A 72,089-nucleotide genomic window follows, 5' to 3' on the forward strand; every position below is an offset into this window, starting at 1 on the left:
AGCTCGGTCAAACGCCAAGCTACTCACATCGGGCATGGCATACGGTATTGGTATATCTTAAGAGTCCATACCGACCTGACAGCCTTTTCTCAATATGCAATACATAATTCTATTTGTTAAAAAGTTACTAAAGTTTAATTATCTGTTCATCCTACAACCTCTCTTACAAAGTGATTCAAATATATTCATGACTCTTGCAGATACAAATCTTATTCCTCTATGATGAAAAGTGCTATATTCTTAATCCACTTCCTCTTTTTAAGAGCTTGTAGCAAAAGCAGGGGTACTATGAGCACTTGATAAAGAGTCGACATGCAGTCACTATAAATCCCATTCTTTAAGCTTATCATATTGATTGAAACTGTAATACCAATTCCCACTAATCTTCCCATGTAATCCCTTTCTCAGAGCAAGTCTGCCAACCCCATTCAGGAACTCTTAATCAAGGCTGTCAGGTATCTATTCTGAAAATAAAAATGCCAGTCTTCCATAGACAGAATGCTAACTTCACATGACTTGCCATCAATGCAATTCTACTAATTTCCTTGAGGATTAAGATCTAAACGTACCGAACCTTGTCCAGGGAGAGAAGCCATCAAAGGTGATCCGAGATTTCCAACACAATGGAGGATGACCGAACATAAATCTTTTGTGGATGACTTGCAAATATGGTAACCAATGTGTCATTCTCATCTGTAATTAGAGGTTTTTCATTACTTCCCTTTTCTGAATATACATTTTTATTCCAGTTCATTACACTCACAGATGCTGCTTCTCTTCAAGTTTACTGTACTTCAAACATGAGTCGTCAAATCCTTTTAGTAATTAGAAAGAGAAAACCATACCTGCAGATACTGTTGAACTCTTAATATTCCATTGAACAATATATGCATCAGAACTGTAGTTGTAACAATAGCATTCTTGTTCTCACAATCCATAGTCATATCTGTAGCACCTGTGACAACCTCTAGGTGTGGCCTAAAAGAAATATTCGAGTTTATTATATATATGTCATCACGGCGATCCTCATAACACAACAAAAATGGCTCTACAGTACATGAAATACTGTACAGTCGACCCCTGCCTATCCGCAGTTCCGGATTGGTTCTGGATTCACGGACTCACTGATTCGCATATTTCTCTATGAAACATATATAAAAATTATTTGCGGAAAATTCACCCATTCGTGGTATTTTTCACCGAGAAATATTCACTAATTATACTGTATTTTCATATCATTTTCATGATTAAATGCACTTGGGTAGAAGCATTTTTATTTTTTTGTTTCAACTATCAAAATAGGTAGTTCTATGCATTTTTAGAGGGGTTTTAAGTATTTGCGGATTTTACCTATTCATAGGAGGGTTGTGAGAAACAGCCCCATGAATACTGGGAGTCAACTGTACTGCAAAAAAAAAAATAAATTTATCTACACTGTTCTTGGTAAAAACTAATTAAACCAGGCAACAGGTTTAAAATGCTGAACACAGTTAGGCTCACCTCAATCATTTGAAAACTCGTAACAAAAGAAAAGTTACTGTTTACAAGATGTAAAGCAAGCATAAATTTATACCGTATAGTTTCCGATTATGATGCCTAACCTGACCCAACATTCCAAATAGTTTAACTCCCTCCCAAAATGGTTCAAAACTATCAAGGGCACTTACGAGTTTGCCCATCTACTTTCTGTGCAATAGTGCCAGAAATCTGCCATTGCTTGCCAAACCTCTCAATAAACATTGTTTCACACAACTTGCTAATTCACGTCGTTGAAGGACTTTTACGATGCTACCGAGACATTTAGAAAAAATTAAACCCAGGACACCTACACCTATGAGTCCTTGCCAATTCACTGACCAGAATGATAATGTGAATGTCTCTTAAAAGAATAATTTTTCGTTATATCCTTTTGATAATTTTTGCACCCTCTATTTTCAAGTTCTGCAATGCATACGATTTGTGCAAACTACAGTGCGTCACCGAAAGCGAATTTGATCTTACGGCGCTTTTTCAGTGCTGTTAACCACGCCTTACAGTGCCGTAACTTCATGTTGCATCTAGTTATGGTGCATAAGTGCTGTTGACAGTGTTAACTTGCAAGGCAGCGCTGGAATGGATCCCCCGCCGAACTGAGTTGTTAATTTTCCTTCCGACCTTTTCTTTATTGAAAACAAACAAAAACTATCACCTGTATTTACAGTATGGCAATTGTAAGTAATGTATGTTTGAGGTCATTACCTCTACAGTATTTTGTTTTATTACAGTATACGGCTACGTTGTGCTACTGTATAAAAATTCAAAAATATACTAAAAATTTTAAAAAAGATAAAGACGAAATCCAGAAATGATCGACACAAACCTGCCATTAGTACAGTATGCATGAAATATGAGTAGGCATTACTAGAGGGTGTGCAGCAATGGTTTCTCAGTTTCATCTTTGCATCCTTGTAATTCATTCCTTCTCTTTTCTTGCTCTTTCATATTTTGCTGTCCAGCTGCTTCCAGTTGCCCCTTTTCAACGTCTTGAGAGAGGAACGTCTGCACGGGAGTCCTTACTGACCTCTCGATACACGTTTAAGTCCAGTGTATCTCACAACAATAATGTCCTACCTCTGAAGGATTATCCTTCACAATCATTGACCCCTTTACAAGCTTTCATATAAATTTTCAAGATACTTGTGCTTTGCAATCCTGACCATCTTGCAACATCAACTTCCCTCAACTGGCCAATTGCTATTCGATTTGCTGCCCTTCCTGGACGTGGCCTTTTCGTGTTTACATGCATTTATCACTTAGGTCTTGTTACTTGTTACTTGTTATGCTTTTAAATATTCATTACAGACTTTGCAGTAGCCACATACTTAGCATTCTTTAAAAGTATCTTCCATCCAAGAAATCTAAATTACACGGGTTGATTACACAGCCTAGCATAATAAATTTACCACTGCAAGCTTAACCTCAACTAAGTTGCAAAATATTTATTCAACACTTTTGTTGCAGCGACATGACATTTTTTGTACTGGTTTCAACTGCATACAAAGACTTTTCGTTTGCCTGACAATTGTAAAATCATAATTTCAACAGCAAAGTGATCCTTAACACCTTATAACTGTTGGGTCATTTATTTTATAATTTCACACTTCAGCATATGAGGTTTTATTAAAACACACAAGTCATTGATTTATTTTTATTAAAATCTTATCTCCAGAAGTCTGAAGACTCGTTCGCCTGAAAATACAACAAATTTGTCTTTTTACTACAAGAAAAAATTATTAGTATTAAACACCATAAATCTCAACCTGATTACTTTTTGTCCAGCTATATAACACTAACTATGTCAGAGCACTTTTGTTAACTATTAGGGTACAAGTTACAAAGTTTAAAACTTTCTAAAACAGTTTTACCTATTTAGCTTAAACTTCATCAACAAGAACACTTTATTACATGTTGCTACATCAGGTGGGAGACCAGCTCATGCACAAACTTTCTCACATGACATCCAGTCAACATGTAGATATATATAAAAAATTACCAAGCTTCTTCCACACAATGATATGTACTGTACATAAAATCACAAAACTTCTAAAAGATGACCACATGCGCACACATTAGTTAACTAGCACAATGAACTCATTCTTCCACCAGACAATACCTTCCATATGATACTAACCACAGTCTCAAGACTTGTCCATCGTCTTAGGGTATTTCGCAGGACCAGTAGACATCATAACAATCCTGCGACAGTGGAAGGTCTTCACAAGAACCAACTGTATGGCTCTCCTAAACAGGCACTGCATCCCGAGGATTACGGATGAAAACAGCATCTTCCATAGGACTGCCACAAGACCTCCGCAGTAGAAACAAAATTTATAGCTCTTCAAGGGTCCAACCACCAGATTCCATGCAGAACGCAACCTCTCCCAAGGGATCACAGACTGCCAGCCTCTCCCACGGGACCCGTAACCACTAGCCTCTCCCACGTTGTTGCCAGCCAACCTCTCCCACAGGAACGGCAACAGCCAGCTTCTCCCATAGGACCGATCACCAGCCTCTCCCACAAGACCGCCGACTGCCAGCCTCCCCCCTGGGAATCTCGGACTGCCAGTTTGTTCCACAATAACCGCAGACTGCCAGCCTCTCCTACAAGAACCGTCAACCACAGTTTCTTCCACGGTATCCGCTGACCGCCAGCCTCTCCCTTGGGAACCTACGACCGCCAGCCCCTCTCACAGGAATCACCGACTGCCAGCCTCTCCAAAGGGAACACTGACAGCCAGCCTCTCCAAAGGGAACACTGACAGCCAGCCTCTCCAAAGGGAACACTGACAGCCAGCCCCTCAGACAGGAACTGCTACCGCCAGCCTCTCCCAAGGGTATACCAATCCCCAGCCTCTCCCAGGGTATGCAGATGCCCATCCCCAGCCTCTCCCAGCCTCTCCAGGACCGCATGTAGATCCCCAGCCTCTCCCATGTGACTGCCGACCGCCAGCCTCTCCCACAGGACCGCCGACCGCTTCTCTCTCCCACAGGACCGCCGACCGCTTCTCTCTCCCACAGGACCGCCGACCGCTTCTCTCTCCCACAGGACCGCCGACCACTTCTCTCTCCCACAGGACCGCCGACCACTTCTCTCCCCCAACAGGACCGCTGACCACCAAATTCTCCCACTGGACCGCCGACTGCTTCTCTCTCCCACAGGACCACTGACCGCTTCTCTCTCCCACAGGACCATTGACCGCCGAACTCTCCCACGGGACTGCCGACCGCTTCTCTCTCCCACAGGACTGCCGATCCCTCCCACAGGACCGTTGACCGCCAGCCTCTCCCAAGGGACTGCCGACCGCCAGCCTCTAAACAGGACTGCCGACCACCAGCCTCTCCAAAGGGACCGCTGACCGCCAGCCTCTCCAAAGGGACCGCCGACTGCCAGCCTCTTCTGTTGGACTGCCGATCGCCAGCCACTCCAAAGGGACCACTGACTGCCAGCCTCTCCAAAGGGACTGCTGACCGCCAGCCTCTCCAAAGGGACCGGTGACCGCCAGCCTCTCCAAAGGAACCGCTGACTGCCAGCCTCTCCAAAGGGACCGCTGACCGCCAGCCTCTTCCATTGGACTGCTGACCGCCAGCCTCTTCCACTGGACTGCCGAACGCCAGCCTCTACCATTGGACTGCCGACCGCCAGCCTCTACCATTGGACTGCCGACCGCCAGCCACTTCAAAGGGACCGCTCGCCAGCCTCTTCCATTGGACTGCTGACCACCAGCCACTCCAAAGGGACCGCTGACCGCCAGCCTCTTCCATGGACTGCTGACCACCAGCCCCTCCAAAGGGACCGCTGACCGCCAGCCTCTTCCATTGGACTGCTGACCACCAGCCTCTCCAAAGGGACCGCTGACCGCCAGCCTCTTCCATTGGACTGCTGACCACCAACCTCTTCCATTGGACTGCTGACCACCAGCCCCTCCAACAGGAACAGCCAACTGCCAGCCTCTCTGACGGGAACAGCCAACTCCCAGCCTTTCCGATGGGAACAGCAACTGCCAGCCTCTCCCACGGGAACTGCCGACCGCAAGCTTCTTTCATGGGGCCCACTGACTGTCTTGCTTTTTTCACGGGGGCCAACGACTGCAGCCTCTCTCACAGGACTGCTGACTGCAAGCCTCTACCACGGGACCGCTGACTGCCACCCTCTCCCACAGGACCGCTGACTGCCACAACCCTCTTGCACGGAACTGTCGACTGCCGACCGCTAGCCTCTCCCACAGGACCGCCGACAGCCAACATCTCCCACAGGACCACTGACTGCCAGCCTCCCCTTGCCTCTTTTAAGGGACCAGCCTCTCAAGCAGGATTACAAATCAGCAGCCACTCCCACAGGAACAATCTTGTACTGGACTACCGACCGCCAGACTCTCATATAGGACTGCAATGCAACAGTCACCTCTGTGGAACTTTCATGGGACCGTCGAACACCTGCTTCTTCCACAGGACCATCAAGCGCCAGTGACTTCCACAGGAACTTCTACAGCCACCCACTCCCAAAGGACCACTGACCGCCAACCTCATACGGGACTGCTGACCACCTGCCTCTTTCACTGGACTAGAAAACCAGTCTGCAACATGACTGAAGACTGCCTGCTGTCTCCGAAGGACAACCGATTACATGTGGTTAAGCCTGCTGCCAGACTCAACCAAAGACTCTCCACCAAGGGACTGTTGCCTGAACTATTACCAACAGGGGATTCACCAGACATTCGCATTGGGCCACTACAAAGGACGTGTCTCTTCTGCAGACCACCACCATCCATGATCCTGGGCCTTTTAACAAAACAAAAAATTATGAAAAGCTGATAGTTTAAAAGGACAATTATGTGAAAACTTTCAAGAGCTCACATTTCAAATTTAACAAATTCATGGGTAATTTTCATACGAAAAACTTTGAACGAAAATACCACTCAAACCTGTAAGAAAACCATTGCTGAACAATGAATATTAACTGCAGTAAACAAATTGGAAACACGAAAAGGTCAAATGGTTATATAAAATAGCCCAATTAGGCCTGACTACTGTAGAATCATCGCAGAAGACAATTAGCATTTGTTTTCACTTCCTTCTGGGGAATAAAGAACCATCAACATCTACAACAATTCAATTTTCTTTCTATTAAAACAAAAAACTACCTTGGCACAGCAGATAACCAAACCTATGTAGGAAAAGAAAAGAAAAAGAAGATACTTACAGAAGTACACTTTCAAAAGAACTAGCTGCCTTTCTTCGAACAACAGAGAGAGAGAGAGAGCATTTTACTTGTCTCACAAACTAGTCGATGAGATCCCCAAGTAGCCGTGCACCTTTACCTAGTAAGTAATATATACGACCTTCGAGAATGACCAACCAAGGCGGCTTCGGAGGTAATCACACACTAGCACTCCCCTCCACACCTTTACGCGTATGACTGCTGATGCAACATCCTCTTCTCTTTGCTGTGTCACCCACGACATCCTTACAGCTGCTTGCAACAATAATAATACAATACATCACTCCCAAATAAATCCAACAAAATTACTGTATTATAATCCGGTACTAGATTCCTATTAGAAAACAAAAAAGTCAAAACTAATAATGAACTTTTATATCAAGTAACAAATCATGTATGATCGAGTAAAAGCAAATAAGATAAAGAGGGAACTTGAAACAAGTTGAGCTTCACTGTCAATGATACACTGTCACCGCCACAAGTCATCCTAAGTATGAGCACCGACGACACTCGGCAACTTGTAGGATCTGCCAACACGTGGACAACTCGTGTCCTCTAACGGTCGTCGCCAGCCTCCTCTACCTCTCTCTACACAGCATTACGTCACCAAGGTCTGATGTTCGCTTCAAGTACTAGCCAAATCAGAATCTTCAGTACTTCATGTCCTCCCAACTCCTTCCAAAGCCCCAATCTCCTGGCCACGTAACCCTCTTGTAGTAATGCTCGACCTCTGCGAAGTCACCTCAGCAGCACAGGCCATTTTAGAAGCGCACCCTCTAGCCTTGACACTCCTCTTCCGAAGCATAACTAATCCTAACTGCCTCTTCGGAAGATTTGTTTCGTTTCCAAAAAAATAAAAGGATAATGACTAGCTTTCACATCCGATATACCTACAATTTTGTAAAACTACACTATGCTAGTGAATGCTTTTTAAAGTGAGTATACAGTACTATATATCATTCATAATCAAATTAAGCTGATTAACTTTGCAACAAACTCATGTTTTTTATATATCATTTGCAAATCTATTACATAACCAAACTCTGATAACAACAGCCATTCAAAGACTTCTAATCACTGTACTTTTTGATGTCAACAAAAATCACTTCAATGAACTTCAACTCCCTTATTTATCCATGAGATGAACTTAAGCATAGGAGCCTTTGTTGTACTGATAACTGAACTTCCTCTTGGTGTCGAGGTTCAAACTTGAAAACGTTCCCTTACGCATACCTATACCTTGAAGATGTCAAATGACCCCATGCCTCCTCAACTGTACGTCCATACACACATGACATTTAATACCCATAGACTGTCCCAAGAGAGTCTTCTTATTTTGCAAGTGTTTCCCAAACGACCACATTTGCCATCCAGCAGGGACTACGAATTCGTGAATCCTGTCCAAGCACTATCATACTTTTACCACTGGACAACCATCTGGTCATTCCATTCGGGCATGCTGCAATTTTCAAAGGGGACAATCATTCATGTGTTCTTTTTAGACATACTGTACAATAGAATATCCCAGCAAAGTGTCATTTCTAAGAAATATATATTTCAAAGTCTTGAGAAATTTCTGCAGAGCAATAAACTACCCTATTAAAGCATAATATTATGATCTGATAATCTGGTCCAATTTCAAAAATTTTAGTGTAAACACACACACGCTAATATTCCAAAAATAATATTCCAAAAACCAATAATATTAAAATACTCCCTCAAGGTTACTAGGCCGGAAAGCATTCGCGAAACCCCTGAAGCGCTGTAACTATAAGAAAAACTTGTCTCGGTAGGCACATCCACAGGAATGGTACTCGCATCTTCCTTGAACATGAACATTCGGTATACCCATGATCCACAGTGTGACGGACCCCAAGGGACGCCCATGATCCACGGTGCCGTAAGTGCCCTGAGACAGACATGTTCCGTGCTGCGACGACAGCCAAAGAATTAACTTGAATGTCATGGGTTACCAGCTAACCAGCGCAACCAAATCCCAGGACATCCTCAATCCAGTGCGACGCGACAACTGTCCAGGGATGATGATGATGGAGCACAGACACCACGATCCACAGCATGAAGACCTTCCAGGAAAACCATGATCCACAGCATAAGGAGCGGACCTTTTGGGGATACCACAACCCACAACACGATGATCTTCCAGGGACACCACAGCCCACTGCACGACGACCTTCCGTAGACACCACGACCCAATGCGCGAGGACCTTCCAGGGACACCACGACCCACTGCGTGAGGACCTTCTAGGAACACCATGACCCACTGCGTGATGTCTGGAACACGAACTTCCGGGAGACACCTTGATCCACTGCACAAGGACCTTCTGGGGACACCACAGCCCATTATGCGATGACCTTCAGGAAACACCATGAACCACAGCGCGAGGACCTTCTGGGGACACCACGACCCACTGTGTGAGGAACTTCCGGGGACACCAAAACCCACTGCGCGAGGACTTTCCGGGGACACCACAACCCACTGCTCGAGGACCTTCCAGGGACGCCACGACCCGCTGCTCCAGGACCTTCCAGGAACACCACAACCCACTGCGCGAGGACCTTCAGAAACACCACGACCCACTGCGTGATGTCTGGAACACGAACTTCTGGGAAACATCTTGACCCACTGCACGAAGACCTTCCGGGGACACTATAACCCATTACGTAATACCCAGAACGCGATGACCTTCAGGAAATACGATGAACCACAGTGTGAGGACCTTCTGGTGACACCAAGACCCACTGCGTAATGCCTGGAACATGATGACCTTCCGGGAACATCTCGACCCAGAACGCAAAGACCTTTCGGGGACAAGACGATCCACTATGCGATACTTGGAACACGATGACCTTCAGGGGACACCACGATACACTGCGCGGGGACCTTCTGGGGACACAAAGACCCACTGTGTGATGCCCAGAAATCGATGACCTTCCGTGGACATCATGACCCACTACACGATACCTGGAACATGATGACCTTCAGGGACACCACAAACATTCATGTGTTCATTTTAGACATACTGTAGAATGGAATATCCCAGCAAACTGACATTTCTAAGAAATTTATATTTCAGTCTTGAGAATTTTCTGCAGAGCATTAAACTAACCTATTAAAGCATAATATTATGAACTGATAATCTGATCCAATTTAAAAAAATTTGAATGTAAACACACACAAGCTAATATTCCACAAACCAATAATGCTAAAATACTCCCTCAAGGTTACTAAGCCGGAAAGCATTCGCGAAACCCCTGAAGCGCTGTAACTATAAGAAAAACATGTCTTGGTAGGCACATCCACAGGAATGGTATTCGCATCTTCCTTGAATGTGAACATTCGGGATACCCTCGACCCACAGTGTGACGGACCCCAAGGGATGCTCATGGTCCACGGTGCCTTAAGTAACCTGAGACAGACGTTCCATGCTGCGACGACAGTCAAAGAATTAACTTGAGTGCAATGACTGTCATGGGCTACCAGCTATCCAGCGCAACCAAATCCTAGGGACACCCTCGATCCAGTGCGACAACTGCCCAGGGATGATAAGAGCGCGAGGACCTTCTGGGGACACCACGACCCACTGCGTGAGGAACTTCCAGGGACATCAAAACCCACTGCGCAAGGACTTTCCAGGGACGCCACGACCCGCTGCTCCAGGACCTTCCAGGGAAGCCATGACCCGCTACTCGAGGACCTTCCAGGAATGGCACGACCCACTGCGTGATGTCGGGAACATGAACTTCTGGGAAACACCTTGACCCACTGCACGAGGACCTTCCAGGGACACTATAACCCATTACGTAATACCCAGAATGTGATGACCTTCAGGAAACACGATGAACCACAGCACGAGGACCTTCTGGAGACACCAAGACCCATTGCATAATGCCTGGAACATGATGACCTTCCGGGAACAACTCGACCCAGAACGCAAGGACCTTTCAGGGACAAGACGATCCACTATGCGATACTTGGAACACGATGACCTTCAGGGGACACCATGACCCACAGCACGAGGACCTTCTGGGGATACCACGATACACTGCACGGGGACCTTCTGGGGACACCAAGACCCACTGTGTGATGCCTAGAAAGCGATGACCTTCCGTGGACATCATGACCCACTACACGATACCGGGGTACGCGATGACCTTCAGGGAACACCATGATCCACAGCATGAGGACCTTCCAGGGACACCACAAACATTCATGTGTTCATTTTAGACATACTGTATAATGGAATATCCCAGCAAACCGTCATTTCTAAGAAATATATATTTCAAAGTCTTGAGAAATTTCTGAAGAGCAATAAACTACCCTATTAAAGCATATTATTATCATCTGATAATCAGATCCAATTTCAAAAATTTGAATGTAAACACACAAGCTAATATTCCAAAAACCAAGATTATTAAAATACTCCCTCAAGGTTACTAAGCCGGAAAGCATTCGCGAAACCCCTGAAGCGCTGTAACTATAAGAAAAACTTGTCTCGGCAGGCACATCCACAGGAATGGTATTCGCATCTTCCCTGAACGTGAACATTCGGTATACCCACGATCCACAGTATGACGGACCCCAAGGGACGCCCATGATCCACGGTGCCATAAGTGCCCTGAGACAGACATGTTCCATGCTGCGACGACAGCCAAAGAATAACTTGAGTGCAATGACTGTCATGGGATACCGGCTATCCAGCGCAACCAAATCCCAGGGACACCCTCAATCCAGTGCAACAACTGTCCAGGGATGATGACGATGGAGCACGACGACCTTCTGGAGACACCACGACCCACTGCGCGAGGACCTTCCGGGGACACGTGACCCATTGCATGAGGACCTTCCAGGGATGCCACGACCCACTGTGCGAGGACCTTCCAGGAACACCATGAGCCACTGCGTGATGTATGAACATGAACTTCTGGGAAACACCTTGACCCACTGCACGAGGACCTTCTGGGGACACCACAACCCATTACACGATGACCTTCAGGAAACACGATGAACCACAGCGCGAGGACCTTCTGGGGACACCAACACCCACTGCATAATGCCTGGAACATGATGCCCTTCCGGGAACACCTCGACCCAGAGTGCGAGGACCTTCCAGGGACAAGACGATCCACTATGTGATTCTTGGAACACGATGACTTTAGGGGACACCATGACCCACAGCGCGAGGACCTTCTGGGGACACTAAGACCCACTGCATAATGCCTGGAACATGATGCCCTTCCGGGAACATCTCGACCCAGAGAGCGAGGACCTTCCAGGGACAAGACGATCCACTGTGCGATACTTGGAACACGATGACCTTCAGGGGACACCAAGACCCACAGCACGAGGACCTTCTGGGGATACCACGATACACTGCGTGAGGACCTTCTGGGGACACCACGATACACTGCGCGGGGACCTTCTGGGGACACCAAGACCCACTCTGTGAGATGCCCAGAAAGCGATGACCTTCCAGGAACACCTTGACCCACAAGGAGAGGACCTTCCCGTGGACATCATGACCCACTACACGATACCTGGAACACGATGACCTTCAGGGAACACCACGACCCACAGCATGAGGACCTTCCAGGGACACCACAAACATTCATGTGTTCTTTTAAGACATACTGTACATTGGAATACCCCCAGCAAACTGTCATTTTTAAGAAATACATATTTCAAAATCTTGAGAACTTCCTGAAGAGCAATAAACTACCCCATTAAAGCATAATATTATGAGCTGATAATCAGATCCAATTTCAAAAATTAGAATGTAAACACACAAGCTAATATTCCACAAACCAATAATATTAAAATACTCCCTCAAGGTTACTAGGCCAGAAAGCATTCGTGAAACCCCGAAGCGCTGTAACTTTAAGAAAAACTTGTCTCAGAAGGTGCATCCACAGGAATGGTATTGCATCTTCCTTGAATGTGAACATTCGGGATACCCATGACCCACAGTGTGACGGACCCCAAGGGACGCCCATGATCCACGGTGCCACAAGTGCCCTGAGACAGACATGTTCCATGCTGCGACGACAGCCAAAGAATTAACTTGAGTGCAATGGCTGTCATGGGCTACCAGCTATCCAGTGCAACCAAATCCCAGGGACACCCTTGATCCAGTGCGAGTACGATGACCTTCTGGAGACACCACGACCCACTGCATGAGGACCTTCCAGGAACACTATGACCCACTGTGCAAGGACCTTCCAGGGATGCCACAACCCACTGCGCGTGGACCTTCCAGGAACACCATAAGCCACTGCGTGATGTCTGGAACACGAACTTCTGGGAAACACCTTGACCCACTGCACAAGGACCTTCTGGGGACACCACAACCCATTATGCGATGACCTTCTGGAAACACGAACCACAGCGCGAGGACCTTCTGGGGACACCAAGACCCACTGCATTTTGCCTGGAACATGATGACCTTCCAGGAACACCTCGACCCAGGCGTGAGGAACCTTTCAGGGACAAGATGATCCACCATGCGATACTTGGAACATGATGACCTTCAGGGGACACCATGACCCACAGCACGAGGACCTTCTGGGGACACCATGATCCACTGTGCGGGGACCTTCTGGGGACACCAAGACCCACTGTGTGATGCCCAGAAAGTGATGACCTTCCAGAAACACCTTGACCCACAGGGAGAGGACCTTCCAGGGACACCACGACCCACTGCACAAGGACCTTCTGGGAACACCATGACACCTGTAAGCATACCACACTCCTATGTTCCAGTTCAAAAGACATTCATCACAACTCTTGCTACTCGTTGGCCGCCCACGCACACCATGCTTGGTATAAATCATGTTTATTACCATACCCAACCGATTCCTGAAAACAGAAAAAATTAAAATCAAAAAAACTAATCATGGTTTTAAGTACACTTTCAGAAGCTTCTCTCATTTCAAAAGAAAACAAAAGTACTTCATTCTTACTTGCAAACAACTTCTTGATGGTTGCTAAAATGGCAGAAGACTTCTTGCTTCCATGGGAGTCTGATTAAAACCCTCAACAACTGCCTAAAAATACAAAATGTATATAGAGTATATTTGTAAGTTCTCTACTATGTAATCAAGAGAATACTCAATTTTTAATACATGCCAATTGAAAAACACTTTCAAATTATTATACAGTGACTCCTCTATTCAGTTGCTTGTTCAACAATACCTACATAAAATTGTTAAAACAATTTCAAGGGGGAACATCAAAGATACTAACCAATGGTGAAATTCCAAACTACTCATCAAGACTTCTCGTTGATCGACACCGTCCATGCACTTCCTGCAATTAGAACAAATTTTAATATTATCATCTTGCTTTTCAACAAATGATTTTAATCTTATGAACCAGCAGTTTAACAAGTTTTACAACATTTAGAGCAGAAGTATACATATCTTCCCTTCAACACTGGCTCAACATGTCACACGGCATATTAGTTCTTAATGTGCATATAAAAATAATTCACCCACCTTCCTAAGTTTGCCAAGTACTTCCAGGATAGCCCAGGGGGCCTGAAATGCTGAATCTTGCTGCGATGCTTCATGGGACCATCAGTGCTGAATCTTGCTGGGATGCTTCATGGGACCATCAGTGCTGAATCTTGCTGCGATGCTTCATGGGACCATCAGTGCTGAATCTTGCTGCAATGCTTCATGGGACCATCAGTGCTGAATCTTGCTGGGATCCTCCACAGGACCATCAGTACTGAATCTTGCTGCGATGCTCCATGGGACCATCAGTGCTGAATCTTGCTGGGATGCTCCGGGGAACCTGAAATGCCAAATCTCGCCACGATGCTGCATGAGACCATCAACACCGAATCTCACCAGGATGCTCCATTGAACCATCAATGCCAAGCCAAATCTTGCCAGCATGCTCCAGCTGACCTGGAATGCTGAATCTTGACAGGATGCTGCAGGGACCCATCAATGCAAACTTTCCAGAATGCTCCAGGGAACCACCATGGCCAAATCTTGCAGGGATGCCGCAGGAAACCTGAAATACCAAATCTCGCCAGAGTGCTCCAGGGGACCCTAACCGCTGAATCTTGCCAGGATGCTTGATGGGACCATCAATGCCGAATCTTGCCAAGATGCTCCAAGTAACCTGAAATAATGAATCTTGCCAGAGTGCTCCAGGTGCCCCTCAGTGCTGATTCTTGCCAGGACGCTCCGTTGGATCACCAGTGCCGGATCTCGCCCAGATGCTCCAGAAACCACATTTGTTGAATCTCTCCAGGGTAGAGGGCACCTTAACTGCCGAATCTCGCTAGGATGCTCTCAAGGAAACCTGAAAAGCCAAATCTCGCCAGTGTGCTCCAGGGGACCAACTCCAAAGCTCGGCAGAATGCTAAAAGGGACCTGAAATGCCAAATCTTGCCAGAATGCTCCAGGGGACCATCTGTGCCAAAGCTCGCCAGAATGCTTGATGGGACCACCAATGCTGAATCTTGCTTAAGATGTTCCAAGTAACCTGAAGTGCCGAATCTTGCCAGAATGCTCCAGGGAACCACCAGGATGCTCAACGCACCATCAGTGCCCAATCTTGCCAGGATGTTCTGGGGAACCATCTCGAGGGCCAAAAAAACGCAACTTTCGCCTCCACACATCCGCAAAACACTTGAATGGGTAACTTTTTCAACTGGAACTGATGCACAGGAGTTCCTGCAAGTATCAAAAATGCCAGAGATCAGATCATTCCCATGAACACAACTTATATTTACTAAATAAAATATATCACTATATTAATTTCTAACAGAGTACTGCTGGATATAGCATTAAATTACTAAGTCAAGCAAACCATCACAAATAACATAATGAACTGCAAGTACCTGCAAATGTTTACAAGGGTAACTTCAAGGGTGCACGTAACATCTTGCCACGCTACTCTGTGAAGTAGGACATCCAGCCTTGGGCCACTTTCTGCAATTATCTAAAACCTCCAGCATTAATTCCCCAACCCCTCCCCCTTCCAAATAAGTAGTGTTGAAATGTCAACTCAAAGTACATATACTAAATTCAGGAAACTTACTGTTGCAATTATTACAACTAACCATCTTCAACTATCACACTACATAATTATATTTGCTCTTATAATTATCAATAAAATCACAATTCAATCTACCAATATACTCTTTCCTTCAACATACTAAAGTTCACAGGCTAGGTAAATCACACAATTTAATCTAATAGTAAACCATACTTCCAATGTATTAGCCAAGTTTATAATGCACTATGCAAATTACACAATACAGTGAAATGACACTAATTCGTTAAATGTATTAGCCGTGTTCATGATTTCTAGTACATGCTATGGATATACAAGATAATCAAAACATTAAAAGGGCCAATATCTTACGGAAAAAGCCAGTGCCCAGCACCAACACCTGAATGAAATGCAAACCGAAGAATATTGCAGCCTTGTTGGAGGGCACCTCAGAAAGAGACTTTCTGCAATATCCAAAAATCTTCTATGTTAGAACCCTGCCCCCCCCCCAACCCCATTAAAATATCTAATAACATATCTCACTAAGCAAGGTGCAAAGTTCAGTACTGTACATACACATATCAACAGAGAAACTTCATTATACCACTTACTTCCACGTTTAGTTGCTTGTGCACATGAACAACTTAGGAAGGCAAACAGCAGAGAAAATGCAAATCCTCAAATGGCGGAAGAATGGAAAGCCTGGAATAATAGGATCCTCTGGTGTTAGGCTAATGCCCTCCCCGCCAAAAAGCATATAAATTACCATGAGAGCTGACCAATGACGCATGCACTATATACGCACACTAACATTCAACGAAAAACCCCCTTACACAATCTCCTTTATTACTGTTAAAAGTTAGAAATGTAACTAGTGTAAGACAAACCTCCCTCCCAGGCCAAAAACATGCCAATAAAACAAAAATATTTATAACTAAAGATTTTAGCTATGTCATTTACTACATTCCACTTACTTCATGTCAAGTTCTGGATATCGGAGCACAAGCATAAAACCTACACCAAAGAAAATGCAGTTCTTCAAAGGATGGAAGCTTGCAAACTCCTGCAATAAAGGTCCTTTGGCATAGGTTAACAGTCCCCCCCCCCCCGACCCTTTATTTCAAGTATCAAGAAAAATGAAGAGATGTATACACCATACATGCATCATACAGCTATCAACTTACAGTATTTCACTACTTGTAATTACTGAAGACAAGTTTTGACCTTACATGTTACATGTCTACCTACTGAACAAATAACTTTTGAAAAATCTCACTCCAAAAGGAAGCTTATAGGACTTCTTTCATACATGGCTAGTGATAATTTTTATCAAAATAACAGAAAAGTCAACAATATTCGTCATTACCAACTGTTAATAAAACCATCAGCACTGCAAATGGCATCAACCCAAGTGTTTCTGCAAAATCAAAAGAACAGAAAGTGTTATAGCCCCCCCCCAACCCCTTAACTGACAAAAACACATATAACAGAAAATTATAAATGCCACTTATTGAACTACAGTATTCCAATTACGTGACGTGAGTTTTGAATTTGGGAACTCTTATATGCTATACCCAAGAAATAGTTCTTCAAATAATGAAGTGTGGAAAATTGATGAAGTGTGGAAACTTTTGCAAACAAGATCTCTGGTATAAAGCTGTCAATTATCTAGAAATGAACAAAGATGTATGCACTTTATATGCATTGTACAGCTATCAACTTACAAGGCCAAATGTAGACAAGTATCCAAAATCTGATGCGAGACCATGGCAGACTTAAATCTGACGAAAGACCACAGCAGCACTTACAAGGTGGTAGCGAGAGGACTGCAAATACAAGAACTTGCTTTGTGAGCGGTAAACCCCGGCCCCCCCTCTTCCCTAATATTCCATTACTTCCAGTTATCAAAGTGAAGTTTTGACCTCTGTCTATTTAAGACATTTTAATATCAAAACAACCTTCACTGAAAAATGAAAACTACAGCTTTTCTCTCAAACACACGGCTATTCCACTTACTTGGTGTGACGATCTGTATGGGAACACCACTGTAAACACTACCAAAGAAATAGTTCTCCAAGTGAATTGCGGACACTTCTGCAATTATAAGATCCTTTCGTGTAAGGTTAAAAGCCCCCCCCTAACCCATTTAATTCTGCTATCAAGACAAATGAACAACAATGTTACACCATATATGCATCATACAGTGATCAAGTTAAATGGGAAAACTCAGATAAGAATTCAAAATATTGCTTCAAAAAATCCTCACTGCAAAAGTTAAACTACAGCTCTTTTCTCATGCACATCGCTACCAAGTTTTTTATACCAAAAGAGCAAAATGAAAGGAACAAAGTCGCTATTACCAATCATTCAAAACAAACCATCAGCAGTGCAAAGTGGAAAAGGCTGCAAAGAGGAAGTCAATCTTGGGTAATGGTGTCAACTTGAGCATTCCTGCAATATCAAAAGAACACCAGGTGTTACAGCCCCAACCCCTTAACCCCATTACACTACACAAACAAAACCATCTAAAAACATAAAATTATCCAGTCATTTACAGAACTATTCCACTTACTTGACGTGACCTTTTGAATCCTAGAACACCAAAGTAAACACAACACCAAGATGACGTTCTTCAACTGATACACGTGGAAACTTCTGCAATTAAGATCCTTAGGTGTAAGGTTAGCTCACCCCCCCCAACCTTTCTTTCAATAATAAAGAGAAATTAACAATATAGTATGCACCATATAAGCACCATAAAGCCAACAAACTTACATGGCAAAATGTTGACAAATACCCAAATTCGAAGCAGGACCATGGCAGATGCAAACTGTAGCACTTACAAGGTGGCAGAGAGCAGACTGCAAATACGAAGAGCTGTTTCGTGAGCGGTAACCCCCCCTTCTTCCCAAGTATTTCCATTACAGTAATTCCAATTATCAAAGGCAAGTTTTCACCTTAACAATTATCAAAGGTAGGTTTTGACCTTAACAATTATCAAAGGCAACTTTTGACCTTAATTATCAAAGGCAAGTTTTGAACTTGACAATTATCAAAGGGAAGCTTTGATCTTAATGTCTTTCTATCCAAACACGTAACTTCAGAACAAACTCACTGAAAAATTAAGACTATAGCTTTCTTTTTCAAATACATGGCTACTCTACTTACTTGGTGTGAAGTTCTCAAAACCTCATCTCCAACATAAAATACTACAATAACGAAAATGTTCTTATTGATGGCACTGGAAATTTCTGCAATTAAGAGATTTTCGTGGAAGGTTAAGGCCCAACACCCCCTTATTTCAATTAACAAGAGAAATGAACAAAGAAGTATTACACCATATATGCACCGTACAGCAATCAACTTACAGAAAAACCGAAGACGCAAGGATCACATACACGAAGTGAAAATGCGATGGGTGTAAGCTGTGGCACTTGAAAGCTGACAGAAAGAGAACTGCAAATACCAAGAGCTTGCTTTGTGAGTGGTGACCCCCTCCCCAAAATTTTCATTACTTCCAATTATTAATATTTCTGATCTTACATGTCTACCTATTCAACATACATATTACTACTTCGTAAAATTCTCACTGCATATGTTAAACTACAACTCTTCTCTCATGCACATGGCTACGTTTTTTCTACCAAAATAGAAAAGTGAAAGGAACAAGTCGTCATTACCAATCATTCAAAAAAACCTTCAGCAGTGCAAAGTGGAAAATGCTGCAAAGAGGTGTCAATCTTGGGTAATGGTGTCAACTTGAGCATTCCTGCAATATCAAAAGAACAGCAGGTGTTACAGCCCCAACCCCAACCCCCATTACAGTACACAAAACCATCTATTACAGAAATTTATCCAGTCATTTATTGAACTATTCCACTTACTTGAAGTGACCTTTTGAATCCTAGAACACCAAAGTAACCGCTACAACAAGATGTTCTTCAACTGATAAGCATTTGGAAATTTCTGCAATTAAGATCCTTAGGTGTAAGGTTAGCTCCCCCCACCAACTTTCTTTCAATAATAAAGAGAAATTAACAATATAGTATGCACCATATAAGCATCATAAAGGCATTCAACTTACAAGGCAAAATGTCGACAAATGCCCAAATTCAAAGCAGGACCATGGCAGATGCAAACTGTGGCACTTACATGGTGGCAGAGAGCAGACTGCAAATATGAAGAGCTGTTTTGTGAGCGGTAAACCCCCCTCTTCCCAAGTCTTTCCATTACAGTATTTCCAATTATCATAAGCAAGTTTTCACCTTAATTATCAAAAGCAACATTTGACCTTAACCATTATCAAAGGCAACATTTGACCTTAATTATCAAAGGCAACTTTTGACCTTAATGTCTATCTACACAAGCCATAACTTCAGAACAAACTCGCTGAAAAATTAAGACTATAGCTTTCTTTTTCAAATACATGGCTACTCCACTTACTTGATGTGAAGTTCTCAAAACCTCATCTCCAACATAACTACTATAATAATGAAAATGTTCCTCAAATGATGGCACTGGAAATTTCTGCAATTAAGAGATTTTCGTGGAAGGTTAAGCCCCCAAACCCCTTTATTTCAGTTAACAAGAGAAATGAACAAAAGTATTACACCATATATGCACCGTAAAGCAATCAACTTACAGAAAAAAACGAAGACGCAATGATCAGATGTATGAAGTGAAAACGTGGTGGATGTAACCTGTGGCACTCGAAAGGCTGACAGAAAGAGGACTGCAAATACCAAGAACTTGCTTTGTGAGTGGTAACCCCCTCCCCAAATTTTCATTACAATACTTCCAATTATTAACATTTTTGATCTTATATGTCTACCTATTCAACATACATTATTACTTTGAAAAATCCTCACTGCATACGTTAAACTACAACTCTTCTCTCATGCACATGGCTATGTTTTTTCTACCAAAATAGAAAAATGAGAGGAACAAAGTCGTTATTACCAATCATTCAAAACAAACCATCAGCAGTGCAAAGTGGAAAAGGCTGCAAAGAGGAAGTCAATCTTGGGTAATGGTGTCAACTTGAGCATTCCTGCAATATCAAAAGAACAGCAGGTGTTACAGCCCCAACCCTAACCCCCATTACACTACAAAAACAAGACCACCTATAACAGAAAATTATCCAGGCATTTACAGAACAATTCCACTTACTTGATGTGACCTTTTGAATCCTAGAACACCAAAGTAAACACTACACCAAGATGACGTTCTTCAACTGATACACATGTGGAAACTTCTGCAATTAAAATCCTTACGTGTAAGGTTAGCCCCCCCCCCACTTTCTTTCAATAATAAAGAGAAATTAACAATATAGTATGCATCATATAAGCATCATAAAGGCAACCAACTTACACAGCAAAATGTTGACAAATACCCAAATTCGAAGCAGGACCATGGCAGATGCAAACTGTGGCACTTACAAGGTGGCAGAGAGCAGACTGCAAATACGAAGAGCTGTTTTGTGAGCAGTAACCCCCCTTCTTCCCCAGTATTTCCATTACAGTACTTCCAATTATCAAAGGAAAGTTTTGACCTTAATTATCAAAGGTAAGTTTTGACCTTAACAATTATCAAAGGCAACTTTTGACCTTAACAATTATCAAAGGGAAGCTTTGATCTTAACGTCTTTCTATCCAACACGTAACTTCAGAACAAACTCACTGAAAAATTAAGACTATAGCTTTCTTCTTCAAATACATGGCTACTCTACTTACTTGGTGTGAAGTTCTCAAAACTCATCTCCAACACAAATACTACAATAACGAAAATGTTCTTCAATGATGGCACTGGAAATTTCTGCAATTAAGAGATTTTCGTGGAAAGTTAAGCCCCAACCCCCCCTATTTCAACTACCAAGAGAAATGAACAAAGTAGTATTATTACACCATATATACACCGTAAAGCAATCAACTTACAGAAAAACGAAGACGCAAGGATCAGATATACGAAGTGAAAATGCGATGGATGTAAGCCGTGGCACTTGAAAAGCTGACACAAAGAGGACTGCAAATACCAAGAACTTGCTTTGTGAGTGGTGACCCCCTCCCCAAATTTTCATTTCTTCCAATTATTATTTCTGATCTTATATGTCAACCTATTCAACATCCATATTACTTCGAAAAATTCTCACTGCTTCTCTCATGCACATGGCTACGTTTTTTATAGCAAAATAGCAAAATGGAAGGAAGAAAGTCGTTATTACCAATCATTCAAAACAAACCATCAGCAGTGCAAAGTGGAAAAGGCTGCAAAGAGGAAGTCAATCTTGGGTAATGGTGTCAACTTGAGCATTCCTGCAATATCAAAAGAACAGCAGGTGTTACAGCCCCAACCCCTAACCCTCATTGCAGTACACAAAACCATCTATAACAGATAATTATCCAGTCATTTATTGAACTATTCCACTTACTTGAAGTGACCTTTTGAATCCTAGAACACCAAAGTAAACACTACACCAAGATGTTCTTCAACTTACAGACATGTGGAAACTTCTGCAATTAAGATCCTTACGTGTAAGGTTAGCTCCCCCCCCCAAAAATCTTTATTTCAATAATAAAGGGAAATTAACAATATAGTATGCGTCATATAAGCATCATAAAGCCAACAAACTTACACGGCAAAATGTTGACAAATACCCAAATTCAAAGCAGGACCATGGCAGATGCAAACTGTGGCACTTACAAGGTGGCAGAGAGCAGACTGCAAATATGAAGAGCTGTTTTGTGAGCGGTAAACCCCCCTCTTCCCAAGTCTTTCCATTACAGTATTTCCAATTATCAAAGGCAAGTTTTGACCTTAATTATCAAAGGCAAGTTTTGATCTTAATGTCTTTCTATCCAAGACATAACTTCAGAACAAACTCGCTGAAAAATTAACACTATAGCTTTCTTTTTCAAATACATGGCCACTCCACTTACTTGGTGTGAAGTTCTCAAAACCTCATCTCCAACATAAAATACAATAATGAAAATGTTCTTATTGATGGCACTGGAAATTTCTGCAATTAAGAGATTTTTGTGGAAGGTTAAGCCCCAACCCCCCCTATTTCAACTACCAAGAGCAATGAACAAAGTAGTATTATTACACCATATATACACCGTACAGCAATCAACTTACAGAAAAACCGAAGACGCACGGATCACATACACGAAGTGAAAATGCGATGGATGCAAGCTGTGGCACTTGAAAAGCTGACACAAAGAGGACTGCAAATACCAAGAACTTGCTTTGTGAGTGGTGACCCCCTCCCCAAAATTTTCATTACTTCCAATTATTAATATTTCTGATCTTACATGTCTACCTATTCAACATACATATTACTTCGTAAAATTCTCACTGCAAATGTTAAGCTATAACTCTTCTCTCATGCACATGGCTAAGTTTTTTCTACCAAAATAGAAAAATGAAAGGAACAAATTCGTCATTACCAATCATTCAAAAAACCATCAGCAGTGCAAAGTGGAAAATGCTGCAAAGAGGGTGTCAACCTTCAGTAATGGTGTCAACTTGAGCATTCCTGCAATATCAAAAGAACAGCAGCTGTTACAGCCCCAACCCCTAACCCCCATTACACTACACAAACAAAACCATCTATAACAGAAAATTATCCAGTCATTTACAGAACGATTCCACTTACTTGATGTGACCTTTTGAATCCTAGAACACCAAAGTAACCGCTACAACTAGATGTTTTTCAACAGACAGACATGTGGAAACTTCTGCAATTAAGATCCTTACGTGTAAGGTTAGCCCCCTCCCCATTTTTTCAATAATAAAGAGAAATTGACAATATAGTATGCAACATATACGCATCATAAAGGCATTCAACTTACAAGGCAAAATGTTGACAAATACCCAAATTCGAAGCAGGACCATGGCAGATGCAAACTGTGGCACTTACAAGGTGGCAGAGAGCAGACTGCAAATATGAAGAGCTGTTTTGTGAGCAGTAACCCCCCCCCTTCTCTTCCCCAGTATTTCCATTACAGTATTTCCAATTATCAAAGCAAGTTTTGACCTTAATTATCAAAGGCAACTTTTGACCTTAACAATTATCAAAGGCAACTTTTGACCTTAATGTCTATCTACCCAAGACGTAACTTCAGAACAAACTCGCTGAAAAATTAAGACTATAGCTTTCTTTTTCAAATACATGGCTACTCCACTTACTTGGTGTGAAGTTCTCAAAAACTCATCTCCAACACAAATACTACCTAAGGAAAATGTTCCTCAAACAGTAGCACTGGAAATTTCTGCAATTAAGAGATTTTCGTGGAAGGTTAAGCCCCAACCCCCCTATTGCAATTAACAAGAGAAATGAACAAAGAAGTATTACACCGTATATGCACCGTACAGCAATCAACTTACAGAAAAAACGAAGACGCAAGGATCACATATACGAAGTGAAAATGCGATGGATGCAAGCTGTGGCACTCGAAAGGCTGACAGAGAGAGGACTGCAAATACCAAGAACTTGCTTTGTGAGTGGTGACCCCCCCCTCCCCAAATTTTCATTACAGTACTCCCAATTATTAACATTTTTGATCTTATATATGTCTACCTATTCAACAAACATATTACTTCGACAGATTCTCACTCCGTAAGTTAAACTATAGCTCTACTCTCATGCACATGGCTACGTTTTTTATACTAAAATAGCAAAATGAGAGGAACAAAGTTGTCATTACCAATCATTCAAAACAAACCATCAGCAGTGCAAAGTGGAAAAGGCTGCAAAGAGGAAGTCAATCTTGGGTAATGGTGTCAACTTGAGCATTCCTGCAATATCAAAAGAACAGCAGGTGTTACAGACCCAACCCCTAAACCCCATTACACTACACAAACAAAACCATCCATAACAGATAATTATCCAGTCATTTACAGAACTACTCCACTTACTTGAAGTGACCTTTTGAATCCTAGAACACCAAAGTAAACAACACCAAGAAGATGTTCTTCAACTGATACACATGTGGAAACTTCTGCAATTAAGATCCTTAGGTGTAAGGTTAGCCCCCTCCCCCTTTATTTCAATAATAAAGAGAAATTAACAATATAGTATGCACCATATAAGCATAATAAAGGCATTCAACTTACACGGCAAAATGTCAACAAATACCCAAATTCAAAGCAGGACCACGGCAGATGTAAACTGCAACACTTACAAGGTGGCAGAGAGCAGACTGCAAATACGAAGAGCTGTTTTGTGAGTGGTAACCCCCCCTCTCCCCAAGTATTCTGTTACAGTATCTCCAATTATCAAAGGCAAGCTTTGGTCTTGACGTCTATCTATTTAAACATTTTAACTTCAGAAGAAACTCGCTGAAAAATTAAAACTATAGCTTTTCTTTCAAATACATGGCTAGTCCACTTACTTGATGCGAAGTTCTAAAAACCTCAACTCCAACATAAATACTACTTAGGAAAATGTTCTTCAAATGATGGAACACTGGAAACTTCTGCAATAGAGATTTTCGTGGAAGGTTAACAGCCCCCCAACCTCCCTTTATTTCAACTGACAAGAGAAATGAACAGATGTATACATCATATGCAATGAACTTATAGAAAAAAATGAAGATGCAAGGAACCGATATACAAAGTGAAAACGTGGTGGATGTAAGCTGTGGCACTTTAACAGGCAGCAGAAAGAGGACTGCAAACACCAAAGACTTGCTTTGTGAGTGGTGACCCCCTCACCAAATTTGCATTACTTCCAATTATTACATTTTTTATTTTATCTTACCTATCGACCTATTCAGCTTATTACTTAATTCTCATACACGATTTTTTACTAATATAACAGAGTAAAGAACCACGTTGTCATCATCAATCGTTCAAAACACCATCAGCGCCACAAACTGGCCAGTCTTTGATCATGGTCTCCACCCAAATGTTTCTGCAACAGCAAAAGAACACCAAGTGTTACAGCCCCCCAAAATCCCCCTACACTAACAAAAACATCTATAGGAAATTATAGTATCATTCGCTGAACAATTCCGCTTACTTGATGTGGACTTCTTAATTCCTGACCACCAAAGTCAACATTATACCAAGATGATAATCTTCAAATGATGAAAGTGGGGGAACTTCTGCAATAAGATTCTTTGGTGTAAGGTTAAAAGCCCCCAAACCCCTTTTATTACAAGAAAAAATGAACAAGATGCATCTATTATATTTGTACAACACAACAAAACAACTTACACCAAATGTAGAGAGAAGGATCGAACACGAGGTGGAACCGTGGTGGATGAAGCTGTGACACTTATGTGGTAGAAAGAGGACTGCAAATACCAAGAACTTGCTTTGTGAGTGGTATACCCCCCCCTTTTCCCCAATATTCCATTACCTCCATTTATCGAAGGGAAGTTTTGACTTTACTTATCAAATCAAGACAGTACAATTTTGAAACAAACTCTTTGTAAAATGATAAGTAGAGCTTGTCTTCCAAATACTTAGCTATTTCTAATATCAAGACATATGAACAGTAATGTATACACCATACAGCACCTGACAACTTACATGGGAAAATGTAGGTAAGTATCCAAGTTTACAAACCGCGCCTGCAGCAGACAGACAGCTGTATCACCTCAAGAGGTAGCACAGAGAGGACTGCAAATACCAAGAACCTGTTTTGTGAGTTGTTAACCCCCCCTTCCCAATATTCCATTTACGTTATTTTAAGACAAGTTTTCATCTTCCAAGTCTTCTTATTCAACACTTCAGAAAAAACTCACTACAAAAGAAGACAATAGCTTTCTCCCATACACACTGCTAATGAAGTTTTTTCTACGTAGCAAAAGGTAAGAAAAAAGTTGTCGTTACCAATCGTTCAAGAAACCAACAGTAGCGCAAAGTGGAAAAGGCAGCAAGGAGGGAACCTCCCTTTGGTACTGGTACCCATTCGAGTGTTTCTGCAATATCAAGAGAACAAGAAGTGTTACAGCCCCCCCACCCCACCTCCGAACACTTAGAAAAGCATCTGTAGCCAAAAATTATACAGTACTGAGCTTTTCCACTTACTTGATGTTAAGTTCTTAATCCCAGAACACCAATGTAAATACTACATCAAAGTTCAAACGATGAACTGTGCAAACTTCTGCAATAATGATGCCATAAGGATAACAGTCCCCACCCCATTTTTTTTCAACTGCCAAGGGAAATTAACACAAATATAAACACTATATATATGCATATGACAACCAACTTACATTACAAAATATTGAAGTGGGCGAGACCATGGCGGACGTAAGCTGTGGTATGTATGATGTAGCAGAGAGAGGACTGTAAATACCAAGAAATTGCTCTATGAGTGTTACACCCCCCTCCCCAATATTTCATCACTTCCATTTCTCAAAGGAAAGTATTATTCTTATACATCTACCTATCCGAGGCATAACGTCAAACTTACTGAAAAATGGAAAATATTGCAAGTTTCTCAAATAAGTTATTACAATTACTTGAAGTCACATTCTGGAACTTTAATGTATAATCTCTCTGTGAGTGGTATTCCCCCTTCTCCCCAATATTCCATTACAGTACTTTCAATTATCAAAAAGCCTTATTCTTATGGACGTAACTATTCAAGACAACTTCAGAACAAACTCTTTTCTCAAATAAACAACTACTCCACTTACTTGCTGTGAAGTTTTGAATAATGAAACTCCAATATAAGCACTACACCAAGGAAAATGTTCAAATGATGGAAGTGTGGAAACTTCTGCAATAAAGATCCTTTGGCAAGGTTAATAGGGCCCCCCACCCCTTTACTTAAAAAAAATAAAAAAAGCAAAGTATATGCTACAGACGCATTATACAGCTATCAACTTACATTGCAAAATGTACTGTATAAGCAAATATCCAATCATGAGGAGGGACTGTGGCTGACGCAAGCTTGAGCATTTACAAGATGGCGAGAGGACTGCAAACACCAATTACTTATCCTAATCAAAGGAAAATTCCTCACCTAAAGGGAATAAGTTCTATATAAAAAAGGAATAAGTTCTTTATAAACTAACAAAAACATAAGAGAAATGATAAACTATGATAGCTATTTTTATGAAGGATGCATGTGAAATTCCGCAATATCAATAAACTTGTCAGTTTTTTAAAATGTCCCCCTCAAAGTTACTTAGGGCAGTGTAAGACTCCTGAACTACACATACCAAACACCAATCACATTACTCACACAAGGGAAAAAGTAGAGGCACATATTCAAAGCACACATTGCGAGATTCTGTCGAACACAAACCGCAGACCTTACATAAGCAGAAAAAAGTCAGAGATTATCTGTAAATAAAAGTGTTAGTTAGTCTTCCCCAACCCCACCAAACTCAATACAACGTTAATGTTAAATCTCATGTTCAAAACAAAACTCGAAAAATTGACACGAATTACAGATCTTCAATTAAAAAAACATCTGCTTACTTGGTGAAAAGTCCACACCAAACATTAGATGACATTTCCTTACTGAGAAGGAACTGCTGAGGAACTGCTGCCTCAATGGTCTACACAACAGATGAAGATTTGGCCAAAATTGAAATGTAGCTCTGCCTATAAGTGACTCAGCAGCATTTCTGCAATTTCGAGAACTTTTCCATCAGTTCCCCCCCAACCCCTTAAAATCTATCACGTATGGCTTACTGTGAAACTAATTTACTGCAAAACTCAGAATAAAAAAAAAATGGGCAAATTATGCATATTTAGAGTTGCAGCAAAAAAAAAAAAAAAAATTATCAGAGTACAGTATCTTTAGAGTTAAAAACCAAATGAAGAGAGAGAGAGAGCCACATATAAGCCAACAAAAGGAAAATGTCTTTCAGATGAAGTGAATTGATCTGAGAAAAATCTGATACAAAATGTCTTACATTGCACACACAAATGGACTTATGAGGACATCCAAGACAACCAGTATAGAAAATCTTAAAACTGAAACCTCTCTCTTCCCATACTCCTTAGTCATTCATTAAATGGTGAACATGAACATGTGCAGGCAGATACAAATCATACCTCCGCAGAAACGAGGCCTTAGGCACAGCGACTTTCTGCAGATTACCAAGATTTCCCTATCTTAAGTTCCCACACCTCTATTCTTGATTACTGATAGCAGTTTCAGATTTATTTGCAACATATTACCAAAAAGCATTGACAAGATGTTAAGTTCTTCAAAAAGTGTTCACTCAAACCACATAACTACACCCCAAATGGCCAGTTCTCTGGCAAAAAAGGTATTAATCAAAAACACTCAAAAAGTGTTCACTCAAACCACATAACTACACCCCAAATGGCCAGTTCTCTGGCAAAAAAGGTATTAATCAAAAACACTAACAGCAAGCTCTACAATTTAACCATGACTACTCATTAGGAAAAACTTCATTTCAGTTGCATGCAACTGACAAAATATTACTAACGATGACTCAAAATAGAAAAATCAGTTACTGAAAGGTGGTAGAGCAAAAGTGATCTGTGACTTGCTAGAATATCTGGCATTACACACCCAATTATATGATGGCAACCATATTTCTTATCTTGAGGATCTCAACAGCTCCTACATTAGGGATAGATTCACTTACACCAGTTTAAGACATACCACAAACCTTTTCACGGAATTAAGTTGGACGAGTTGCTCTTATGGTGACAACTTCAACCTGCGAATTGCAGTCTAATCAGCCACTGAAGCCCCAACCAGCTACACTATGAGCAACAGATGGCAACCAGCTACACTACGAGCAATGGATGGCTTAGACCAGCATCAGCTTTGAAATGTCTCTCTGGGCACCAGCGGGGAGGGCTATGACCTGTACCTCTTGGGATAGTGGCAGAGGACTTCAACCAGAATATCTTAGGGCAACACTGATGGAGGGCTTCAACCTGTGTCTTGGGGAACCAGCGGGGAGGGCATTGACCTGCATCTTCTCAGGGCATCTGGAGGGGAAGGATTTGACCTGCGTCTCTCAGGGCACCAGCAGCGAAGGGCTTCGACCTGCTTCTCTTGGCGGTGGTGGGGAGTTTCCATCTCTGTCCCTCGGTGGCAGTGGGGAGACTCAACCTACGTCTCTCGGTGGCGGCAGGGAGATGCACCCTCGGGGAGATGCGACCGATGTCTCTCATTGGCAGCGGGGAGATTCAACCTACATCTCTTCGGTGGTGGCGGGGAGATTGGACCCATGTCTCTCGGTGGCGGCGGGGAGATGCGACCTATGTCTCTCAGTGGCAGCGGGGAGATGCGATCTACATCTCTCAGTGGCGGTGGGGAGATTCGACCTACGTCTCTCAGTGGCGGCGGGGAGATTCGACCTACGTCTCTCAGTGGCGGCGGGGAGATTTGACCTACGTCTCTCAGTGGCGGTGGGGAGATTCAACCTACGTCTCTCAGTGGCGGCGGGGAGATTCGACCTACGTCTCTCAGTGGCGGCGGGGAGATTCGACCTACGTCTCTCAGTGGCGGCAGGGAGATCCGACCTACGTCTTTCGGTGGTGGCGGGAAGATTCGACCTAAGTCTCTCTGTGGCGGCAGGGGAAATTCGACCACATCTCTCGGTGGCGGCGGGGAGATTCGACCACGTCTCTCAGTCGGGGATCCGGCGGTGGTGGCAGGGAAGATTCAACCTAAGTCTCTCAGTGGCGGCAGGGGAAATTCGACCTACATCTCTCGGTGGCGGCAGGGGAGATTCGACCTACGTCTCTCGGTGGCGGCAGGGGAGATTCGACCTACGTCTCTCGGTGGCGGCAGGGGAGATTCGACCTACGCCTCTCGGTGGCGGCAGGGGAGATTTGACCACGTCTCTCGGTGGCGGCAGGGGAGATTTGACCTACGTCTCTCGGTGGCGGCAGGGGAGGTTTATCTCACCACGCCTCTCGGTGGCAGCGGGGAATTTCGACCTACATCTCTCAGTGGTGATGGGGAAGTTCAACCTACGTCCCTCAGTGGCAGGTGGTAGCGGGGAAGTTTGACCTATTCTCTCGGTGCCGGCAGGGAAGTTCGACCTACGTCTCTCGGTGGCAGCGGGGAAGTTCGACCTACGTCCTCTCGGTGGCGGTGGGGAAGTTCGACCTACGACTCTCGGTGGCGGCGGGGAAGTTCGACCTACGTCTCTCGGTGGCGGCGGGGAAGTTCGACCTATGTCTCTCGGTGCCAGCAGGGAAGTTCAACCGACGTCTCTCCGTGGCGGTGGGGAAGTTTGACCTACGTCTCTCGGTAGCGGCGGGGAAGTTCGACCTACGTCTCTCGGTGGCGGCGGGGAAGTTCGACCTACGTCTCTAGGTGGCGGTGGGGAAGTTCGACCTACGTCTCTCGGTGGCGGCGGGGAAGTTCGACCTATGTCTCTCGGTGGCGGCGGGGAAGTTCGACCTGTCTCGGCGGCGGCGGGGAAGTTCGACCTACATCTCCCGTGGCAGCGGGGAAGTTCAACCTATGTCTCTCGGTGGCGGCGGGAAAGTTCGACCTACGTCTCTCGTGACAGCGGGGAAGTTTGACCTATGTCTCTCGGTGGCGGCGGGGAAGTTTGACCTACGTCTCTCGGTGGCGGCGGGGAAGTTCGACCTACACCACCTGTCTCGCTAGGTGGCGGCGTGGAGAATCGACCTGTCTCTCTTGGTGGTGGCGAGGAATCGACCTGCACCTCTCGGCATTGGTGGGTAGATTTGGCCTGCATCTCTCAGTGGCAGCGGGGATTCAACCTGTCTCTCGGCAGTAGTAGGAGGGTTCGATCTGCGTCTCAGTGGGGGCGGGGAATTTGACCTACACATCTTTGTGGCGGCGGGGATTCAAACTACGTCTCTCGGCAGTTGCAGGGAAGTGGAGATGCAAACTGGGAAACTGACCAGCAGCCATCAGGGCTATATAAACTGACCTTTGGCTGTCAGGCCAAAGAAAAGTTAGACCAGCTATGCTGCAGTACGATTAATTTCCACGCAGCTCTAGGGGTTAGCAAAAGCTCCAAACAGAAAACCAAGGCCAGTGATGATTGCAGGAGCTCTAAGGACACCATCGAGTTGCAGGCACACAGCTACAGAAAATGTTCACCAAGAGCTGCCTTTCTTGGGAAAGTGACACCTCTCACCAGAACCTCTAGTAGGGGCAATGACTACTTCAGTCAAACAGATCTAGGAAAGAGAGCGCTTCTTACAGTAACTCTGTGGGAGCGATAGTAAATTAGCTAAAGGATTTTACTTCTTAGAAGTAAAATCCAACCTTTGTATGCTACTCTTTGGATAATGACATTTGCCTACGTTAAGAAAACTGATACCTGCAACCATTGAAAAGTAGCTAAGCAAGGATGTAACATCATATGTAAAGCAGTTCTCACAAAATGCATAGCAAGAATGTCTGTAAAAACCAGAATGCTTTGGTTAAACTCTCCAAATGCACTCGAAATTAAGATTAAAAAACTTGCCTGCAAGTTATCTGAAAAATATCTAAAACATATGAAATTTTTAACAGGTGATTTGCATTCTCCCTAGGTATACAAACCAATGTACACGCACTGCCACTTACTGACACACCACAGCACAACAGAGAAGGAGAAACTGGATGCCTATGAAGGAGGGGGCTTCGTAGAAACAACTCTTCAAGCACAATGACTCTCTGCAAATTACTAAAATTTGTTAAGTTCCCATCCCTCCCCCTTTATTCATTCAATAACTTTTCCGTTAACTTATACTTTCCATTTTAAGAAACATTCAAATTGAGGATTTCACACTTAGTTCAGGAAACTAGACAAAAAGAATTAATCTCTTCACAACGCATTAAATCATGCACAAACCATCTGGATATATTCTCAAACCCCCATTCTCTTCATGTAATAAAAAGATATTGGTTAATGACCATTAACAAACCATATCTGACTCAATTCAAATTACTGTAGTAACGTCACTTACCTATGAGGTGTTAAACAATACAAGATGAAATATTACCAAAAGCACACTACTTTTACTTACGCGGGTCTGCAATATTTTTACACAGAAAAACCAAGTTAAATTGCGTCCCCCCCCCACCATTACTTTCAAGCAGCTATAACAGGCAACGTTAATAACACTATTAACACTTACAAAATTATTTCAATATTTTATGTGACAAACATCAACAATGCTTCATTTATTGTATACAATTTTATTATTTTACCTACTTATATGTGAAGGTATCTACAAAACACCAAACATCACACGACAAAATTCATCAAGGTAAACGTAGTTCTCCATCAAGTGGAGAAGCATTTTGGGAATTCTGTAATTATCAAAAAAAAAAAAAACAACTCTGGTGTAAAATTACCAAGCCCACCCCCCCCAAAAAAACAAAATGTCATTTATTGAGGGTACTGAACAAAGATATAAAAGCAACGTACTAAGACATGAAACTTCATCAAAACTTACTGTTTTCCCAAACATGTCTTTACATTTTAGAGCTTTATTTATTAAATGTACTATGCAGCTGAATAAATTATCTTCAACTTTTACCACTTTTTCGACAAACCAGCTTGGGTACAACACTGCTAGGGGTAGCTGAATAAATTATCTTCTACTTTTACCACTTTTTCGACAAACCAGCTTGGGTACAACACTGTCAGGGGTACAAGGAATGTATAACTAATTTACAGAAGCTATAGAATTTCACCTTGTTAACAGTCAACAATATCAAACGGCACTTTTCAGACCTCAAACTTCAGTCTTCAGGCTGCAAGGTTGTTTAACCAGGACAGAGGGAAACCATAGGCCATCTAGAAGGCTGCCAAAGGATTTTCTGCAATTATCAAGAACCTCCTTCTGTTAGGTCCCGCCCCATCCCCCTGACATATAGCATCATGATTTAATGACAATTCCACTGTTTTTTTACAAGTACACAATCACATTCAGATAATACCTTACTAAAAACTTACTTAGAATGGAAGTAGATTTAAACCATCACGTCAAGTGGAGAACTGATCAGAAGGTGCTTCAGTAGATGGTATTTTGTTTATGAAAGTTTGGTCTTACAATGGGGCAATAGCTGAAGAGTTTCGCTGTTCAGTACAGGGAGGCACTTCAGTCAAGTTTCTGTAAATTCTCAAATTTTTGGGTTAAGGTATGGCCCACCCCCTCCCTACAACAACTACAACCCATTTGCACACCACACAGAAAAGTTTTAATAGATTAAAGTCAGCCCCTCTGTTCATCAGGGTGATGATTTTGAAGATGTATGCGAAATATGTATAAAAAAGTTATCTACTGAAAAATAATCATTAAAGACAACAACACTCACTCAAGCAGATAGGTGTGTTAACCAATGACGAAGGGCTGAAATGTTACCAGAAGCAGACTATACTTCCTTTTAATGGTACCTCAATATTTTCTGCAATATCTAAAGTTTCTTGGATTAGAACCCTTCCCACCCAAATCCCCAATGAAATATAAGCGAAGCAGCACAAATAGCTTTTAAGGACAAAAAGATAATTCATAATAAAGCATAACTTTTCTTGAAGTATTTCACTTACTTCTGCGTGAAGGTCTAATAAGAATCAACAGAAAAACACTGCACCAAAGTAAGTGTAGCTCTTCAAGTGGCGAAGTGTGGGAATTCTGCAATTATCAAAGATTCTCTGTGTATGATTAACCCTCCCCCCATATTTCAAATATCAAGGACATCAAACCGAGTGTACACTATACGCCGTACAGCAAGTAACTTACATGGTAAGGTGTAAACGCAACCATCCACAATATGAAGAAGAAGAAGTACAAAACGTAAACCGTGGGACTTACAACAGGGAGGAAGAGAGAGAACTCCTGAAAATATCAAACACTTTCTGTGTTAGTCTTAAACCCCCATCCCCCCAATTTTTTTTTTTTTTTATCTTCCATCTTGGCCGTATCAAGATGTGACGAACAACTGCAATTCCCACAAATTCTTTGTTAGTCTCCCACCCCAATGTTTTTTCTTAAAATATAAACGGCATTTGATATTAACATTATTCAACAGTAACAGCTTATTTGCACTAGTTCAAACAAAACATTACAAGGACAAAGAAGAAATCTGTTCGATATATTTTTCACATTATCGGAACTTCAGTATGTAATAGAAAAAAAAAACAAAAATTATGAGCTTCAAAATGTGTCTTACACTGCTTCCACTCGGAAAAAAAAAAAAAAAATTAGTAATCACTGAACTAATCAGTATCCAAACAGAACTAAAAAAAAAAAAAAAAAAAAAAAAAAAAAAAAAAAAAAAAAATTTACCTTCCGAAATGTATTTATCCGATACCAGGGATTTGAATATCATGGAGTCAGCTTGACATTTAGCTACTGTCAAAGGCGAAGACAGGTGACAACTTCAACTAGTGAGATGGGGGCAAGTGACGGCTTCAATTGGTGACTCTCTTGAGGTGGGGGCAACTGACGGTTTCAACTGGTGACTCTTGAGGTGGGGGGCAACTGACGGCTTCAACTGGTGACTCTCTTGAGGTGGGGGCAACTGACGGCTTCAACTGGTGACTCTCGAGGTGGGGGCAACTGACGGCTTCAACTGGTGAATCTCGAGGGGGCAACTGACAGCTTCAACTGGTGACTCTCTTGAGGTGGGGCAATTGAGGGCTTCAACTGGTGACACTCTTGAGATGGGGGCAATTGACAGCTTCAACTGGTTACTCTTGAGATTGGGCAGGTGATGGCTTCAACTGGTGACTCTCTTGAGATGGGGGCAGGTGACGGCTTCAACTGGTGACTCTCTTGAGATGGGGGCAGGAGATGGCTTCAACTGGTGACACTCTTGAGATGGGGGCAATTGACAGCTTCAACTGGTTGACTCTTGAGATTGGGCATTTGACAGCTTTAACTGGTGACTCTCTTGAGGTGGGGGCAACTAACGGCTTCAACTGGTGACTCTCTTGAGATGGGGGCAGGTGATGGCTTCATCTGGTGACTCTATTGGGATCGGGTGACACTCTTGAGACGGGGCAGGAGATGGCTTCAAACTGGTGACACTTTGAGATTGGGGCAATTGATGACTTCAACCGTTGACGGGGAGATGATGGCATTTGTGAGCTCTTAAATGGTGACTCTTCAACTTGGTTAGGGGCAATTGATGGCTTCAACTGGTGACTCTATTGAGATGGGGGCAAGTGATGGCTTCATCTGGTGACTCTATTGGGATCGGGGCAATTGACGACTTCAACTGCTGAGACGGGGGCAGGTGATGGCTTCAACTGGTGACTCTTGAGATCGGGGCAATTAACGACTTCAACTGGTGAGACGGGGGCAGGTGATGGCTTCAACTGGTGACTCTTGAGATCGGGGCAATTGACGACTTCAACTGGTGAGATGAGGGCAAGTGATGTCTCCAAATGGTGACTTGTGAGATGGGATGGTGACAGCTTCAACTGATGAAGGCTTCGAGTGGCGACTCTCTTGAGATGGTGGCAGGTGACTGCTTCAACTGGTGACTCTCTTGAGATGGGGGTGGGCAAAGGCTTCACCTGATGACTCTCTTGAGATGGGGCCCAGGCAATGGCTTCAACTGGTGACTCTTGAGATGGGGACAGGTGACAGCTTCAACTGGTGACTTGAGATGGGGGCAGGCAAAGGCTTCAATTGGTGGTTCTTGAGATGGGGGCAAGTGACAGCTTCAACTGGTGACACTCTTGAGATGGGGGCAGGTGACAGCTTCAACTGGTGACACTCTTGAGATGGGGGCAGGTGACAGCTTCAACTGGTGACAATCTTTGAGATGGGGGCAGGTGACAGCTTCAACTGGTCTCTCTCTTGAGATGGAGGCAGGTAATGGCTTCAAATGGTGACTTTAGATGAGGGCAGGCAAAGGCTCAACTGGTGACTCTTGAAATGGAGGCAGACAACTGCTTTGATCAGTGGATCTCATGGGTAAGGGGAACATTGGCATTGAACTTCGCAATGTTTGACTCGGATCGCATAACTCTCACAAAACAAGGGCATTCTCGAACTTAACACAGCTGCTAAGTGGCAACACCTCTAACCACACAAGTTATAGAAGCATGCTAAAGCACGGTTTCTGCAATTACGAAGAACTTCATGGTTATCCCCCCCCTCCCCACGGTAATACCCTTCCTTGCAAATCTCCAAGATTACTAATAAAAGATTACAAATCACACCATCTCGTTCAAACCAAATCTCACAGCAAGAGTAGTAGTTTGATTTCTAAATTATGCAGTTATAAACAAAAACAATAATCAATTGTTATACAATATCAATCCACAGGAGTACATGCTTTTTATTTAAAACAATGGCATTAAGTATACTAACCAGCATAGAGGAAAATTAGGAACCAGATTTTCCCTTTCCATTACCAAGCCGTTTATAAAATTCACTGAATAATTCATGAGGGCAACTTTCACCTAAACCAACTGCTCTCGAGAGGCAAAGGTAGCTCTTCCACTTCAACCATCCACTTTCATGATGCAGAGAAGTTATGATTTGGAAATGAGGCTGGAAAACCCTTGACCACAACCTTTGCAAAACTAGGCAAAAGCACGCATTCTGCAATTGGCACGAATTTGATTAGTCTCCCCACCACCCTCCCCCCATACATTCTTCCATATTCCCCCTACATTGATAAACAGCAAAACACTACTTGTTTTCTCCAAAAAGCATTAAAAAGTACAGTACTACAATTAATATACTACCCATAAGGGCAAGATATTCACAACAGCAACTGAATGATATGTCAATTTACCACAATCAGATTTTCGTAATCTACATCTACTTTTAGTAGTAAAATATAAATGTAGCTCTTCCTAAGAGGAATGTCTGATGTTAGGCCCTGCAACCTTCCTGTGCATTGTCTATATTTTTTTCTTTTATTGATCAATGGAACTTTACAGCATTATCTAAAACCCCAAACCTGCATGCACTTGCCTACCAAATTGTTTCTGGTCACCAATGTAATTTATTAACAAGGCTCTTAAATATATATTCATTCCTTTGGACCAATAAATCTTTCTACGGTGTCTTCAGGTAGTCATATTGCTGAAATATCTCAAAATCTTTAACAGTTTTCTTTTTGTTAACATTTCCAAATTTAACCAAAAAACCTTATCCCCCTTAATGCCATGGCAACCTACTGTATCTCCCTCCCTCATCCTGCCTATATGCGCTTAGTTTGGAAAGTCCCCCCATCAATGGGTTTTCTATGGTGAACCTCCCGTTTTCTACGGTGCCTTTCCTACAAGCCTGGGCCACGCTAAGCAGCCACATTTTATCCTATGTAAGTACGTAATACTACCGATTTATTTATGCCTGTTTACTTTGTCAATTCTTGTACTTCGACTTTTTACGATACTTGTATTTATCTGTCCTGTGTCACCACTATAAGAGGTAGGAAATAAGGAGCAGGTGGACATGTACTGCTGGTTTATTGGTAAGAGACCCATCCATCGCACCGATGGCGTTCTCTTCGAGTACTCGCGTTCATCATCTTGGGTCGGCCGGTCTTTCGTGTCACTCCGGGGTCACCAGTGTAAGGACGGGATTGAGTGGCACACTGGCTGGGTGGTTACTGGTTTATTGGTGGTTCCTTACTAAATGAATGTACAGATTCTTCTAAGATGTTATTGGCCTGTGCGAGCGGCAAAGTAGCGTCTACACACAGACAGAGCAAAACAGAGGTAATGTTTCGGACATCTGTTTGCTGGCACAGGGAAATAACATCTTCGAAGATTCTGTACATTCACTCAGTAAGGAAGCACCAATAAACCAGTCAACACCCAGCCAGTATGTCACTCAATCCCGTCCTTACACTGGTGAACCTGGAGTGACACGAAAGAGCTGCCGACCCAAGATGACAAACACACATGCTCGAGACTGCCATCGGTGTGATGGATGGGTCTCTCACAATACTTCCCTTGTTTAAAGTGCAAGAATTGACACAATACTACTCTGACAGACATACAAAGTAAACAGGCATAAATAAATCAGTAATAGATACATATTTACATTGATAAAATGTGGCTGTTTAGTGTGACCCAGGCTTGTAGGACAAACACCATAGAAAATGGGAGGTTAACCTTAGAAAACCCATTGAGCGGGGACTTTTAAATGTTTACATAATCTGAAAATCTTTCCTCAGGTGTTGAGAGAAACAAAATCTATCCTCAAAAAAGGGGCAATGTGTCAACCATGCAATTATTATATCACATTTCAAATGAATTGTGGACATGTGTACTTTCCCAAACAAGAACAAATGGCTGTCATCCATAAAGAATTTAATCATTAACCCCCCTATATAATAAAAATCATAGGAAGTAAAACTTAACAGGCAAGTGGTCATCACCGATTCCTCATTCTTCATTAAACAAGTTGTCCATAGATTGATCTTTGAGAATGGTCATAGTAGAGTATAATGCAAAAGAGAGGTCCCACCATATGTAAACCTTTAGGTTTATTTCAATGCTGTTTACCAAAGCAGTTCCTGTAAAACAAAATTTCCACTGTAGACTTCTAGAACACTTACTTTCAACCAAATTGCTCTAGTAAATATACAGTACATTGCTAAAACCATCAAAATTACTGTCAAGATTTACTTTAGGTAGTTTAGAGAACATCTTAAAAGCAATATATATATATATATATATATATATATATATATATATATATATATATATATAGAGAGAGAGAGAGAGAGAGAGAGAGAGAGAGAGAGAGAGAGAGAATTACTCTGGAAGAAAACATTTAAGCCGTTTGTGCTAATTTGCATATCATACCTTATAAACTTCGTCTTGATTAGACCGAAGACGCAGCCACTTCTTATGTACATACATGAAGGCAAAAAAAACACAGCACCATTTTTGTTTGTGGATCCAGAGGGGGAAGTGTGATCTCACACACCTTCCAAGTAGGGCAAAGCTTTCACATATTTATTAGGGGGGGTATAATTTTCCTTTGCAGGGCAACATCGCATGTACCTGACGAATAGCATAAAATGCCTAAGCTACATACAATAAGCACACCATAGTGAGCTTTCCTAATTCTTGTAAAATGTCTTTAAATGCTGGATCCTATCATGGTTATTGCATAAGATTACAAGGCAAATCAGATCACAGGGATAGAATTCATTGTCATATAGAGGCATTCAAGGATTCAAACCAGTCAATAGAGATAGTTACTAAATAAGGCATCCACAAAACTACAGGAATAATGGTCAAGTCAGTAGCTTACTTCACTAATTCTAAAGTGTGATACCAAATTTATTTCATCTATATCAATCACCTCCCATTTGTCTGACAAGAATCGTACCATTTATTTGTGAGTGTAAGCGATATACATCCAAGCGATATACATCCCAAATTTTGCCATCAGCTGATTAGTTCAAGGATATGATAAACCCTAAAAAATAATCATTCCAAAGACAAAGAGCTTACAGCAGAAATAAAAATCCAAGTCTTGCATGTAATTAGCAATGAATTAAAACCAGGAAGAACAAGTGTCCCATTTTAAGTTCTTAAAACCAATAAAATTGACAAAAAGTGCAACCAAAGGAGTTAAAAGGCTATCAGTGCATGTAAAATAGTTAAGTTTTCTTTGAAGCTTCTTGCATTTCTAGTAAATGAAAGACCACATGAACCAGAAGGTTTCAATATCATGTTCTGGCAACATACTGATCAAATGTCCAGTTCTGTCTAACATAAAAACAGAATGCAGCTCACAGCATTTATATGAACAAATATACAGGCGTGACAATGTCAGGCTTATTTTTAGTTCAATGACAGCACAGCAGAGCCATTTTGTTAATTCGTAAAACTGACGGGCATTAATAATCATTATAACAATTCTGACCAGGGTACTGCAATCACTGTATAGTAACAACAAGAAGCTACCTAATTTGAATTCCAGCATACATTAATGGCAGACTGCAGGGAAAAAATGTTAAGACAACTTGACCGTGTCATTCATGCTTCATTTAAAACTGCTTCCCATGCTATCGAGTGTAAACGAACTGACCCACTGATGTATGTTGCCATGGCATGAAAGCAACCATGTAAGGGTCAGTGGCTGTGACATTACTGCAGCTGCTCTAAGCTTGTGTGCAAAACCAACATTATTGCAAAGACTGAAATTTCTTTATGTTGACTACCCAAAAAGCAATTAAATTTTAAAAACACCTTGAAGCCTTACCTATGAATCATGAACAAAGTATATAATAAAAACTAAAATTAACTGTTAGGAAAGATAAAAATTTACTTCAATTATGACTTTTTCAAGAGTTGCAATCTATGACCCAACTAAATCTACTATGACCACATGGCTGGCTAGCAACCACTGAACCTCATACAAAAAAAACCTATTGAATTACTAGAGAATTACCATAGGAAAAGGATGGGGGACCAACTACTCATGCATGTGGCTATAAGTACACAAAACATATACGGTTCCAAACCCATTTTACTCTGTTCCTTGGGGATCAGACAGTCCTAGCTTCAAATGGCATACGGTGCTTCCTGAAAACCAGCGGCTGCTTCGCAACACGCGCAGAAAAGGCTTTGCTGCTTGCAACACATTCGAGAGGTTTACATGGAATTACAACTGCGCTCGCAGGGGGTTTACACGCAGAGCCGACAAGGTTACCGTTGCCTGCTGGACTTTCCCTCTGCAGGACAGCTTTCATATCTGTGGGGGCACTGGAAAGGCAACTGATAACCCCTCCTCCCCTTCCTACTTTGCCATAGTTTTATCTTCCTCACTTTGTTTACAATTGCTCCAATTCATATGGCATTAAATTTTAAAGGTAAAATTTTATGTCAATCGGCTAAACATCACAAGATTCGATTTTGAACTTAACCTCACTATACCATACGCTAGCTCAATGTGTGCAACACAAAATATGAAACTGCATGTTATTTTGACAATTTTTAAGCCATTTTCAACGTATTTTTTTTGCAGAACTACTGTACATACTCTAAGGTAAGGCAACACCAAATTTTCGTTAACTATTATCTACATTCCCTTTTCAAAAAAACCCATTAGCAAATGTGGATAAAGCAACCCCAAAAATTATGAAGACCCATAACGAATGGATAAAGACTTTAATCATCTCAACTAAATAACTAACAAAGTATTAAAAAATTGAGTCTTACATAAAAAAAAAAAAAAAGCAATTACATTTACTGGCCAAATTTCCTTTTGGCTGGATCAATCAACTTACATGCGCCCCAGGTGTTCTTGCCCAACCGCAAAAGCGAACTTTCAAAAACGCTACACAAACTAGGCAGTGCACAGGCTGAATCGCAGTTCTGTGGGAACTAGTGATCCTCTGCCATCTTTGTAGTAGTTCAAGAACCTCACCCACTGCATTTCGAACCTCTTTATCAGTTACCCATCAACTCCTGCCCAACTCGTTGAAGGACACCGTACCAACTTCCCTTGTAGTCGTCAGAACCTGTAACAAACTTTCACAACCCAAACCCAACCCTAATCCTTTGACCTTTTGTTCTGGTACACATGAATGATTAAATTGTCAATCAAATTCTGCAGTATAAGGTAAAAGCAAGTTCAAAATAAGTTCAGTTGTACTTTTAGAATAGTCAGTATGGTTTACATTGCCTTTGAAAAAAAGAATTTCCTTTAAAAAAAAAAAATGTTCTGTAAGAAAATTTCCTTTAAAAAAATACCTTGCAACACTCGGGGACTGCACTAGCCCTTCAAGACGTACACGAAACGGCCAGGACACAGGACCCCTTGCCTGTGGCTGCACTATTGGAATACCTTGATGGGAAATATAGCCTCAGGACCCTTTGCCTGCAGCCAAACTTTTTTTTTTTTTTTTTTTTAAATTCATTGGAAACTTAGCAGAACTATAAGATCTTGCAGAGGACCCCTTGCCGTCTGCAATTACACCATCAGTTGTGCTTAACACCAACTCTTGTTTCTGGACAAAGACACAGCACTTGCTTATTTCTGGAGACTCCTGTAAGGACAGTATTGGGCATTTTTCATATTCACATACAGAACGTATTTCAATATTAAAAGACTCCTGTTGACAACTTTCCAAAGGTTCTACAAGTTTTATAGGTTTTACTTCTAGAAGTTCAACTGATATGCACTGGTAAAGCTTTACATATGAAGCAATCCTCATACCTCAAACTCATTTTACTCCAATTTACTCCTATACTGAACTGATTCAACACATGGATGTTACTTGCTTAACTGTCAAGCAAAAGTGTAGAAGTTTCATGAAATCTTGGGCTACGGTAAAGGTGTAGTTGACAGAAATTTCATCCCACCAACGCTACTCCAGATTTCCAATTTGACTTCCTGACAATTTCTGCCCCTTTGACTATAACTGCAACTTACCTTTACCATAGCCCCATCATATGATTGTGGAAGAACTATCATACTCTGAACTTCAAGGGGGTAGAATTATTTGAACAAATCTGCTTTGGACACCTTACACTTGTCATACCTCTACCTCGGTGACAGCTGCGAATTTCTATTCCGGTAACTGCAAATCTATCGGCACCCAGGGCTCAGGTTGAATATGAAAGAGCATGGGGTAAAAAGAAAGAGTGAGACGGGCATTCCATAATATAGGCTTTCCTACCTCTTACAAGTTTTCCCAAGCATGTTAACTACTACCTCAACATACAATTCATCTCTGACAATGATACAATCATGCTACTTTTAATACTACTTTCCAGAAGCTTATATGCAAGTCTAAGCATGTTATAGTTAATTCAAGTCGTGATTCTCATGAAATAACATTAATTATCAGCTAAGTGTGGAGGAACTCTTTACTCATAGTCTAAAGCAGCTTACAAAAAATTAACTCGTGATTCTGTTATGGAAAAAAACATGAATTATCAGCTAATTGTAGAGAAAACTATTCACTCAGTCAAGTGCTTACCAAATTCTGGACAAACTGAAGTTTTATATTATTCTCAAGGAAATTAATAATCAAGAAGTCACCAATGATCAGAAATACTGGGCATGAATACTGTATTTTTTTATTAACTCATGCTAATCAACTGTGTCCTTAATGAATGCACAGATGATGATAAAATCCTGAGCCAGTAAGTGTTCAGATTGATATGTCAGGCAACAAAACCAATTGGCTGTAACAAATCAAAATTCCAAATCCCTCCCCATACCTCAACTAAACTTGTGCTCACAGTCGGAACAGAAGCAGTTTCTTGAGTCAGGTGGTGGCCCATACAGGTTGCATGTCGTCACAGCAAGGCCATGGGATGGTATAAAAGAAAGTTTTGAAGGTGAGATGAAAGTGGTGAAAATTCCATATTCAAACATTCATACCTGCTTAATCTTGATATAAAAAAAAAAAAAAAAAAAAAGAATCTAACCCAATTATTGCCAAGAAACTATGTATTGTATAAGATTATCAAAATCTCTCCAGAAAGCACAGTAGTCAACTAAAACGAATGATACGTCTACCAGTCACACAAAGGGCATGGGTGACGGCTGCTGCTGAGGGGGTAGTAGGGGTGTAGTGTTCAGTTCGAGAAGAACCTTTGCTGCGCAGTTTGTACAGGTGCCATGGGAACACCACACTGCAAGGAGTAATACGGTTTCGGGAGTATCGTATTCGCTGTTAAGCTCTTGTACCAATATTTCAAGATTCCTCAAGACATATATTTGAATGTAAAAGGTATGTAGGATTGCAGTTCTTAACCAGTGCGCTGTCAACAGACTCGTTGCTGCAGAGTACTAAACCAAATCAGTGCAAGGGATGGTTCCCGACGGCCTGGGGAGGGAGGCGTTGTCCATGCCAATCGACATGCGAACACAGCAACTGCTGTAAAAAGGAAATCATTAACTAAACCATTCACAGATAATTAAAAGGTAACCAAAATGATACTCAAGCCAATCCTTCGCCATTTTCATTTTATTCTGAGAGTACATCTTTCCAGCCTCTAGTGGCCAGAAAATGGCATAATACATAAAAACATGGTTTACAGATTTTTTGGGGGTCAAAATTTGACTTGTGACTGTCAACGATACACAATACATAATAACGTATCACTACATATACTTTAAGGAAAAGTCATGATGATTAACGAAAAATAAGCCATGTCGTGCTATCACTTACATCAACATTCAAGACTTAACTGCTAATAACCTTTCAACATGAAGCCTCCAACTACACAGATCTTCATATCTCCTATTACCAAATGCTATTCAAAATTATTTTAACTTATATTCTACTACTTATTAAACTTTTAATTTCCTTCATTAACAAATTAAGGTTGACTAAAAATTACTCTAGTTATCTTACTGTCAATGCATGTAGTTCACGGCAACCACTTGCAGAAAATATGTGGAAAGCTGAAATAAAATTAAATTATCCTGCAATGATACTCTACCATCCAACCTTTAAACCAAGGTCATTGTTACAATTAGCTCCTAACTACTTTCATCAATTCTATGAAATCCTCTACTGGCCATTTCCGTAAAATTTCTTCACTCATCGATAAGAAAGTCCTAAAATACTAAATCAGTAGATCTTATGGTTGGTTGGGGGGGTCCAGGCTAGTTTAAAGATCAATACTCCTCTCTCAGACGCACCCATTAACTTTCTAGACTTGCCAAGTGAGGCCAAACGAACACATCTACAGCCAGGCTCACAAACAGTATTTATCTTTCAATGTTCTACACTTCACTGCTGTAAAACAAAACCCAATTCCTAATTTGCACCAACACTTGCACCTGTGTGGTAAGCCAATATATTTCCTAAAATGTCTATTTCTAAGCTATATCGTGAGGTAGCCTAACGAATGGTACCGAGAACCTTCCACGTAGTAAAAAGAGTCCTTACCATTGATAATTGTAACATTTGATCACTAACTGGGACCATTTAGGTCAGCATGCAGGTCTCTCTGTCAAGGGGACACTTCACACTGCTTTATAGGAGTGAGATGCAGCCCATAGACAATAAGGTACATGCAAGACTGCCTAACTGGTACCACTATTTGGTAACTAACAGGGTGCATTCTATATATATTCAACAAATTAAATTCACAATAATGATGTTTATAAACGATGTAACCTTGCCCTCCACAAACACTGAATAGCCTAAGTGACTGTAACACATTATAAATACCAAGTCATACTGCTAATATACTTTTGAGTATGAAAACCACATCACAGTTTACACTATTATACCACTTCACTGCATAAATTGCCTTGCTTTGCCCTTTCAATTTATTAAAAAGTAAAGCCATATGCTTTCTTCCTTGTTTACCTTCCACCTAATGACGTCACAAATCAATAGAATCTGGTCGAAAATATTCCGCTTTGACCTAAATTCCCCCTCCCTTATTGACCACTGTAATATAGTTAATATTCACTATCACCACAAAGACTAATTAGCCATTAGGCCAGTTTTCGTTCAGGGGAAAGTGGGCCCCCCCCAGGGGGGTCTATGCGTGACCAAAAAAAGGTCCCCTACCACTCGCGTCCCCCCCCCCCGGTTTCCGGAGAGTGGCCCCGACGACCCTGCAACTTTCACTTTGACTCTCCGTCTAAATTTAACCTAACCTGGGCTGGTGCAATAATAATGCGAAAATAATAGCAAATAAAAGCTATAAACATTAATAAATAATCTTTGAATACTAATAGGCATTCTATTTCCGCCCTTTAAATGTGGCCTTCGTGCAGTTGCCATTAGGCAATATCCTATATTTATTTTAAAAGCCATATGGCAATATCCTACCGTATTTAACTTAAATTTAACACTTAAAAGCCCTGAGTGGGGTCTAATCCTAGTTATAATAACACCAACCTAGAATAAGACACTTTAATATACAATCAGCAAAGCTAACTTACCAACATAAACAAAGCAATGACTTTTGACAGATCAGCTGATCGATATTAAACACTATAAAAAAAAAAAAAAAGAATCACGCCGTCACAACATGGCTTATTTCTTACCGTCCATCTTCACGAAAACGTTCTTAAATAAAGAAGCAAATCACTGTTTAATGCAAAACCATCAAATACAAAATAACAATTCAACGTCGGGATACAAAACAATCGGTGAAAGTGGCAGGAGACGGCGGTCTGGAGAGAGAGCGGGCGGCGGAGCTTCTTCCTCTTCGGCGGTCGGTCCTCGAATGATGGAGGGTGGGTGAGGTTCGCCTGATGTCACCAACATTCCGCCTCTCCCACGGTCGATGGCGGTGTATTCATCCGCCGGTGGAGGGAAAGCAGGGCCTGGATTTCTGGCTCATTTTCGTAAGGCGAGGCATTTTCTCCGTATCTCGATTTACTTTCAGTAACGTGTTAATAGTATCTTTTCTTATATTACACTTCGAACGGGTATAATGACGCTATTCATATATTTAGACGTGTTTTTTTTCCGCTGGGTTCCGCGTACGTGCACAGACACCGAGGCGTTATGCGGCCCAAGGGCGCTGTCTCACAGCACGTAACTAATGGCTGTTTAATAAATTAATTTATTCTTCATGAATATAAGTATAAATATCTTCCTCCACGTAAGCATTATTCATAAGCCTATATAAGTAGATTAGGTTAGTCACGTAGAGTGTAAGGGAAGAAAAAGTAAAGAAAAAAAAAACAACTGCGCATCGACCCTCAATGTAGACCCCGTCGAAAATATGGCAGACGCTTCGTGACGTCACATTTTGTTGGGTCATATTTTTCGCCCCCTCCCCCCCACGCCATTAAAAGATGTCGCCATATTGATTCATCGATGTGTCACGCGAAGATGACACATGCATGTGGTTACATAATTACATATATATGTATATATATACATTATATATATTATATATATACATTATATATATGACTTCAATCTTATGTCCGGCAAACTCAGAATATTGCACATTAAATATATAAATTATATAATATATATATTTATATATAATGAAATAAACCCCTGTAAGCAATTATTAACACACTGGCCTGAATTTAAACCTACTGGCATGGCGTGCAATCATTAAAAAATCGATTAAATTTATACCAGGCCAAATGATGACCCGGTTTATTCTTTCGTTACAATTAGTCGTCATTTCTTTTGTGCTCTGAAAGTGGGCCACTATTTTTTTACATTTAACAATTGCAGATGTTCTGTTGCATTCTTGAGCCTTTTAATTATTTATTACTTTACAATGGAAAAATACCATTTTTGTTTATTTGTCATTTTTAAATACCCCGTGTATGATATTAATCATAAATTATTGTGACATTATTTACTGAATCACGAAAATACTGAGAATGATGAATATAAAGACAAAATCCACGAAGGAAAGAGAGACAATGGAATATTGCAAGGCCTTTCGATTTCTTGTCCGTTACTTAGCAGTGGATTTTGTCTTTATTTATATATACACTTTAACTTATATTTATATATTATATATATATATATATATAATATATATATATATATATATGTATATATGTTTGTGTATATGTATATATATACCCTTCCAACCTAGCCCAATGCTTACATTTACAAATACGTTTTGTGCTTTTAGCAAGGAAATTTATGACTCTCAGCTAATTGAAAAATGGGAATGATTTTTGGTAATTTTACAATTCGCTCTTACTGTCCTCATTACAAGTGTCTTCTAGACTATGCTATACTCCATCGGCTCCTTCATGGCGAAAAGGGCAGGGCATGGGAGGTGACCGGCGCTGCCACATCAAATATTCTCACGTTGTATGGTATATGAAGGCAGCATAAGTTATACAACACAAACATAATTGGTTGCTAATCAATTTTTGCCAATTATTGTCGTAATTTTCTAGCATTTAACAACAATAAAACAACACATTTATTCTTAAACGTGACAAAAAAATTTCCAGCGCTAGTTTTCTCTCACGTGTTAAGCTGACCTCAGGGCATAAAGATGTCAAAATTTCAGACAATTTTTTTACAAACAACAAGGTCCTCATTCCCGCATTAATCTTCATCCACAGGCTCGAGAAATCGTTTAAAGTACTTTTTAAAGAAAAGACAAACCGTGGACCCATTGCGGATATCAGAAAAACACTGCAACTTGAACAATCAGCAGGATTTGCAAAGAAGGCAAAGAATCTGCAATTTTCCTGGAACGGCAGAAGCATCAACCGAGAACCGTGACAGAGGTCAAAATTGACAAGAGCGTTTTTGAACTGTTTTAGACTCATGTAAGGAAGGAAGTACCAACGTTTGATATAATCAAAGACGCGTTAAAACACAATAGATATTTTCATCGGGTATGGGCATTCATGTATCTTGTATGTTATAACGATAAAAACTGATACAAAAACAAAAAAAAAAAAAATGAAATATTCCGAGTAAATGGCAAAGTTGAGCTAAGTCTGTAAGGAAAAGAAGCTATATGAATAGAAAAATGTGATGAATCTCTTACTGGAAAGAAACGAAGGACCATATTATGAATAGATGATAAATTAAATAGCTGCCGGTAATCTTATTTTTAAAGTTTATGCTGCGCTCTCTTATCTGTCTACACACACAATCCTTTTCAAATGCCAATTCTTTTCATATACAAATTAAATATAATAAAATGATTCATTTTCATATAAGTTATATAGATATGACAGATATATATATATATATTATATATTTATATATATATAACATATATATATATAGATATATATATATATATATATATATATATATATATATATATATATATATATATATATTATATTATATAGACACATACTGTATATATACACAGTAAATTGACACAAAAACAAGTAAATTAAAAGTGGTGAGTCCAGTAGCGTGAGATAATCACAAGGAAGGCAAAGAGATTCAATTAGGCCTATTAAATGGAAGAATGGAAATATTTTCAAAGTGTCAAGAGGCAATAGGGAACAGAGAGAAGTATACTGCTCCCAGGAGACATTAACAAACGCCAAGAGGTTAAACCTCTTTGACAGAAGCACGGATTAAAAGGGGTAAATGGGAAGGGTAGGCCTTTAAAAACTCGAGAGAGAAGTACATTTGGCAACGTAGGGGACAACGCCTAAATCGCCCCGATAGGGTATAAGCATCTATTAAAGACAACTTTTTTTTTTTAACATGGTTTAAAGTTTCGAAGTACAATGCAGAACTTGCTACTAATCTGCTCAATTCTGACTAACGGTTTTTTGATATTACAATGCTTTTATAATCCTGACGGCCTCAGTGAAGTGGAACTCTCTTGTCCTATCTTAAAATCATACACAAGTGCAATTTTTTTTAAGTTTATGCGAACATTCTTTTCATTACAAATTAAAAATAATAAAATGATTCATTTTCAAGTTAAAGACTGACAGACCATTTAATTTTTGCGAAGCCTGACGGCAGGGTGAGGCCAGGCAGACATTAAGCCTAGCCTTTAAATGCAAGCAAAAGAAGATATGAGAGAGAGAGAGAGAGAGAGAGAGAGAGAGAGAGAGAGAGAGATTGTCTCATATCCCGTAAGCTCAAAGAAGACATTAGTGTTGTCAAGTAGTGTATTTCTATTGCAGTTCTGTACGTCCCCAGAATTGCAAATTAACATTAAACTATCCCCGATGTTTTAAAAGGTGCCTTTATTGGATGTTGCTGAAAGAATTTGACGTGTCTTATAACATTAACAGTTAATGGGTAAGCGTGCCTCAACATGTCGGCTCAACAACTGAACACACAGTGTAACCTACCAGCATTTATTAACAATAATAAATATCACTGCACTCGGTCTAATCCTTTTGCTAAGGTTTCTCGGGGTAATTCAATTGACTTTATTTACCCAACAGATAATTAAATAATGTAACACGAAGGTGTTAAGATAATAATCAACGAAATCAAGTTTATTTTGACAGAGTGGCAACTAACATAAGTCTAAAAGAGAGCACATGCCTGAGTCTACATCTGTTGGTGTTGTATATTATAACTGATGATGTTTCGTGTCTCCGTTAAACATGTATATAATACACTGCAAATATTACTGATGAGGCTTTCTAACTTCTCTAATTTTGAGTGATATGATTATTTTTTGAAATTTTTGAAGTTTCTCCAAGTGAGCAAGTAGTTTTTAGGAGAGAGAGAGAGAGAGAGAGAGAGAGAGAGAGAGAGAGAGAGAGAGAGGTGCTGGTCGTAGGTGAAAACTCATGTCGAATATTTCTGATAAATGGGCACCCCCAGTTCCCCACCTCTCTCTCTCTCTCTCTCTCTCTATTAACAAATTTTATGCTAAAAACAGCACAAACAAAATGGTCACACATTTATGACAAGAGCAAATAACCTAATAAATACATGCCAACATTATGATCAATAATGACTCAACTTTCAATTTCAATTTAAACTCCTGACTGACAAACAAACAGACACACAAAGACACCACGTGGGGTGACGCGGTCTCAACAGTTCCCAGCGAATGTTCCCTAAATCAGCCGGCGTCCCACGAGGGGCCAGCTTGGGAACTCTAACGGTTTTTGAAACGGGCGTCTTTTGTGTTCATGGGAATGTATATATAAACACCGTGTGACTTTCTCATACCCAAGGCATGGTGAATTTAATGTTGACTGATATTTTTGAAACGTTGAAGTCAATATATTATAAATGTTGGTGTCCTTGTCTACAAATATATTATTATAATCACTCTATATATATTTATGATCAGAAAATCACATAAGACAGGAGATTTTTAACAAGGCTAAAAAAATAGACTTAACAAATTACTGAAAAGTCTTTTTGTAATATATCAGATACTGAGGAACCTATAAATATTATAAGAAAGATTAAGAGGAACCAAATGTTAAAATAAATAAAAAAATGATGGTGTTTTGGCCCAGAACCTTTACCTTGGCGCCTTTTAAAAGCACGTAGCATGCCAGACGCAAGAAGTTGCCCTTTAAATACAAAAATAAAAAGATTTTGGCATACATTAAGACATAGGTGAAATTTTGGCATAAATTAAGACACCTGGGGATTCTTCAATGCATAAGCCAGTTCGGTAGGATGCTGATAATTATTACTATTTCGTTAATTATTCATTCTACTGGGACAGCTGCCGTAGAACACCTGTGCGGTACTTTTGTCCCTGAAGCAGACACGTGTAAATCTTTCTTGCTTGTAGTCCTATGACGTGAACTTTTTATTAATAACAGACATTATTACATTATTGTACAATGACGTCCAAACCCAGCAAGCTGCGAAAAGCCGAGAAAAGGCTTAAAGAAGTACGTATGGAAAGGAGATTACTGAAGGCATATGGAAATTCATTTCTAGGCCTACCCCTTCCAACGACCCAGCAGCCGTCCACGAGTGGTGTCGGTTTAATTACTTCAGAGGCCGAAAAGAGGAGAAAACTGACGAAAACTTGTGAAACGAAACCAACCGTAGACAGGAGAGTTTTGATCATGAAAAGAGAGAGGTTGGACGAACTTGCTAAAAACATGTTCTGTAGTAATGTTGAATGCAAAGGACAGAATGTTTATTGTAAGTTTGTAACGTCTCAGCTCGACGTAAGTGTGAAGTTTATCTGTAAAGAGTGTAAACGTGTGATATTCAACAATGCCGAGGACAACGTGTGTGTCAAACGTAAGAAGTTTCGAATAAATACAATGAGTGCCGTGTATTTAATGATGATGTACGGCCATAGCTACAATGCTACAGCATCGTACTGTGCGTATTCAGGTTTGCCAATGCTTTCGAAGAAAGCATATTGGAAATATGTCAGGAAAATAACGAAAACCGCAGTCGCTCGCGCCAAAGACCTCTTGGAAGCCCAGAGAAAGACACTTTTCGAATTTTACGAGAAGACCCTCGGCAGGGTCCCTGACGACGAGGGTCACCTCGACGTAGACGTGACCTACGATGGGTCGTGGTTCTCCAGAAGACGAAGGTCTAATTATTTCTTTGGCAGTGTCACTGACACGCACACTAGCCTCATATTAGACTACATCACGCTGAGCAAGAAGTGTGGGAAGTGTGATGATAAGGAGACTGCCTTGGGCGAGAGGAAGATCACGCCATTAGAATTCGCAAGGTGGAAACTGCGCCATTTCTCCTCGTGTCACGCCAATTACTTCGGCGACTCCGGCGGGATGGAGGCTTACGGCGCCCACCGGTTACGGAAGAGGGGTTCGGAGTGGAAAATGAGGTACGTGACTTCCGCTGGAGACGGGGAAAGCGCAGAGAATTCGGCAAGAACAAGAAGAAGAAGGAACCAAAGCGTCCATTCTCGAATTTGGTTACGATGTCCCAGACATCTGAAGCCTTCTAAGATGCGTCTAGACTTTGCGTCCGCGGTAGCGGTTTCAATATACAATGCTGGGTATGAGGAATCTAACCTCCATTCTGCACTTGGTCTGCCTTATTCTGAAACCCTGTCAAAACTCCTAAAGGATTTAGACCAAAATATGGATAAAACAAACAAGGCCATTGGAAAAACGTAAGTTATTTACTTTTAATCGTTAATAACACCATTATCAATTACGCTATGAAAATAATTTTAGTATTACTTCAAAGTTAATTTAAAGCCCCATAAATCTCATGTTTACTTTTTTGGACAATAATTACCAGATATTTAAAATTTTCTTCTCTTAAAAATTACGTTGAACTTTTCATTAAAATTGAATTTATTTCAAACTACTTAAACACTTTTTTTTCACAAATATTATTTCAATTTAAACTTAATTAAATCACATGGTCTTTTCCCAATTATCAATTAAAAGCCATTTTTTATTATTATTTTAATATTTTGTTTCCATGTCGGGTACACATTCAAATTTGCAAGGAATGGGTGTATGTATCGCTTAATTATTCAGTAACATTTTAAGTAAATTAATGAAGTACTTTACAATATTATTTTAGGTTACTGAATAACCCAAGCTAAAAAAAATGGTGAAACATTATGGATAATGAGTTTAATATTCTGAAAGAAGTATGGCAACACTCACACACTAATTTTGAAAGCGATTCGATCTTTTTCAAGTCCCAAAAATATTATTTAGGGGTCCCAAACGTAATATGTTTACTATAAAAAACCATTTAAATGCATCGTTTAACATTCATCACATTAAATACGATTTCTATTAGATTTTTTTAGGGCAATTCTAATCCATTAAAAAACATTACATGGCAACTCTACAAAGCGACTGGCGCCTGAGAAATTAAACTAAATTAATAATACTTTAGGTGATACATTTTCCTTAAACATAATGTTTTTAATAATGATTATTTATTTGTTATTTTGCAGATTTTTTTAAAAACGGGAAATTTATGCAAACACCGAAAAGAGAGATGGCTGAGTTTTGGTCAATGCGCTGTTGTCAAACGTATCATTAGCCACCAGATATTGATTTTATTAACAGATAAATCAAGAAATAGGTATTCTTATATCGTATGCAGTGTCCAGGAAATTGACTTCTCTTATTTTTTCATTATCTTCAGTAATTTCGACTAAATGAAAAATCATTAACATATACAATGTGGCATAGTTTTCTTATCAGCTTAAGCTACCAGTTTTTTTTTTTACTTTTTATATAACTGCGCAGGAATATTGAGAACCTATTTCTCAGCCTATTTTATAGATCACTGCACTAATTGCCAGGAAATATACATTTACTAATTATCTACATTAGAAAGAAAACCCTGCGCTTGAAAAGGTTGAACTGTAGTCATGGGAAAATACATTATTTACAAAATACAGGATTTACGAAGTAGAGCTGTATTTGACATGTGGCAACAGCGCACTGGCTCAAGAAACCGGTCCAAGTCTCTTCCTGGGAACACGTGTGTCGGGGAACTCTCTCTCTCTCTCTCTCTCTCTCTCTCTCTCTCTCTCTCTCTCTCTCTCTCTCTCTCTGAGTGACTTATTTACTTAAAATTACTGCTACCCTAATATTATAATACTACTACTATTAATAAGACTAGTTACGTACAATTCTACATATTAATTGTTACATATTTATCTACATTTACCTTTAACTTGACATATTTAGTACTAAAGTATTATATATCTTAACCACCAAGTATGCCGACAGTCTTCCTCCGCTTGCAATATTCAGTAAATATCTGTCCATCTTGAACTTGAAATATTAAGCAATTACTTGTCTACCTTCAACTTAAAATATTCAGTAAATATCGGTCTATCTTGAACCTGAACTATTAAGCAAATACTTGTCTTCATTAACTTGAAATATTCAATAAAAAATTATTTAATGTAGATAATTCAGAAAAGATTAATTTATCTTTAGCTTCAAATAGTCAGTGAAAATGAGCAAAATTTCAGTTAGGCCTAGACTAATTGGCTAAAAATATTCAGTAATATATAAAAAAACTATCTTTAAATCAGATAATTAAGCAAATACGAGTAAACAATGATAAGTAATATATATAAGAATGTTTTTAATATAGACAATTTCGTAAAGATGAGTACGAAACGCTCAGTAATGTGTAAAAAACTACCTTTAATTTAGATAATCAAGTAGGAATGAGTAAGGAACTCTAAGTAATGAAGTAAAAACTAGCAAGGAACGCTTAGTCACAATTATATATATAATAAAAAGTCTTCAATTCAGTTCAACAGAGACTTGCAAACCTCAACAGGAAATGGTTTGTGGCGACGAGTTCCAGCGGCCGCATGAGAATCAATACTAAAAGGCCACGTGACTCGGCCACCTACAAGGACGAGAAACCTTTATTTTTTCTTTTACGTCTTAAAGTTTTCATGGCCAAAGATGGCCTCCGGCGGAGAATTCCTAAGGACGTGTTTTTATCTTCTTTTTTTTTTGACGCTGTTAATAATAGTGATGATGCATTAACGATGGGTGCGTAGAGAAACTAGAATTAGTGATTACGAGGCCATTTTTGTCGACTCGCATCGAGACAATGAGGATGGCAGGAGAAATTAGACCTACAAATAAAAAATGGTTTAATAAAACTTATTATATATATATATATAATAAGAGAAGCACCGATGATGGCTGTATAATAATCTATGAAATGGATAATTATGGGATTAATTTTATCGGCTTGCAAAAAAAAAAGGTCACAAGGCAGGCCAACTGGACCTACTGATAAAAATTGGTCTAATAAAAGTTATTTCATATGAATAATAATAAAAGGAGCACTAATATCTGTATATAAAAACTGCAATATTAAATACATAATTACGGGACACTTACAATAAAGGACTATTAGACCTAGTAATAAAAATCGACCTAATTGACTAATTCTATATGATTTTTTTGGCGCAATTCGAATCAATTTTAGAACAACCTCTGACAAGCTCTTGCATGTCATTAACCGTCTCGGTACGTCGACTTTTTGGGGTGAAAATGTGACGAAATATAGGTCAATGGGTCCACACCCCAAAGCCGAGGTGGAAATGTAGAATTTCACTAGTTGGCTACTGAGGCATGATGACGTCACGTCATGTTTACGTCATCAGCTGTGAGCAAATGGAAGAAAACTGAAGCTTTGTTTATAACAATGATTCACCTTTGTTATTTTTGGTTGGAATTGATTGAAGGTTTGGGATTGCGCGCGGTGAAGATGCGCAGTCTGCTTGCATTGATCTGTTGCAACAGGGTGTGACCGAGTTTTCTCTTTCTCTCTCTCTCTCTCGAGAAATTTCTACAAATGACAGCTGATTTCTCTCTGTCTCTCTCTCGAAATTTCTAGAAATGGCAGAAGCTGATTCTCTCTCTCTCGAAATTTCTACAAATGACAGAAGCTGATTTTTTCTCTCTCTCTCTCTCTCAATTTCTAGAAATGGCAGCTGATTCATTCTCTCTCTCTCTCTCTCTCTCAATTTCTACAAATGACAGAAGCTGATCTCTCTCTCTCTCTCTCTCTCTCTAAATTTCTGGAAATGGCAGAAGCTGATTTATTTTCTCTCTCTCTCTCTCTCAATTTCTACAAAAATTAATGACAGAAGCTGATTCTCTCTATCTCTCTCTCTCGAAATTTCTAGAAATGGCAGCTGATTTCTCTCTCTCTCTCTCTCTCTCGAAATTTCTACAAACGACAGAAGCTGATTTCTCTCTCTCTCTCTCTCTCTCTCTCTCAATTTCTACAAAAATTAATGACAGAAGTTGATTCTTTCTCTCTCTCTCTCTCTCTCTCAGAAATTTCTAGAAATGGCAAAAGCTGATTTTCTCTCTCTCTCTCTCTCTCTCTCTCTCTCTCTCTCTCTCTCTCAAACACACCGTTATCATTTTTTCTCGCTAATGTATTAAATGTGGTCTATCAATCATAAATCTATCTTATTTCGAAATGCATTTTCATTAAAACTGCATAAACTATTTGACGAATAGACCAGATTGTTTACTAATAACTCTTACTCAGTTGTAAATTACATTAGGCTGTTTGTTAACCAATCAGAAAAATAGAGAGTTTTTTTATTTAATATTTGGCAACTCTTGATAGTTTTCAGTTAATGTTTAATCCTTTCATTTTGCTATGTGGAAAGAATAAGTATTAATATTTTACTACAAACACACATATATATATTGATGTACTTATTATGAATACATACATTCTCACGTACATACAAAAACACACATGTATGTTTGAGCAGGTTTTATGTAAGTATATATACGAATCTGCACATATGCCAAGTGGGATAACAGATGTCATAGAGAGAGAGAGAGAGAGAGAGAGAGAGAGAGAGAGAGAGAGAGAGAGAGAGAGAGAGAGAGAGAGGAAATAAACAGTGTGCTTCATTTGTCCAACCTTGGAGTAACAATTCTCAAACCTGCTTCAATGACAAAGGTTTTGTACACTATCCTAAGTCAATCTGTTATCAAAAGCTTTATATTTACACAACACACACACATATAATGTGTATGAATACACGTATGTACAAAAAGGTCAAAACTGAATGACTCAGGACTTTAATGCCTGCCCTAGGGCAGTACAAGCCTGTCTTAACCTATAGGCCTAGCTTCAGAGGTTGCTGAAAGCCTCTGTTTAGTGAGTGTACAAAATTACTTCAAACTTAAGCGATGCAATTTATGAATGTAACTGACTCGATTTTGTATATCTGAGTTGTATATTATAATTTAGAAAAGCGTCAAAGCTTACGATAACACGATATATAGTTTATACTTCACGGAAAAGTGGCAACGTAGGCGCATACCTTAGGGGGATCATCTGAGTCTATGAGTGTCCTTGAGTTTTGACCCACACGTTCAGTTAGAAAGTAGGTCTAACGATATTTTCTTTTCTTTCTTTTTGTCATGGTGCGTGCTTTTGGTTCCTCTGTTACAAGACTACGCTTAAAACTTACAATTTCAGAGAAAGCGTAGTTTACAAAAATTGTATTTTTATGTAAAACATTTTTTCTCACAGTGATAATAGATTCTTTCTGCCTCTCAAGTTTCATTTAAAGCGAATGATTTTAGTGTTTCACGTCATTGCTTTCAGTGATTTACAAGCAATCTATATTTATGTATTCCTTATTCCCATTTTTCACCAGTGCACGTAATTTTTTGTTACGTGTCATATCACAGGAGTTTATCTTATTCGAAAAAGTACAATAATTTCACCAGATCTGGTGTTAAAAATTTCCATGAATCAATATCATATATTCAGTTCCTTGCATCAATGAGCATTCTGTAATCATTCTTATAAATCCATAATGTCAAAATGAATCTGTTACACATAAAAATAAATATACGACCAATTGCTTTTGTTTTAAAGAAATTTGTGTTGTTTTCTAAGCAAGGCTCTGAAATATTCAGTAGGTTTAGAAGTTCATAATGAAAAAGACACTTTTGTCACAATATATATTTGAGCATTTCTCGTGTTACACAAAAATAAGTTACAAAAGTTGATAAAACCGAAGTAATGAAAGTATTAAAGCAAAATACACGACAACTCATGGGTATTTAACTTTGTAATCAGTTCTCGAGTGGTATATATTGAAGCAATTATGGGGATGCAGACCAGGGTTCCCCGGACAAGTTGCGCAGCAATAATTAGTCATCTTACGCCCACCAGGCCCATGACGATCGCTACACACTGCGCAGTCGCGGGCGCGATTGTTCGGAATGGCGTCGAGGGTGTGCGCCCTTCCGTCCAGCCTCGCGGGAACGTCATTTTCGTTGTTTTCTCTCGAGATCTTCTCCAGCCACGTGTCTCTCCCGCCATCTTGGACAACGTTTGCGCCAGCTCCGACATTCGCCACTTCCGCATCTTCTCTCTTGATTCGCGAATCTCCCGACGGGAATCTTTCGATATACGATGCGGAATTGTCATCAGCGCGGAAGCGCTTTGGCGCAGACATGATGGTTGATGATAAGGGTACAAAATCAACGGCCTATTGCAACTGGAAGAGGTCACTGGAGTTGACTGAGCGAAGCCAGGTCCTAGACTGACCTCTGTCCTCTCTCCTTACCAAGGCCACCAGGTCACTAAATTAGCGTTACCTGGGGAATGGCGGGGGTTGGGGGTAGGATTTAGGGGGGTGAATATGGGTGGAAAATGTAGGTTGTTCAGTTAATGAACCATAGAAAACGGTGCTTGGACTCACAGAAAGAATATAGCGCCAAAAAGCATTGATTGCTTATTTGATTGATTTATTTATTTATCAAGTCTACATTATTCTTTATTTAGCGTCAGAATGGTACTAATCAGTGGGTTAAGAATGCAAACTGCGCATTTTGAGTGTTCATTATGACATGATTCATACGATAAAATTGGCTGAGATTCCCGCACTGTCTCGCAAGTAGGCCTATAATCCTAACCAACTGATTCAGAGGTCAGTCTAAGACCTGGCTTCGCTCAGTCAATTTCAGTGAACTTCTTTCAGCTAGGCCGTTGCTCTTGGTCTATTATATATAACTAGATTCCCGCCAGGAGATTCGCGAATCGAGAGAGAAGATAAATGGCGAATGTTTGTGACAATGACTCGGCCTATGTTGAGGCGAGGCTCTGCGCTCCACACTTGACTTCACAAGAAGAAGAAGAAGAAGACGCAGATGTTAACATTGGTCAAGATGGCGGGCAAAATATACCACACACGGGTTGATTTCAAAGTTAAATACACATGAGTGTTGTGTATTTTGCTTTAATACTTTTGTTACTTCGGTTTTATTAACATTTTGTACTTTTATTTTGTGTGATACGAGAAATGCTTAAATATGTATATTGTAACAAGAGTGTCTTTTATTACAAGTTTCTAAATATTTAACTTTAGATCGATTTGAAAATAAAAGTAATTAATTGTACATCTATTTTCATGAATACAATGTAAAATTATTATATATAAACAAAGAAGAATTATTATATATGATCAATTCTGGCCTTGTGGATTAATTATAAGAATAATTATAGCATGTTCGTCGATGCAAGGAACTAAATAATTGATCCATGGAAATTTATCATCTGGACGTGACGAAATTATTGTACTTTTTAGAATAAGATTAAATTGTATTAACTGATGAAAAATGGGAATAAGGTGTACACGAATACATATCGCTTGTAAATCATTTACAACAATGGGCTGAAAAGGTTTTACAAAAAGTACAGTTCTGTCGATGCCTTTAAAGTTCTAATTCATACATAGATTTTTTTAATATATATAAAACTCTGATATGCACAACACTGTTGTACATTGCTGTATAATTTGTTAGTCTATGCATGAAATATGTGTGCATTAATCTATGAAATATGTAAGGTTTGATCTATGAAATACAGTATATATTTGTTGTTCTATGAAATATACATGTATTGACCTACGAAATATATATTTAGTGGTCTATGAAAAATATGTGTTGGTCTATGAAAAATATTTATTGGTCTATGAAACATATAAGTACTGGTCTACGAAAAATATTTATTGGTCTATGAAAAATATTTATTGGTCTATGAAACATATAAGTATTGTCTATAAAAAATATTTATTGGTCTATGAAATATATAAGTATTGGTCTATGAATATTTGCTGGTCTGTGAAATATATATATTGGTCTACTCTTACAGGTCCCCAGTACAGATGAGGACAGAACTCTGGAAATAGGACCAGCGCCAAAGATTGAGGCTGTAAACTCCTGAGTCACAAAAACACTGGAGTTCTGGATGGATTTTGTATAATGGTGCTTTTGATACACAAATTTTCTGGAAAAACTCCGCAATTCTCAACTAAACCCAGGAAAATCTTAACTAAATTCAAGAGTTCTCTGTGGTGAAGTTAGCAAGCCACCTGCTGTAGCTAAGAAGAAAGAAAACTACAAATTATTATTAATGAGATCATGCCAAGACCTTTGGCTTACTGTATGATATAAGACTATTTTTTTTATATATTTTTTGTGTGAATGAACCTATTATTTTTAAAATATAATATCTCATTTAACTGATATTTTATTTTCCTTAAAAAATCCACTTAGATAACTATTGTAAGTATATTTAATTCCATTAAACAATCTGTATATTAATTTTCAACACAATCTTCGTTTGAAAGTACATTTTTTAAAGGTTATTAGTACTATGCAACATTAACTAACAATAAAACTAAAATATTCCCATGTCATCAAAAAGAATTACTAATAAATACTAATATACTTTCAAGAAATTTGACGGGAATCTCACAAATGCAAAGAGAAAGTCGACAATACCATGAACCGATGACGTCATCAGAGTTTTATGTAAACAAAGCCACGTGGGATGGCGAACAACTGCCAATCTCCCCCACCCCCGCCCCCCAACAAACCCCACCAGGCCGTGAGTTGTGTATTCATCCGCTAATTGTCTTTTCTTTTCATTTTAACCAAAACTTTCCCTTATTTTTGCGCTTTTTAAAGAAATAAAATACATAAACATGGTAATATGTCTACGAAGAAGCACTGAATGTCTGTAATGCAGACAATAGAATAATAATAATAATAATAACAATAATAATAATAATAATAATAATAAATTTTGGAAAAGGTCCAACAACACTTATTATTATTATTATTATTATTATTATTATTATTATTATTATTATTAAAAAACAACTATATGGAACTCAATCATGGTATGATGAACTATAAGTAAAAGAGTTTGTCGATTTGATGTTGGCAACGAAAGACTTACAAATGGCACCATAGGACAATTATGGACGTTCCATACACTAATAAGTAATAGTTAGAGAGGTTGGACAGCACGATGGAAGTGGGGCTTAAACATTATAGGATAAAACTACCTAGCCAACAAACACATAAAACAAATTTCCAGAAAACACGTGCTACGCGGTTTGAACAGGTGTCATGTACACTCTACACACCTGTTACACCCTCATCGACAGGTGTTCTGTGTTAACACCTTTAAAGTCAGGCTACAAAGGGTCGAGCTTTGAAGGACAATCAGCCTGTTGCCAAATTTCCTTAACCGAACCATCATTTTCCTTGGAATAAAGTGATTGTATGGTTGATGTGGCAACTTTTTTTTTGAGTGGCATTGCCAAGTCTTCCTGTTTAGTAAGTAGTAATATATATAGGTTACAATATATATATATATATATATATATATATATATATATATATATATATATATATATATACGTATATATATTTCTTGAGAAATATAAAATTTTAATTGAATTAATTATAAAATAATAAAATTGACATACAATTTACTTATATCCAAGTTAATGCTTTAATCATGGGCTCTCTCGTAACTCTTTGAATATATGTATAGATATGTGTATGTAAATACACCTACACAATATGTATACACACGTGTATGTATATATATATATATATATATATATATATATATATATATATATATATATATATGTGTATATAAATACATACACAATATGTATATATCGTATGTATATATATATATATATATATATATATATATATATATATATATATATATATATATATATATATATATCCATTAAGTATCTGACCTCAAAAGTAATGTTTTAACCTTGAATTTGTACCTTTTATAATGTGTAATCTTCTCTCTCTCTCTCTCTCCTTCAAAATCTTATTAAGAACTGACAAGGAAAGCTTTTTCTGACTAAACCAATCCCTACAGAGATTATACTAACTGCTTACCAGGTAATGGCTTAAGGTTCACTACCACCCACTCAGGTCAACTAACCGGTACAGCAGAGGTTGGCCCCACATGCCTCTATTACACGTATCCGGTTTCCTACGGCCAACCCCTACGGCGCCGTATGAAAGTTCTGGCCTACGGCGAGTTATTACACGTATTTGAACAGCCACCTGGCAAGTGGGTCAGTGTGGCACTGTTTGTGGTGGAGGAGTGACATGTCTTTCTCGACGACAATCTCGTTGCTATTGCTCTAGCGTGCTGTTTGAAGGTGAAAACAAGAAAAAAGGAAGATTTGGTCCAAGCAATGGCTGCTTAAACGACAAAAATACTCTCATGTTAACTTAATGAAGGAACTAGCAATAGAAAAAGATGACTGGTTTAACTACATGCGAATGGATCATGACACATATTTGGAACTCTTAAGTCAGGTATCACCTTTAATAGAAAAAAAAAGGACACTTGCATGAGAGAAGCAATTAGTCCACATGAGCGTCTTTCAGCCACTTTGAGATTTCTTGCTACAGGAAGAACATATAGCGATCTAAAGTTTACAACAATTATATCGCAGCCTTCTCTCAGTGCAATAATCCCAGAAACATGTGCAGCAATCTATAAATGTTTAGGCCCAAAATATCTGAAGGTAAGTTTTTTTTGCACAAATAACTATAATTTCTCGTTTTAGTATGAAACATTCATACCAGGTTAATTGAAAAAAATAAAGAAGTTTCAAACTTTATTCCAGAGTATCCAAGGTTCATAAATGTACATGTGTACCTACATTACATTTGGAGAATATCATATGTCTCATGATTGTAATCCGCACTTGGAGTGCTAGATAGAGATGGAGCTTGGTAATGACTTGGGCTTGGAGTAGGTACAGGAGTGCTAGATAGAGATGGAGCTTGCTAATGACTTGGGCTTTGAGTAGGTACAGGAGTGCTAGATAGAGATGGAGCTTGGTAATAACTTGGGCTTGGAGTAGGTACAGGAGTGCTAGATAGAGATGGAGCTTGGTTTTGGGCAATTCGTGAATAGGGCGTCAATGTGCCCATTTCACCCTCGAAGATAGCGTCATTCATTAGCTTTTTAACAACCGGATACATCCCCGGGTTTGCTAAATGCAAGCTTTGTAACATTTTAGCCACATACATACCAAACACATCATATTCCGAATTTGGAGGTGCTTCCATCCTTTTTGCTACAAGGTCCAAAACGTGATCAGCTTTGCCTTGTACCGATCTGCGCCTTTTTGGTGGTGCCGGTAGGACTGATGTAGTATGCCCTGAAGGCAGTAGCGATGAATCATCCTCCCTGTCTTCAGTAAGATCGTCTTCTTGAGATTGCTGAAAAAAAAAACAAAATAATTAGTAACATAAAGATGGAAAATCTGTTTTGAAAGAAAGAAATAGTAGTTCTAAAATTCTATAAGTAAAATAGGTATTTATTTAAATAACTTCCAGTTCATTCTACCATAGTCTATAAACCTTATATGTTAAATAATTCTCTATTACTATTTTTTTCAGTTTCCATCAACACAGCATGAGTGGGAAGAAATCGCAAAGGAGTTTGAGAGAGTCTGGAATTTTCCACACTGTGTCGGGGCTGTGGATGGCAAACATGTCAAGATTGTGCCACCTCCAGAATCAGGATCATTCTACTACAATTACAAGGGTTTCCATAGTATGGTACTAATGGGCATTGCCAATGCAAAGTATGAATTTATTCTTTGTGATTTCGGCATCAATGGACGAATTTCAGACGGAGGGGTAATAAACAGGACCACTTTTTATGACAAACTGTGCAAAGGACATCTAAATCTTCCGCAAGAAAATAAAATTGAAGGTTCTGAAAAAGTATTAGCTTATGTGTTTATAGGCGATGAAGCTTTTGCTATGAGAACTGACTTTTTAAGACCCTTTAGTCAAAAGGACTTATCATATGAGAGAAGGATCTTTAATTATCGCCTGAGCAGGGCTCGCAGAATTATCGAAAACGTGTTTGGAATTTTGGTTTCGCGCTTTCGTATCTTTCAAACTGCTATAAATTTATTGCCAAGAAATACTAAAAATGTAGTATTGGCTTGTTGTGCACTTCATAATTTTTGACGTGCAAAATGTGTCAGGTATTCTATCCCAGATGAGTCTGATGAACAAGCTGAAGATAATATGAGTCAAGTAGAGCAATCACTAGCAGGCTTGCAAAGAGGGACTATGAGAAATACCTCCAATGCTGCTAAGAAAGTACGATATACATTCATGAATTACTTCAATAACGAAGGAAAAGTTGCATGGCAGGACAATGTATAATATTCTTAGTTTGCTCTTCTAATGAATGGTAATGAGTTATCCAAATATTTAAATAAAGAAATAGTGTGAATTATTCAACCGAATATTTGTAAGCTATCTTTTGTTTGTAAATAAAATATGACATGATTATATATACATACCTCTTCATTGATTTCCTGTGTATTAAGGCTCATGTTTGAAACAGATGGTTCACATTCCACATTTTGGTCTTTGATGAAATGCATCAGATGAAAATATGAGAGTTTTGGCGTGTAAATGGAGTCTGAACCGCTCCCCGAACTTTTAGATGCTTGCACTTTTTTAAGCTCTTTATTGTATGAGCTCCTCAAGTTGTTTATTTTCTTAACGACAGTATCTTTATTAGCACTAGGATCAATTTCTTGAAGTTTATTTACTAATTTACCATATGCTGCATTTCTCACTTCTCTGTTTGAATAATCCTTAGATTTAGTGAACCACAAACATGGCTCATTTCGATAAATTTCTATGAAGTCACTCAAGAAATCACTGGCGCAAGAGCTTGCCATGGTGGCGAGATTCCACTGTCAGGTGCAGCCACAGACTGATGTCATACCATACGGTGAGCAATTACACGCTACGTCCTCAGTCCTGACGTACGACGGCCTTACGGCCAACTTTAGTACTGGCGAAAGTTCATCCGGCCGGCCGTGGGTGAGCGTTCATACGGCCGATTTGCTATCGCACGCTCCGGTTTGAACATATGCTAGCGTCGCGACCGACGGCGCCGTGGGAAACCGGATACGTGTAATAGGGGCTTTAGCCTCATCTCTCTTTGTGTTGTTCGTACAGATGTTTTTCTGGTGAGCTGGACAGGTGTTCACCACTTCCTGGCTGATGGAAATGCGTCTCCAACCACTTCTGGGGATGAAAATGCGTCTCAGATCACGTGCAATCTACGTAGCAGTTTTCAAGGCAGTTAAAACGTAACGTCCAGCTATGCAGAGTTGACAACACGTGACAAATTCTCCCATCACTGAACGGCTCTTCCGTCAGTAGCGACCTCGCCTTGTAGCCGAGAGGTCGAGACACTTCCTTTTTCTTTGGATTTAAGGACAAATATTCTTTATTCAGATTCTTAATATTCTTCGTATGCGTTTTGCAGATTACAAATATAAATGTATTGAGTTTGATTTTATAGGTTTAATCATATCAAATGGCTAGGAAGGTAAGAATATCGTAAAGCATTTGTTATTTATTAAAATATCTATTTTATCTTACGTTATTTATTAAACAAGACGGAAAAATAAATGGAATGACATTAAATGACAAAAAATGGGCGGTTTCATTCAACTATTGTCTTTTTACACATATATATTCACACATATACATATATACATACAGACTACAAACATACACACATACATATAAATACAACTTCAACGATATAAAATAAAATTAAAATATTATACTACACAGAAAACACAAAACCCTTCATGAGAAAACCAGGTCACATCCCAATAAGGTCACCCCCCACCCCACCCTGCTGACGTAACCCAAGGTCTTTTGGAACAGGGCTACCCATATAAGTGAAGGCTGCCTTCACGGCTATTCATGAAGGGTTTCAATAAAGTGAAGGTCTTTTTGATTAGTTTTTGGTTTATTGTTTCTTAAGTGTGTGGTATGTTCGTCTGTGTAGGTTTAGGAAACTGTGATATTATGTTGAAAAGTTGGAGTTAGTTTTATTAACTCTCTCTCTCTTACTATTTTATATATATATATATATATATATATATATATATATATATATATATATATATATATATATATATATATATATATATTAAACTAACAACCAAATAGACACGACGTTGTAACAAGCTCTCCGCATTGTACTCATGAATAATGAGGTCACTATCACAATCATATTCATTATCATGACTCATTGTGGCGTCACGGAATATAATAATAATAATAATAATAATAATAATAATAATAATAATAATAATAATAATAATAATTTGTGAATGCTTTTCATATCATCACAGCCTTTATTTTAGGATTACAGCAATTACCAATTAATGTTATTATCAAAAGAGAGAGAGAGAGAGAGAGAGAGAGAGAGAGAGAGAGAGAGAGAGAGAGAGAGAGAGAGAGAGAGAGAGAGAGAGAGAATTATTACAGTCACCCATTACATATTTTCATCCATTTTCTTCACCGTCCATTTTCTATGTTAAGTTCACGAAGTGACATCCTTGAAAACCTGCCGTCTCAATAAGATGTCTTGAGGTTCTGTTCTGCAAAAGCTTTTTAGATCCATTTTTTAATCATTAACTCTTCTTCCTTCTCCTGTCGACTCAAACTGCTGTACGGTAAACCATCCCCTGCAGTTATCTAAACAGCAGTTTCAGAGAAATGTGACGAAAAATTATATCCAGGACAATATAAACACAAAATAACCAACTCATCGTCAGAGGCAAGATATTTAAAAGTCACAGACGAGTTTCAAAGCCCAGCACAGAGAGAGAGAGAGAGAGAGAGAGAGAGAGAGAGAGAGAGAGAGAGAGAGAGAGAGGGGCGGGGGGCTTTAGGTCGTTGGAGAAGAGGAATTAAGGAAGGGGAAGCTTTTATTCAATGTATTTCACGAGATCAGAATAACAATTTGGACCACATGAGGAAACGAGAGAAACTCCATTGGTATTAGTTACCATCTGGGTAAGATTATTATACACAAAGAACTACATTATGGTGACTTATCAGATATGCATTTGTTAATGGAAGAAGTCTGGAAATATATATATTTTTAATATTAACCCCCCAAAAAACACATTAATTTATATTTACCAGAGAAAAAGTCTGGCAAAATATCTATTTTAGCTCTTGTCCTCAGACACAATAATATATATTTATTAAACAGAGAAACGTCAGGCATATTATAAGCGCTTGCTCTGTAGAGACAAGCACTTCAAAAATTGGTAAAGGACAGACGAAATAAGTTCAACCCATAGGAACTTATAACTTAACAACACATTCGACCTCTGAATAATTTCTTTATAGATTACAAATTTAATCAGGTTAACAGTATGATTATATTATGTTCAGTTTGACGTTGGTATATAGGAACGGCCTGATTTCCCTAGGCCTATATATTAACATCAGAAAACCTTTACAAAAATAAAAGGTTTCCTAACCGTCCCAATTCCCTCAGTTTTTGTTTATTATTCTTTGTGTGAAATCGCTCAATATGGCTTAGCAAATTCTTAGCAGTAAAAGGCCTTTCTTTGCTTTAAAATGACAATTTTCAGGATGAACCACAAGGGAAAACTAGTCTCATGAAACAGAAAATTCTATTCTGTTTAGTTTAATTCATCCATAAATATATTATTTATTACTTTAATATTCACCAAACACTTCGTAATATTATGGACTGATCTCTCTATGATTTATAAGTATATATGATTTTTTAAGTTCAAATATAATAAAAATAATGTTTTAATGTGCAAAGTATTCCCCTTGCACTACCCCACCAAGGCCCTGGGATTAAGAAAAGATTGCATAACCATTAATACGACTTTCTAAGTAATTACTTGACTGACCTACACCACTTTTTAATTAATTTAGAGGACTGTAGTAATCATATCATCAAGCTTTGAACAACCTATTTGTTATAGTACACAAATTTCTCATAAATACAACAAAGCTTCTAGATTTTATAATGTGATATAAGAAGCAGGTTATGTGTGAATACATATTTACAGTCAATTACCCCTTAACAAGCCTTGAACCCAAAAACAACCTTACCCACTGGACCACAGAATATAAAATTATGAACAACGGTTCCTAATCACGCCACAGTGGGGCTGTAGTTTAAAATGAATGCCCTAGAGTCCTAGACCAATGCTTCTTGCACCAAGCTGTCTTCATCAAGTGCAAGGTCACGGGAAGGGTAACTTCTTTATGAATAACTAAAAGTTGGTGAATTAATGTCAAATCTGCTGTGCTCTGGGCATAGGGCATGTTTATATCTTTATAAAGGTGTTTTAAACATTCCAGGGGTCAATAGGGCATAGTACTACATGCCTGCCATGTTGCAAGTCACTCTAACGAGGTTTGATGGACGACAGTTGAACACAAAACACACCCGCCCCCCCCCCAAATATAACATGGCAAAATACGCATTTATCAATGCCCAAACTGTCGTTAATTAAGCCAAAAAAACGCAACACTAACCAACAAACATTATTACGCCATAAAATTCGCCAATAAACAAACAAACAAACATTTGGCAAAAACTCCCGGAGTGATTTAAAAAGATCAACCGATAACCCTAACCGGTGACGTCACGGAGTCAGTCGCTGATCGACAAGAATGTCAATGAGAAAACAACAGTTACTTCATAACCGAGGCGCCTCTGCGACAAACAACACGACAACAACTATACCAATGTTGTTTATACACTTACAACTCTCTTAAATACTTATTTTCTCAAGTCAAATTCCTTATTTAAAATTGCTGGAGGTATTTGGCATTTGTTAAAAATCCATTTCGCGTGTGTAAATTGATACCGGGAGATAGATGGATGTTATTCCGTGTATACATTCCCGTTGAATATTAATAGACATATTCGCGGACGCCATCTTATATATAACTGTAAATAATGATTAAAATTACCTCTAAAATAACCAATCATAAATTTAGGCCAAACAGCTCAGGAACGATGAATTTAGACACCAGTTGAGGAAAGAAAAACGATATATTTTAAGATTTGCTAAACGGACTTAAACAAGGTTTTGGGTAAGTGACCCCGTGGTCCTCCTCTCTCTCTCTCTCTCTCTCTCTCTCTCTCTCTCTCTCTCTCTCTCTCAACAGACAGACGGCCACAGTCCACAGACTCCACAGTCGACAGTTTACAAGCCGAGGAAGTGTAGTGGACCGGTCCTAGACCTACATTTTAAAAGACTTCTTCTTCTCAGTTTGCAAAATTGTTTTTGAGGTCTGCGATTGTGGGACATGTCCTTTGGAAGTCACCTTAAATAGTGAGTATGATAATGTATAATATGATATATTTAAAACTTTCAAACAGGGCCTGGTCTACTTTTAAATGATGTTTTACGGGCTGAGTCCAGTTGATTATTGGTTGTTCAGGGAGTGATTTGTTTGTGTGTTTCCTTGATGTTTGTTTGTTTGTTGGAAAATAATCCGGCAGTTGATTACTTGCTGGTTGTTCAGGGTAGTGATTTGTTTGTGTGTTTCATTCACTTGTTTTCGTTTGTGTGTTTGTTCCAGGGAAAATAATCCGGCTACTTTTCCAAAAGGGATTAATCAGTGCAGTAGAGACGAGTTGTTACTGTTGGGGGGGGGTTACTGTACTGAATAGGGGAGGGGGGATCTTAGCGTTACATTTACACCCTGCCGAATTTTTCTTATAATGGCCCAGAAATAGTTTGAAATAATGGGATATTTTACAAGCACTCTGAAGGAAACCATTTCCTTCCGAAGTAATGGGCAAAGATGCCCAAAGTACATAAAATTTACCAAAAAACAATTGTGAATCATAAACTCAGTACTTGTAAGGGAAGTTTAAAAAAAAATGGAACTTGGTGATAAATATTAATCTAACGGGGGGCCTGTGGCTTGAGTACGTAACTGATCACTGCAATATATAATAAAAGATAATTCAACCAACAAACAAATTGCTGTGAATGGGAAAATCCAAAGGATATTAATCTTTTATTTTCAAGTCAATCTTCAATGGTCTACTGGAAATTGACTGAATAAGTTTTAACATGAAAACCAATCACTCTTTTCCTGCCAAGAGTCTCTCTCTCTCTCTCTCTCTCTCTCTCTCCACACAATGAGGGGCATCGTTTAAGTCAGACTAGACCCATAGTCTTTTTAGTGACAAAGCCAGCCACTGACGAAGTTCGTACGTAAAATTATATATATTTCGTCGACGTGTCAGTTTCACACGAAAACCCACCTCAAAGAATCTATGGAACCACCTCCTACGTATGCATAACCTATGGAAACAGCCGATTGGAAAATCACATTTCTGGTAAATCCCGAACTGGCAACTTTGAGGTTCCTGTTGTAAAAGTGGGTTATAACCTCTTTTTTGAAGGGGGCCCGTTGCAGATTAGGTGGTTGTATTCACAATCAACAACTAACCTCTTTTCTCTACTTGTTCACTTAAAGGCTACGACTAATTAAATTATTATTATTATTATTATTATTATTATTATTATTATTATTATTGTTTAACAAGGTCCTCAAGCAAGGCCTATAGGAATCTAGAACAATGACCCAGTTATTGGGGTTAAGTGGGATTAATCTTCTGCATATTATCTTTCAGGAAATGCTCCTCCACCATACTAAATCACACAGCTTCCTCACATCCAGCGGAATGGTGTCCTCAGCGTCAAAAGCCCTGTCCTTCTTCAGGAGGTCTGCTGTGACGCAGGCCCAGGTTCAGATTCCTGGTCCGAAGGCCTATCCGGTCATAGGCTCCCTCCCGGCAATCTTATCTGATAAAGGTGGGTGTTAGAAGCACTGCTGTTAATGACTTTTTTCTTCTGGTAGATAGGAGTTTAGTACATACGTCTGTCTGTCATTATTGGTCAACTTGTAGATAGTAAGCTTATCCACCCGTGCTGTTTATGTAAGGTATATAGTACTTGTACTTACAAGTATTTTATGCTTGTACATTCAATCAAGCGTTTGGAAGTTACTCTTAAAAAAGGTGTTTTTGTTTCACACAATTAGATCTTCAGTGTAGCTAAGAATTCCTTTTCTGATCCTGGTGAAAGTTTGTGTTTGCAAGAGCAGGCAATTGAGTATATTCAAGGCAGGGTAAGGTTGTGAAGGTAAATGGGAACTTAAAAAGTAACACTGAATATTAATAAGGTTGAATGAAAGCAGTTGACTTGTAAAGGCATTTGGGAGTACGTATATCACATGGCAGGATGAGAGAGGAGGCAAAGCGGGGAAGGCAACTGGATATGTGCAAAGGTTTGGGAGGAACCTTGCCTACAGAAGCCAAGGTTGGGATGTGTTGAGCCAACTCTCCTTTAT

The 72,089-nt window shown here is 39.7% G+C and overlaps 4 protein-coding genes and 5 long non-coding RNA genes across 19 annotated transcripts in view; 5 read left to right on the forward strand and 4 right to left on the reverse strand.

Moving 5' to 3' along the window:
• Nucleotides 1-3,175: 3,175 nt before the first annotated feature.
• Nucleotides 3,176-6,308, reverse strand: LOC136856017 (uncharacterized). The gene is made up of 5 exons (XM_067133570.1): nt 6,164-6,308; nt 5,432-5,559; nt 4,448-5,157; nt 3,671-4,375; nt 3,176-3,228 (listed from the first exon to the last, which is right to left on the reverse strand). The coding sequence occupies exons 1-4, from the start codon at nt 6,306-6,308 to the stop codon at nt 4,153-4,155; spliced, it is 1,206 nt and encodes a 401-aa protein (XP_066989671.1). The 3' UTR covers nt 3,176-3,228; nt 3,671-4,152.
• Nucleotides 6,309-6,616: 308 nt separating this feature from the next.
• LOC136856135 (uncharacterized) lies at nt 6,617-35,401 on the reverse strand. 8 transcript variants are annotated; one of them, XR_010858247.1, is made up of 8 exons: nt 30,611-35,401; nt 30,476-30,543; nt 23,821-30,293; nt 15,631-22,597; nt 14,270-15,463; nt 14,019-14,081; nt 13,736-13,819; nt 6,617-13,631 (listed from the first exon to the last, which is right to left on the reverse strand). XR_010858247.1 is itself a non-coding variant. In XM_067133788.1 (5 exons), exons 2-5 carry the CDS (start codon nt 14,341-14,343, stop codon nt 13,256-13,258), a joined length of 597 nt encoding a protein of 198 aa, XP_066989889.1. In that variant the 5' UTR covers nt 14,344-15,463; nt 15,631-22,595; the 3' UTR covers nt 6,617-13,255. The 8 variants fall into 8 exon arrangements, 1 of the variants encoding a protein (XP_066989889.1); XR_010858248.1 differs by having other exon boundaries at nt 30,442-30,543; XR_010858245.1 differs by having other exon boundaries at nt 30,408-30,543.
• On the forward strand, nt 22,704-24,248 carry LOC136856139 (uncharacterized). Its single transcript, XR_010858252.1, has 2 exons — nt 22,704-22,826; nt 24,082-24,248. It is a non-coding gene; the product is annotated as an uncharacterized lncRNA (long non-coding RNA).
• On the forward strand, nt 34,608-36,629 carry LOC136856138 (uncharacterized). The gene is made up of 3 exons (XR_010858251.1): nt 34,608-35,703; nt 35,842-36,461; nt 36,503-36,629. It is a non-coding gene; the product is annotated as an uncharacterized lncRNA (long non-coding RNA).
• Nucleotides 36,630-37,792: 1,163 nt separating this feature from the next.
• Nucleotides 37,793-47,667, reverse strand: LOC136856136 (uncharacterized). The gene is made up of 2 exons (XR_010858249.1): nt 39,500-47,667; nt 37,793-39,207 (listed from the first exon to the last, which is right to left on the reverse strand). It is a non-coding gene; the product is annotated as an uncharacterized lncRNA (long non-coding RNA).
• A 4,688-nt stretch (nt 47,668-52,355) lies between these two features.
• Nucleotides 52,356-61,054, forward strand: LOC136856141 (uncharacterized). The gene is made up of 2 exons (XR_010858253.1): nt 52,356-53,143; nt 60,685-61,054. It is a non-coding gene; the product is annotated as an uncharacterized lncRNA (long non-coding RNA).
• Nucleotides 61,055-63,040: 1,986 nt separating this feature from the next.
• LOC136856145 (uncharacterized) lies at nt 63,041-65,191 on the forward strand. The gene is made up of 2 exons (XR_010858256.1): nt 63,041-63,394; nt 64,278-65,191. It is a non-coding gene; the product is annotated as an uncharacterized lncRNA (long non-coding RNA).
• Nucleotides 63,475-72,089, reverse strand: part of LOC136856144 (uncharacterized) — a 214,928-nt gene continuing 206,313 nt past the window's right edge. For 2 of the 3 annotated variants that reach the window (XR_010858255.1, XR_010858254.1), the window contains exon 4: nt 63,475-64,097. Coding sequence is in view for 1 of the 3 variants with exons in the window: in XM_067133795.1 (XP_066989896.1) it covers nt 63,660-64,097; nt 65,201-65,587 (825 nt within the window). In the remaining 2 variants the exon portion in view is untranslated. Of the gene's footprint in view, nt 64,098-65,200; nt 65,900-72,089 lie in introns of those variants that run through there. The other variant, XM_067133795.1, reaches the window with a different exon arrangement.
• LOC136856142 (probable cytochrome P450 49a1) overlaps nt 69,901-72,089 on the forward strand; it is a 12,343-nt gene continuing 10,154 nt past the window's right edge. The window contains exons 1-2 of one of the 2 annotated variants that reach the window (XM_067133790.1): nt 69,901-70,054; nt 71,371-71,551. In XM_067133790.1, the coding sequence (XP_066989891.1) occupies nt 71,374-71,551 (178 nt within the window). In that variant the 5' untranslated portion in view covers nt 69,901-70,054; nt 71,371-71,373. The remainder of the gene's footprint in view (nt 70,055-71,370; nt 71,552-72,089) is intronic. The other variant, XM_067133789.1, reaches the window with a different exon arrangement.

The sequence above is a fragment of the Macrobrachium rosenbergii genome, chromosome 34 (genome assembly GCF_040412425.1).
Source record: "Macrobrachium rosenbergii isolate ZJJX-2024 chromosome 34, ASM4041242v1, whole genome shotgun sequence".
Lineage (NCBI taxonomy): Eukaryota > Metazoa > Arthropoda > Malacostraca > Decapoda > Palaemonidae > Macrobrachium > Macrobrachium rosenbergii.

Coding starts and splice junctions, on each gene's coding strand:
- LOC136856017 (XM_067133570.1), bottom strand. CDS start 6,308: ATGGATGGTGGTGGTCTGCAGAAGAGACACGTCCTTTGTAGTGGCCCA. Junction 5,560..6,163: donor GGCAGCAGGCTTAACCACAT/GTAATCGGTTGT, acceptor TGCGGTCGGCAG/TTCCCGTGGGAGAGGCTGGC. Junction 5,158..5,431: donor TCAGCAGTCCAATGGAAGAG/GTTGGTGGTCAG, acceptor GTCCAATGGTAG/AGGCTGGCGTTCGGCAGTCC.
- LOC136856135 (XM_067133788.1), bottom strand. CDS start 14,343: ATGAAGCATCGCAGCAAGATTCAGCATTTCAGGCCCCCTGGGCTATCC. Junction 14,082..14,269: donor TACTTGGCAAACTTAGGAAG/GTGGGTGAATTA, acceptor TTCTAATTGCAG/GAAGTGCATGGACGGTGTCG. Junction 13,820..14,018: donor AGTTTGGAATTTCACCATTG/GTTAGTATCTTT, acceptor TTGTATTTTTAG/GCAGTTGTTGAGGGTTTTAA.